The sequence below is a fragment of the Pelobates fuscus genome, chromosome 9 (genome assembly GCF_036172605.1).
Source record: "Pelobates fuscus isolate aPelFus1 chromosome 9, aPelFus1.pri, whole genome shotgun sequence".
In the NCBI taxonomy this organism is placed as follows: domain Eukaryota; kingdom Metazoa; phylum Chordata; class Amphibia; order Anura; family Pelobatidae; genus Pelobates; species Pelobates fuscus.
The window spans coordinates 102,685,718-102,757,806 of NC_086325.1; positions in this window are offsets into that span (position 1 = coordinate 102,685,718).

A 72,089-nucleotide genomic window follows, 5' to 3' on the forward strand; every position below is an offset into this window, starting at 1 on the left:
GCCTACGAGAGAGGGTGGAATGGGAAGGCGGCCGCTTCCCACTCACCACTCCGAGCCACAGGCAAGCACCAATCAACCCCCCCCCCCCCCTATGGACCGGCGGGGGACATCCCGGTCCCCGCCATACAGAGCCAGCCCAGCTTCCACCCTGCAATCGGAACTGACAGCCACAGCCGACAGTCCGGAGGTGAAGGCCTCTAAAATGGCGGACACAAGCGACTACTATACTCGTGATACGCAGCAACAACCTGCAATATCCAGCCACATTCATAAAGCGAGAGACTCCCTGGAAGAAATCTTTGACAGGTTCTGGGCTCAGCTACTGGCCCGCACACGTCCAGCCACAGCTATACCTCACTCTGGTCCACCTACAGCGCAAATCTGCAGCACCAAGAGGCCTGGGAAACCTCCGATGGGCGCAACACCACGCCTTACCCCTGTAACCCACATGCAACGCCCGCCTGGACAGAGGGCACTGAGGGGGATGACCCACATGTACCGGCCACACAAGCGGAGGGCCGCAGCAACCACACGCAGAAGTACACCAGACCCACACGCGGACCAACGCACCCGTCCGTCGGGGAGGATCCTGGGCCTGGAAGGACCCCAGGCTCGTGGCCCGAAGGTACCAGCCCTCACATTGTTCCAGGGCCGAGGAGGTACCATGCCTACAAGGGGCTGCACAGCCGACCCGCTGAACCCCCTCGAATGCTCCCTCATCAAGCTGCGCACAGGAATCGGATGATCTACACACCATGACATGACTGGCTGGGAGATGCAGCTGCAGGCTGGTGTTTGAACCATACATAGTAGGACTGGAACGCGTGCACTATACCCAAGAACTCTTTAACCTACCTATGAGCTACATAATGTATTTCTATACCACACACTAGCCGCTATCTACTAAACTGCATGACATGCCGACATTCTATAGTTACACTAGCTTAAAAGAATAAGCAGCACTACACTATAATAAAACACCTCACTCTGACGACACACATGCTTAAACTCACCTGTTATATGCCACAAGCAAACTACATGATTTAAACGAAGTAACTTTGTCATAATTATTTCAAAAATATGTGCACATAACCTTGAACACCCCACTGTTGAAAATGTTGTGATTCAGCGTAAGGAATGCCGTTGGGGCACCGCACGCATGCTGTTATAATTCTCTGCACTGCAAAAATAAAAAATTAAAAAAAAAAAAAAAAAAAAAAAAAAAACAGAGACACACACACATACACACATACAGAGACACAGACACACACACATACAGATACACACACACACACATACATACACACATACAGAGACACATATATACACACATACAGAGACACACACACACACACATACACAAAATATTTCCTACCTTTTGTGACTTTCCCTGGGGCCCAATGGTGGCTCAGCCTGATGGGAGTCAGAGTTCTCACTCTGAATCCCTCCTCCTTCCTGCTTCCTCCCGCGCGGGCTCTCTGTATGCTGGGAGGAGTGACCGGGGAGTCACTTCCTCCCAGCAGTGATGTCATCACAGGGGGCCCGGTCGTGCTGTTAAAGCGCCCTTAACATGCGGCCCCGGCGGTTTGCCGCACGAGCCAAGCCACAAAACGTGGCAGCTGGTACTCAGTCGCGGGGGTCCTATTTATTGTCCTATTTATAGTTAAATCCCCCTCTCATAATATTGTAAAGCGTTACGGAATCTGTTGGCGCTATATAAATGGCAATAATAATAATAATAACTCAGTGAGTACAATACCGAACAGGTGACTTAAACAAACTTAGCATTTGCATACATTAATATTTTAGCCAAGATAGCATGTATGATATGGCATAAAGATATAAAGGTATTGTGTGGGTGTGTCGCGGCTTCGTGCGCCATGCTTGTGTGCTATAGCTATGGCATGGGGGCGGGGGGGGGTTCGCTCCGTGACTTCTGTGGTGTCAGCTGGTGGTGTGGAGCTTACTGTGCAGGGTGCTCATTGAAGGTATGTGTGCTGTGTATATAGGTTACATAGCCTGCTGTGTAGAGTGGGATATGTTGGACTAATTGTGTGTAAGGCTTGTGACTCAAAGCAGTGGTAAGGTAACCGTAAGTCCAAGTACAGTGCTGCTTTGACTTCATCGGTATTTAAGGAGTATACTGTGTCCTCTGGTGCAGCAAGAGGGATCAGGCCAGCTCTCAGTTGTTCAGGTCTTCTCTCTCGGGGGAGTAGGTCCTCTAGATGATACAGGGACAAATTCCGGCACCTTAGAGGGATCTAATTGTGAAAGTCCCGAAGTTGGTGCCCGATTAGGGTCCATCAGTCCCAGTTTACTTAGGAGAGCCTCCAGATCGGAGAAACCTCGAGCTTGGTGTGTCATGCCTTTGTGCTGTAAGAGGATTGATCTTGGAGTTCCCCACTGGTACTGGATATGTTGGTCTCGAAGTAGAGGTAGTAGTGGCCGCAGGGCCCTGCGCCACTCCATGGTGCATTTGGTGATGTCTGGGAACAAGGACAGCGTAGCCCCCTCCAGGTGTAGTGGGGCCTTCTCTGAGGGCAGCTGCCAGTAAGAGCATTTTGTCCTGTATAGACTGGAAGCGGATGATCGTGTCCGTGTGAGCGGAGGCCGGTGCAGAGGCTGGCTTTGGTAGCCAGAACATGCCGTCAAGTCGAATTGCCTTGGCCTGTTTGGGCGGCAGCATGGATCCGATCATGCGCCTGACAAAGTGGGGTAAGTCCGTTAGGCCGACAATGTCTGGTATTCCACGGATCTTGAGGTTGTAACGCCTCCTTTGGTCCTCAAATGTGTCAACCCTGCTGCTGGTGGCTTGCTTCTGTTTTTGAAATGTGATGATTGTTCTCTCTATGGAGTCAAGTCTTTAACCTTGTGATTTCGCTGCGGCCTCCAGCAGGGTGATCCTGGACGTGACGCCTTCCATGGCATCCCTGATGCCGGCCATGTCAGCCAGTATGTTCCTCCGCAGCTCGGCTAGCATGTCTTTTAGCTGCATGACTGTCACTGAGTCTCCAGTGTTGGTTTGCTGAGGCTTGGTTTTGGCAAGTGAAGCGCTCACTGCCCCTGTTGCCCACTCATAGGGCTCTTCCTCCGAGGCATCCGACAGCCCTTCTTCCTCCAACGCCATTTTGTCTCACACCAGGATCTGCGAGCAGTGCAACATTTCCCCAATATCCCGGCCTGGGGTGCTCTTGTCCGCTCTGGCTTTCTTGTTTTTGCGCCCCATAGTCTCCCCTGCCTAGGGTGTGAGTCGGTTCGTGAGGTGGTGGTATGATTTTTGATGTTTAAATTAGGTTTTCCCTCCATGCGGCACGGTGCTCAAGTCGGCACGGTGCTCGAGTCGGCACATCCACTGTGCTCCAGCGTTGGCTCCGCCCCCCACAGTTTTGGCTCCGCCCCCCGCATTTTTAACACAAAAACAAATATAAATGCTAACTTTGGCCAGTGTTTGTGACTAAGTGGCTACTAAAAAAAGACTGGACATACCCCATATTGAATACCCTGGGTTGTCTACTTAAAAAATATATGGTTTGATAAGGGTAAATTACATTGGTCGCCTTAAAAAATGTCCCAAATAGGACATGGTTGCATGAAGACCAGCTGTGAAAATTCCAAGTTGGAAAACTGGAATGGACACCATCCAAATAAGGTCTTTTAGCCAGGGCCGCCATCAGAAATTTTGGGGCCCCTAACACAGCTCAAGGTCTGGGCCCCTGGGTGCCAGCCTCCAAGCCCCGTCTCCAAACAGGGCCGGACTGGCCCACCGGGATACCGGGAAATTTTCCGGTGGGCCGTCGGCACCTGGGGCCGGGGTGACCTGCGGCCGCAGGAAGAACTTGAAAGGCGGCCGCAGGGGAAGCTCTTCATGAGTCCGGGAGCAGGCTCTTCTGGGGGAGCAGGCTGTTCTGTCTCTGCTCCCCCTCCCTCGCGTGCTAGAAAGAGACCGGGGCCGGAATATGACGTCATATTCCGGCTCCGGTCTCATTAAGCTGCGCGCGAGGGAGGGGGAGCAGAGAGACAGAACAGCCTGCTCCCCCAGAAGAGCCTGCTCCCGGCCTCATGAAAAGCTTCCCCTGCGGCCGCCTTTCAAGTTCTCCCTGCGGCCGCCAGCACAGCTACCAGTCTGCCCAACCACAGGTACTAAAAAATATGTATGTCAGTGGGAGTGTGTGTGTGTGTCATGCTGTGTGTGTGTGTGTGTGTGTGTGTGTGTGTGTGTGTGTGTTCCAAGCTGTGTGTGTGTCTGTCTGTCATGGTGTGTGTATGTGTCTGTGTCATGCTGTGTGTGTGTGTGTGTGTCTGTATCATGCTGTGTGTGTGTGTGTCTGTCTGTCTGTCTGTCTGTGTCATGCTGTGTGTGTCTGCGTCATGCTGTGTGTGTGTGTCTGTGTCATGCTGTGTGTGTGTCTGTATCATGCTGTGTGTCTGTCTGTGTCATGCTGTGTATCTGTATGTGTCATGCTGTGTGTGTGTGTCTGTCATGCTGTGTGTGTGTGTCTGTATCATGCTGTGTGTGTGTGTCTGTATCATGCTGTGTGTATGTCTGTGTCATGCTGTGTATCTGTCTGTGTCATGCTGTGTGTGTGTGTCTGTATCATGCTGTGTGTCTGTCTGTGTCATGCTGTGTCTGTATCATGGTGTGTGTCTGTCATGGTGTGTGTGTCTGTCATGGTGTGTGTGTGTCTGTCTGTGTCATGCTGTGTGTGTGTGTCTGTGTCATGCGGTGTGTGTGTGTCTGTCTGTGTCATGCGGTGTGTCTATGTCATGCTTTGTGTCTGTCTGTGTCATGCAGTGTGTGTGTGTCTGTCTGTGTCATGCTGTGTGTGTCTGTCTGTGTCATGCTGTGTGTCTGTCTGTGTCATGCTGTGTGTGTGTCTGTCTGTGTTACGCTGTGTGTGTGTCTGTCTGTGTTACACTGTGTGTGTGTGTCTGTATGTGTCATGCTGTCTGTCTGACTGTGTCGTCTGTGTCACGGTGTGTCTGTATCATGGTGTGTGTGTCTGTCATGGTATGTGTGTGTGTCTGTCATGGTGTGTGTGTCTTTGTCTGTCATGGTGTGTGTGTGTGTGTGTCAGTCGTGGTGTCTGTGTGTGTTTTTAAAAATAGTGTTTTACTCACCTTTTTTTTTTTCCAACGTCGTGCTGGTCTCTGCCTCTATGACTGAGATCATCAAGCTTGATGATCTCAGCCAATCCGCACTGACACAGGAAGCGCCTCTAGTGACCGTCTGAGTGTCTGTCACTAGAGAGGTCACTAGGAAGCAATGTAAACACTGCCTTTTCTCTGCAAAGTCAGTGTTTACATTCAAAAGCCTGCAGGGACAGGCTATAGACACCAGAACCACTACATTAAGCTGTGTGTGTGTGCGCCTGCTAGTGAGCTTGCTTGCATGTGTATGTGTGTGTGTGTGTGTGTGCCTGCTAGTGAGTGAGCTTGTGTTTTTATGTCAATGAGCTTATGTATATTAGTGAAATTGTTTGTCTATGAGGCTGTGTATCAATGAGCTTGTGTGTGTCAGTGAGATTGTCTGTGTCTGCATGTGAGTATGCTTACTGTATAATTAATTTTTTTACTCTGAAAGGACCAATATATTATATTAGAAAAAGCAATATATATATATATAGCGACAATATATGGCGCAATGACTTATGGGGCTGGCATAGATTTTTTTTTTCCAGGGCTGCTTTGTATCCCCAGTCCGGCCCTGTCTCCAAATCCCGCCCACAGGAATACACACACACAGACACAAAAGGACACAGACACACACACATATACAGACACATACAGACACACACATACTGAAACAGACACACAACTTGTTTTCCTGGCACTGTAGCTTCCCCTTCTGTCAAGACCCCCTCCCGTGACACTGAAGGGGTTAATAACCCCTTTAGTCACTTACCTGGGTTTAGCGCCGATGTCCTTCTGCACTGTTTTAGCTCCGCCCACCGCCGGCTGCTGGCGGGGAAGACATAATGTGCATGCGCGGCAATGGTCGCGCACATTAGACCTCCCAGGTGGATTCCGGTGACACTCAACATCCTCATGCAGAGCGCGGGGACGTCGAACATCATTTAAAACACTTTTCGTGGTCTAAGAACACGGAAGCACCATCTAGCGGCTGTCTGAGAGACAGCAACTAGAGGTTGGATTAGCACTGTAATCAAAACGCTGCTGTTTCTCCAAAACCGCAGTGTTTTGACTAACAGGGCTAAGAGGAGAGGGACAAGGCACCCAGACCACTCCAAAGGGCAGAAGTGGTCTGGGTGACTACAATGTCCCTTTAATTTTACCCCAAGTTAACAATTCCCAATGTTTTTTTTCCAGTCCTGCAGACCCTGATAATTTTCCACAAAAAAAATGCAGTTTGGGCTTTTTGACACCTTTACAAAGTACTTTTTCCTGAGGTACATTCAATGAAAGGAGGTACTATATCTTAAGAATATGCTGAGTTCAAGATGACCTATAAGTGCGTGCGCACACATACACCTCTTAATTGTTATGTATAAGATCAGTAATACTGTAAAGCCACAAGTTAGCTTGCTGCTCATGTAACGTCTGGTCCCCTTCCCCCCTCATTATAAGTTACAGAGTACAAGCAATGTGTTTACTAACTGGGTGAGGAGGGATATCACAAGATCAGCCAATCATTAACATAAATAATGGAAAAACAGCATATTAACCATTAGCAGGGTAGTTTAACCCTGGCACGGAAAGATGAACCTATGAAGCATTTTTTGTGTCCCACTTTCAAACAGAAATTGCTTTACATAATAATTTCTTCCACTTTTTCTATATTTATATTTTATATACATTATATATATATATATCTTGACTTATCAATGAGCTGGAATTTCAGGCAGGGATCAGATCAGAGGGCCTCCTGATAACTTATTTGGGTGTTGGTGACTTCTGTATAGCCTGGTCTCCCCCAAAATAAATGTCCAAGCAGTCAACCCCACGTCTGAGGAGATTTTCCCCAGGTTTTGTGTCTGCCTTGTGGTAAAACACTACTCATATCAGCCACAACTTTAGTGGTCGTTGGCAATAGTGATGAAACTATTCATAGTTAGAACCAATTGCATTCCAATCGCATTCTTTCTTTGTCGAAATATGTGTCAATACAGGAGAACACGTCTCTTCAGAATGGCACTAAATGTGAGTGCCATAAGTAGATGCCAGAGGTTATGGTAACACTATAGGCACTGAGGCCAATTCATCTCAGTGCCATGTCCCCCCCAACCCCCTGTTTTAACCCTGCAGCTGAAAAACATTGCTGTCTGTTCTGCAGGCACAACAATATTTTAATTTTATTTATTTTATTTTATTATCATTTTTTCCTTTGCAGAGTTTAAATGCCTGTAGTGGCTGTCACCTCAATGGCCACACATTTGTATTCCTAATGCTACAGTTCCTTTAATGAGTAGCATCATAATGATTGGTGGGAAAATGATGACATAGAAGAACCACTAAAGTCAGCCAATGAAATGGCCTGAAATACTTTAGTGGTCCTTAGGAAGAGGTCCTGTAGGTTTAACTATGCAATGTAAAAGAATAACAGTTTTGTAGAAACTGCAAGGTTTACACTGACAGCAGCTAGAGGCGCTTCCTGCAGCAGTAATCAAATAAAACTGCAGCTCCCATAGGAAAGCACTGATTTTGCAGCATATAGAGATTACTACTATAGATATATGCTGTTTGAGGCCCCTTGCAGCCTTGGCTAATGAAGAGGGGGCCCAGAACTCTAATTTCCACTCCAGCAGCAAGTACTGTCTGTGCCCCTCTCAAGCCACGAGAGCTTTGCCGGAGCGTTGCTATGGCACCGCAGCAACTACGCTTTTGCGGCTCGTAGGAGGAGCGTACAGTACCTGCTACTTAAGTGGAGATTAAAGTTCTGGGACCCCTCTTCAAAATTTTCTAGTTCCAGTGAGTCCCCGGACCACCGAGTAATCAAGTATCCCACCTCTACCCACAGGTAAAAAGTAGTGAGGTAAGAAAAAAAACAGAATTAAAAATGAAAAAAATCCATCTCAGCTCTCACATTAAAACACACACTACGGGGGCGGGGCCTGGTCATCATGGAGGTTAGATGCACATGGTGTGAGCTCCTCACATAAAGCTTCAATTCCACTATTTAATGCAGCGAACACTCAAATGTGAACCAACCTGTCCCTGCATGCTGGGGTACCCTCCTGACCAAGTCTGAAGCTCCACCACATAGCCTTGTGGCCTGGAAATATTTTGCGGCCTAGACGCCTGGGATACTCCGGAGGGGAGAAACAGCCAATCTCCAAGCCTGGACCTGCTGGAGTCCACACGACTGATCCAAGAGCCCTGGTCCCCTCCCCCTCCTCCCCCCCCCTCTGGACCAGTGGGGGATATCCCGGTCCCCACGGGTGTAATCTTGTGACCTACCCTGCATGACGCTGACAAGGCACAGTTCTGGACAAAGGCAGCCTGCTACCTAAAATGGCGGCACCGCCAGAGCCTACAGCGACACCTGCCTACCCACAGTCACCCACCACTGTGGACCCACTCCTACAGGCATTCGACAGAATATGTGCCAAATTCTGGCAGAAACTCAACGACCGGGCCTTTGCTACTGCTCACATGGACCAAACTGTGGTACCCCAGATCAGGTCTGCAGGCGCAACACGGCGCAACCCCCACGCAGCAGCAGCACAGAAACGCAAGCAGCGGGCGCATAAGCGCCTAAGTAACGGCACCTGGGTGCGAGAGGCAAGAATACCGCAACCCCTGCAGCGCTTCCAGATAGGGAGTCACAGCACAAAGCGACGACGAAATCCTGGCTCTCATGCTGCCCCCAGAGGGTGAAGTCACTCACTGCAGAGAGCCCTCAAGTCCCTGCCAAAATGTCTCTTCAGCAGATCGGGAACCTCTCCAAGAGGAAAAAAAAAGTCAGTGGATCCCAGGCACTGACGTCCAGGGTGGCCTGAACTTGGACCCCTGCTACCAGGCTGCGGGCCTTAAGATCTGGAATTGGTTAAGTATCTAAAATAAACTGGCTACCTGTGTCCAACACCTACTTTACGTTTCACTGGGACACCTGTTGCTTTTACGTACACTGCTGTCATGTCTAATTCTTGATTGCTGAGGACTCTTTATACTGCAGATGAGCAAAGTTTTCATTGATTTCTTTTATTTAGCATTTATTGATTTTTTTCCCTATTTCTGCCTCATTTTCTGCAGTTTTGCATTACGTGCAATGCCAGTTCGTATGTAATTTACCGATTCCAATGCCCAGTATCTTATTAACCATGAGATTGTATTGCTTTTATACTACCACTCTGTGACACCATTCCTCGCAAATATCACACTTGCACATAAACCTGTAAGCTGTTGGTTCCCAGTGGCACTGGTGGTCATCCCTGGCACGTAAACCTGCCTTTCAACTGACCTGCACCTGATAAGTCTGACCTATAACAGCTACACGCATAGCATATTTGGCTCTACTTATGGTATTTTCTTTATTTACGTTACCAGTTCAAATGATATTATATTATCTTGTCTAGTCCGCATACCAGTCACGTAAATTAATTTGTTTGGTGGGCATAGCTAGTTTCAGCCTACACAGTGTGCATGCTACCATGTCTTTAGCTAACCAAGTAACTTGCCTTACATGCATGTCAAGCAATACACGTGCTGATTTTATTGCCTAACTTGCTACTCTGCCGCACATCATGTAAGGACCCGCACACACAGCACACCATCCGTATACTGTTTATTAGTCTAAGCCCTAGTTATCTTACCATACCGTCTCTCACCAGATGTTATCTCTAATGCGCCTATCGTATGCACCCGCTTGGTCCGAGACAATATTCTAGTCTAACATTGCCTGGCTTGCCCCTCATTATTAAAAATGTGCCGATATGCTACTGTTCTTCCTTATTAATATAAAATGTGCACTGTTCCTCATGTCACATAACTGTTATAAACTATTCGATGTTATGCATGTACCAGCCGTTGTGGCATCGCAATCTTGTTTGCCTAACCTATGCACGAATAAAATAAAGAATTAAAAAAAAAAAAAAAACACACACTACATGTACTACACACACACATACACACACAATGGACTATACACACTATATGCATTACATAGACACTACATGCACTATACACACACACTGCATGCACTACACACACATTACATGTATGGCACAAACATTATACACACTGCATCCACTATACACACACAATATGTTTAATACACACACTGCATACAATAAACACACTGAAAACACTTCACACACAATGTGTTCACTAAACAAATGGTGCTATGAATAAAATAGACATCTTCTTGATTTCTACCACATTTGGGATTTGTGAAACAAGCGAACATGCTTATCTGTTATGAGAGTTGCTTGTTCAGTTATATGTCCATATGGCATTGCAGTTTGGGCGATAACAAATGCACATGTCTATTAAAAGATGGTCTCCAGCAGATGAAGCATGTGGATACACCAAGACAAGTTTTGAAACGGTAATACATATGTTGACTGGCAGATTCTTATGATAATGCTATAATCAAATAGATCTCAGATAAGGTCCAAGTTGCTATATTTTGATGGTAAGCATTGATGGTATTCTAAGATGTGGTTCAATAAATGTTAAAAAAGAAAATAATTGTGAGGTGCTTAATAAGGAATTTAGCCTCTCATTTAGTTTGATAGATGCAAAATTATTAAAGGATTACTCCAATCACCATGACCACTTCAGTGATTTGAAGTGGTCTGGTTGTATTAGTTTGGATTTGCAGTGTTTCTGCTTGGAATACTACACATGCAGAGTTGTTTTTGTTTGTGTGCCGAGGAATAATTGCACCCCCTGCACACGTGATTTAGGCAGAACTGGGCAGAGCGACTGCAAGTAGAGGATAGCCTTCCGCCTCCTTCTGTAACTTAAAAAGTTGGTTATTTTTTTTTTGTTTTGTTTTTTACGTAAAATATTCCTCCCCTTCTTTCTCCAACTCTCTTTGCCGGTTCTGAGCTAGTAAGCTGTCCAAACGGTCTATGAGAAGCCTGTGACTGGAACGCACAAGTGGACAGGGCATTGAAGACATAACCAGGAGCTATGCCTGGTTCTGGGTGCCAGGTAAGTAAATAACTTTTTAGAGGTTTTATGTTTAAAAACTGTTTGAATAAGGGTTAGAGTAACCCTTTAAGTTCTGTCTACATCAGTGGTAGTCAACCTTTTTTTACCTACCGCCCACTAATGCATCTTTTTGGTTGAAAAAATTTCCTTACCGCCCACCAGTTTTCGCGCAAATGCAGAATATTTTTTAGAAAGGAGGGTGTTTAAAAAAAATAAAATAAAAAAATGTACGTACATTTATCTTTTTATTTCTACTTAATGCAGGTTTATAAGGTTTTAGCTTTATAAAGTTTAATGAGAAAACAATAAAGTAAATTTAAATTACCTTTACTAGTGATTAATGAGATCCTTGAGGTTGATGCTGCGAGACTAAATATTTGATATCTGGTTCGATTTTCGTAAGGAACAAACGAAGGTCTCTTTCAGTGATATTCAGACGACTTCTCTGTTTGCGCATAATATCATTTCTCATTTGTGCGTCAGCTCATCTCCTCTCCCTCCTCAATTCTCCTCCCCACCTTTTTTTCCCTTTTTTCTATTTTTTAACCTTCCTTGAAGCAATGCCCAGTAGGAAGGCTGAGCTAGGTAGCCCACTATAACAGACAGGCACACATACAGACACACACACATGACACACATACAGACACACATACAACACACACACACATACACACACACATACAGGCACACATACAGACACACACACACATACAGGCACACATACAGACACACACACACACAAAGACACATACAGACACACATACACACACATACAGACACACACGACACATACATACACACACGACACACAAGACACACATACATACACAAGACACACATACAGACACACATACAAAGACACATACAGACACACATACAAGACACATACACACATACACATACAGACACACACACACACAAGACACATACACATACATGCACACACAGACATGCACACACATAAGACATACATAGACACCCACACATGCAGACACACAAGACACACATATATACAGACACACACACATACAAAGACACACACACATTATATTTAAGTCACCCTCCTGTTTCCTACCTTTAAGGTGCAGGAGGGTGACTTATTTTTATTATTTCACTTTTGATAGGCTGTGTATTGCGTCATCGAAAGATAGCACTCCTCTGGTCATTTTTATTTTCAATGACTGTGTTTTTGTATGGCTTTTAAAGCTTCTGGTTATTGTCTGTCCCAAAGTGCAGGCGGGCTTTTACTGCAGATGGAGGCACAGAGGTTATCTATGACAAATAAATGTTCTAAGATGTAATTTCTAGCAAAGCAGACATATCCAAGAGGTTTATATCAGAATGGCGTTGACAATATGGCTGGAATAATTCACATTTTTAGGTTGTGAAAACTTCTAGATGAGGCATGCGTTTGTGATTATTTCAAATGGAAATTAATTGGAATTTCTTAATTTAAAACAGAAACAGACATACACACACACAAGACACACATACAGACACACATATGACACACACACAGACATACAAGACACACACACACAAGACACACACACAGACACACAGACAGGCACACATACACACATACAGACACACAAGACACACATACATACACACACAAAGACACAGACAGGCACACATACACACACACACACAAGACACATACATACAAACAGACAGGCACACATACAAACAGACACACACATACTTGCACACACACATGCAGACACACATACAATGACACATACATACAAAGACAAGACACACATACATACAGACAGACAGACACACATATATACAGACAGACACATACACACACACACATTATATTTAAGTCACCCTCCTGTTTCCTACCTTTAAGGTGCAGGAGGGTGACTTTCCCTGGGGTCCAGTGGTGGCTCAGGTGGATGGGAGTCAAAATTCCCACTCTGACTCCCTGGTTTTCCTCCCGCGGGGCTCTCAGTTTTAGCTGGGAGGAGTGACCGGGGAATCACTTCCTCCCAGCTCTGTGATGTCATCACAGGGGGCCCGGTCGCGCTGTAACAGCGCCCAGTGCTGACCGGGGCCCCTCACAATCCACATCCATCGGGTGGCCCTGACAGCATGGGCCACCCGATGGACCCCTCCATATGCGGCCCCGGCGGTTTGCCGCGCAGGCCGGGGCCGCAAATGGTCACGGCGGTACCCAGTCGCAGGGGTACTGCCTGCTGGCACCCGCCCGCCCGGTCGTCAAAACCTGGAAATCCCTACCGCCCACCTGGAATCCTAAAACGCCCACTAGTGGGCGGTAGGGACCAGGTTGACGACCCATGGTCTACATTTTCAAAGTTCCCTCAAAAAAGGTGAGACCAAACATCTTTCAGGACACGTTATATACCGTGTTTCTCCGAAAATAAGACCGGGTCTTATATTAATTTTAGTCACACAAAACACACTAGGGCTTATTTTCAGGGTAGGGCTTATTTATTTACGGTACCGGTATGTATATTGAACACCCCCTTTAAATTAATCCACCCCCTCTAATTAATCCACCCCCCCTTTAATAAATCCACCCCCTCTAATTAATCCACCCCCCTCTTTAATAAATCCACCCCCTCTAATTAATCCACCCCCTTTAATTAATCCACCCCCTTTAATTAATCCACCCCCTTTAATTAATCCACACCCCTCTAATTAATCCACCCCCCTTTAATTAATCCACCCCCCTTTAATTAATTCACCCTCCCTCTAATTAATTCACCCTCCCTCTAATTAATCCACCCCCTCTAATTAATCCACCACCCCTTTAATTAATCCACCACCCCTTTAATTAATCCACCCTCCCTTTAATTAATCCACCCCCCTTTAATAAATCCACCCCCTCTAATTAATCCACCCCCCCTTTAATAAATCCACCCCCTTTAATAAATCCACCCCCTCTAATTAATCCACCCCCCTCTAATTAATCCACCCCCTCTAATTAATCCACACCCCCTCTTTAATAAATCCACCCCCCCTCTTTAATAAATCCACCCCCTCTTTAATAAATCCACCCCCTCTAATTAACCCACCCCCTTTAATTAATCCACCCCCTTTAATTAATCCACCCCCTTTAATTAATCCACACCCCCCTTTAATTAATCCACCCCCCTTTAATTAATCCACCCCCTTTAATTAATCCACCCTCCCTCTAATTAATCCACCACCCCTTTTATTAATCCACCACCCCTTTAATTAATCCACCACCCCTTTAATTAATCCACCCCCCCTTTAATAAATCCACCCCCTCTAATTAATCCACCCCCTCTAATTAATCCACACCCCCCTCTAATTAATCCACACCTCCCCTCTAATTAATCCACACACCCCCTCTAATTAATCCACACACCCCTCTAATTAATCCACACCCCCTCTAATTAATCCACACCCCCTCTAATGAATCCACCACCCTTTAATTAATCCACCACCCCTTTAATTAATTCACCCCCCCTTTAATTAATTCACCCCCCCCCTTTAATTAATTAAGTCCCAGACATAAAATACCGGTATCTACTCACAGTTCAAAGAGTCCGACCACTGGGTGCCTCACCGCCCGGAATGGATCCTTCCGCTGAAGATCCGTGAAGGCAGACTGAAGATCCGTGAAGGCAGGCTGCGCACGTCGTCATCACGCTGCGCACGTTGTCATCACGCTGCGTGATGCCGCGGCCCGCAACGCTCCTCCCCCTCCTCCTCATAGAAGAAGGAAGTCCCGCCGGGCCGCAAAGGTAAAATGCCTACGTCTTATTTTCGGGGTAGGGCTTATATTGCAGCCCACCCCGAAAATTCGGCTAGGGCTTATTTTCGGGGTAGGTCCTATTTTCGGGGAAACACGGTAGACAGTATGTTTTTGCGGCTCGCATCTTATTTTATTGCAGACTTGGTTAACCACTTTGAGAAGAGTGACATGGATGAATTCAACCAGACTTGGAATCTGTTTTAGAACACGGCTCATGTTTAGATATCCTATGCATCCCCTGCAATCTAACCCATGTTAAGAGGTTCACATAACAATCTGCTAAATGTCTATTTTTATTTCCATAATACCGCTCTTCAGGATGACATGACGTTACTGGACTAGTACAGATATTCGCTTACTACAATAGAAAGCTGGCCAATGATCTACAATTTACAGAAATCTTTGCTCCTCCCATAAATGACTTATTATGGGAAAGAATTGAGAAATATAATTGCCAAGGAAATATAACTATAAATATAACAAGAATCCCTCAATCCCATTGATCCAAAGATCTGAACAAAAGCAAAAACTGTAGATTATGAAATGTATACAAGCTGTGAGATTACAGAAAGGACTCCAATATTATCAGCAGGGCTTAAAATTTGAAGCCATATGCTACTAGTCAGGCATTGAAGTTACTCACTAGTGTAAGCCATAGTAAACCCCCCAAAAGTGAACATCTACTTGCCAGGACTATATTTTCACTCACCAGTAGGTAATGGCAGTGGAGATTTTGATCCCAGCTATCAGAGCTACATTTTCCTCATGTAAAATCCTTGTCATCCACCTACAGTAGTGGCATGTCTAAACATGTCCATTCCCTGGCAGATCAGAATTCTGAGGATTCCAACCAATCTGTTGCCAGTTTATCTGAGGAACCTAAAATACATGACATGTGCACAGTAGCCTTATCGGCATATGCAAAAAAAAACACCAATACCCATTTCAATAAAACACTGACACCAGGGTTTTGGCAAAATTATATCACAGCTTTTATTGATTAGTAACATAAATTATAAAGGTCATTGTCAACAGCAGGCCAACCTTGGCCTGCACAATTACCATCCAGCAGTTTACAATTTAACCCCTTGACAATGACCCACCCCCACATAACATAATACCGAAACATTGTAACATTTAACTTAACATTGAAACATGACCATTGCCACCAAAGGGCACCATCCATTGCCACCAAAGGGCTCCCTGAACGACCCTGCCCAACTGGACCTTCTTAAGCAACTTTTCCCTGACAACCACCGGAAATTCCCCGGCCGACTTCAGGTTGCGAAGCCGATGATCCACCTCCCGGTCCTGAAACGGTATCACAAACCCTTTGGTAAACCCCTCCTCAAGCAACCAAGCATCTTCCCGGTTAGCGTAGCGGTTTAGCCAAGGCAACATTGCGCCGACCTTCACTGGCGTTGCCCCCAGTGGCAGGGGATGTGGCCAAACCTCTGGGCCCCCCCCGCTGCAGAGGCTGACTTACCCTTTTTAAAGCACCTGTGGAGTCCGTGGGAGCACTCGTGCTTGAAGCAACAAGTGGCCCCCCACTTGCACTGCCCCTCGTTATATAGCCAGCAATAGCCCCGTTTCTGGTTGGCCGACACGGCGGTGGAAGTGCCCCTGCCGGCCCCCGTCTGAAAGGGAGACGCTTTCTGCGCCATCATAAGTTTTATCCAGAGTCCATCTGGTCTCACCTCATCCCCGGATTAGCGGCCAGGCGCTGATGAAATTGTTTGTCGTACCGCCACCATGCCAGACCACCGTGCGTCCGATACGCTTCACAAATCCCGTCCTGGTAACAGAAGAGCTGCGAACAGCGCTCCGCCGCCTTTTCGCCCATCACACTGGCCAAGATGCAGAACGCCCTCACCCAGTTCCCAAACGTTTTGGGGATCTTCCTATACCGCCGTTTCTTTTCCTCCTCCTCCTTTTTCGCGTCCTTTTTATCCTCCGCCTTGAGGTCAATATATTCCTCAAGGGGGAGAAGCGAAAGGAGCTCCACGAACTCCCCTTTCCAGATCCTCTCCTTCACCTCAACTTTGAGATGACAACCCAACGGGCCCGCGAAAGAAACATGCACGTTCTGTCACGTGGCCTCCGGGACACCCCCAAGCAAATTCTCCCTCTCGCACACCAATCCGGGCGCCTCTACCGCGGGGGTCGCGTCCCCGTCCCCAACTGTGCGGCCCCCGAAACCACCACTGGACTAGACCCCAGTGGAGCCCAAACCTGGCTGCAATCCCCATCCCTCCTTTTTCCCACACCCCAAGAATCAATTAACTGCCTGATTCCATCTAACAGCTCCCCCGACTGTTGCAACGACAGTGTCTCACCTTCCGCACCCCTTGCCGCCGAAGGCCGTGGGGTTGCCGTCCGACTGTGGATGCGGAGCGGTCCACTGCTCCGGGCCGTATTCCCGTGGCGACCTTGACGACTCCTGTCCTGCAACCGGGTCCGCCTTGCCTGCCGGCGACCGTCCTGATGTCCTCAACGTGTGGGATTGCTCCCTCCCGGAGGGTGACTGTCTTTGAGACCTGCAACGAGAAGACATCCTGGGTAGGCTGGTTGTGGAAACCCTGCCCAGTCCCCTATCGTCCTGGGAACTGTAACCCATCTCCCCGTTAGCTGTCCGCCCTCGAGGGCCAAGAGCCTGTGCAGCAGCCCGCTGACTACCTGACCAGCCTGTCGTCGTCCCCGGCCCTGTCGTATGGGAGACCCTGGAGAAGCGCTGCGCTCCCGCACGCTGACTGGGGACACTCTATGGCGTCTTGTAGCGCTAAACCCTTCTGGTCCGCTCCGTGCCCTAGCAGTCCCCTGCCTGCCACCTGCCACCCTGTCGTCACCAACCAAGCCAACACCAGGACCCACACCCGGCGTGACCCGTGGGCCAGCAACTCAAGGGGCAGTAGCGTCAGAGGGCGACTCACCCGGACGATGCGCAGCAGCTGTCCCCGCTCCACCAACAGCACTTCCAGCATTCCCAGGACCTGCTGCCAAGCCTACCGTACCGCTCCTCCTTCTTCCGCTGGCCCGTGCCTGTAATGGCCCCTTTCCGGCACTCCTGTCACCAGCAGCCACTTCTCCTTCCTTTCCTGCAAAAGAGGACACAAGAACCGAACGTTTGGTAGTTTTTTTGCCTCCCCGTTCGGCATCCGAACGGCCGGCAGTATGGCTACCTCCCTGTCCAACTCCCGAACGTTCGGCAGTATTTTTACCTCCCAGTTCGGGAAACGAACGATCGGCAGTAGCATTACCTCTACGTTCGTCTCCTGAACGTTCGTCAGTTTCCGCCCATTTGCCAGATCTCCTACCTCCATGTTCATCACCCGAACGTTCGGCAGTTTCAGCCCGTTCGCCGGTACTCCTACCGCCACGTTCGCTCCCCGAACGTTCGGCAGTGTCAGATTCGGTTTCCGAATCAGCAGCCTGTAGATCCAGCCTCGCCTGATGGCGTGTTCGTGCGGCCACACTGCGACGCCTCCCGCGACCTCCTCCACTTGCGGCCTTCCCACCGGCAGCCTCACCGCCGCCCTGACGACCTCCAGAAGGGCTCCTCGGACGCCGGGAACCCGGAACCGCGCTGGGGCTCAACCTCTGTGGGGGCCTCGTCCTCCTGACAGGCCTCTGACCCTGGGAGCTTCCTGATCCGGATGGCAAAGCATCTCCAAGACGATCCCTCAGCCACTCGACACCCCTCTCCTGCACAGCAGCCCGGACTCCTTCCAGCCAATCTTCCATCTTGCTGACAACCTGCAGAGGAGACAAAAGAAAAAGCCACACAAATCCTGCCACAACAACAGGTAAGTGCAACTTTAGATTAAAGTGATCCTTAGATCTAAAATGGCCACTACTTATACTCCCCTTATAACTCCACCCCACTCCATTTCCTTAGACCAATCCCTAACCACTAACCCTTAGATGCCTGTCTCCTGGCAATGTCAAGGCCCACTCCCCTTAGCTACGCTGCTCCATGGGCTACAGGAGGGTTTAAGAGGCCTAAGAGTCACAAATGAGTAAAACGTAGCTCTGATTGAAGCAAAATCGCAAAACTATTTTTTTCTTCTTCTAGAAACAAAAGTCAGTGCTTTAAAGAAAATGGGCTCAGGGACAATATGTGCAGCATTAGCCAACACAAGCGTACTATCACTTGTGTGAAACATAAACATTATGATTGTAAGGCAGGAGTTACAAAGACAATGCGCTTTCATAGCAAGATGGCAAATAAAACTGTTGATGATTCCAATGTAAAAATTTATCTAGTGGGAGGGGAAATTCAGATGTCCAGCAACCCAGCGTCCATAGCACTTACTAATTAAATCAAACACGCACGCAATGAACATACAGGTCCACCAAGGACCACTTCCTAGCTGGAACAGGGGACAAACTGCAGAACTTCTGCCTACAGTCGCCATGGCTTGACTGGAATCCTGGAACCGCTCCCTCTTGGAGCCGAATGGGGAACTCGCTCTATCCACCCCCAGGCACTGGACGGCACTCAGTCCTGGTATCTCTAGTCCTTACAAGGACTTTCCCCGTTTTGTCCTCCACACTGGAACAGTGATTAAAGAATAGCCCTTTCCCCTCCCAGTAACCAGACGACACATATTTCTGGGAGTACAAACTGGAATACGTTTAATCTGGCCAGACGGCCTGCTTTTCTCCTTTTTCAAATACAGTTTAGCACGCCCATGACACTCCCATAGAAAACAAGATAATACCTCCCCTATGCCTGGGAGATAATTGAGTCAGGAACTGTACAAAACTCAATTATCTCCAGGCACAAAAAACACATTTCACAAACATCCCAAAAGTATCTTAAAATTACATAAAAGCCCTACAAAAGTTATATCCCTTGATTGACCAAATATCCCAAAATCACCCAGATCGGTTCAGGGGTTCAGGATTTTCCTGGAAGTCATAATTTCAGTTCCATAAAATCAGGGCTAGCGGTCGGTCTAGTTCAGTAGTTTTTAACTTAACAAACTACCTAACATAGTCCATATTCTTACCCTTGAGCTTGTTCCCCTTGTTCGTGGGAACGTTTCCACCGAACAGTGTCTTCCTATGTGTTGTAGAACCAAATGCAGGTGATTCTGGAAGTCCAGCAGTGTTTGGGAGTTTCTGTGTCCGTTTTCAGTTCCATGAACTCGACGACCAAACACCCCTGCCTGTGTTCGTGCGAACAAGATGGCCGCCACCTCATGGTCGTTCATCGGAAATGCGGCCACCCAGACGAACACTTAGAACACTGCTTAACACTTAGAACACTTAGAACACTGCTTAACAAGCTCCAGGGTGGTCTCCGGTTCGTGCGGCTGTTCGGTTCCCGAACCATATAGTCCAAATACACGAACGGAGACTTTTACATTACATATTTCAGGGTCCATAGTCTGTGAACAGGAGGCAGGCAAGCAGGCTCCTCCAGGAGCACGTGGCAAACTCACTATGTCACACATGTCATATTATGCAATAAATGTCCCAATGTAAAGTATCACTTAGGAGGCACAGAGAGCAACTTAACCACTTCAGACAATTTTATTATTTAATTTGGTTATTTTGCATGCAGTACTCCATCTAGGACATTGATGTTTTACAAGAAATGCCTAAGAAGCACATTATTAACCTTACCTTTTACCTTAGTGCAAAAGCCACAAGCCATGGTGTCTATGCCAAAATGTACCAAAGTTCATATTGAGTTCTTCCAAAAGCTAAAAAAAAAGCTTAACAGATGCTTTATCTGCATTAGCGCATGAACAAAATGTATGCGAGAGACTTTAGTCACTCTTCCATTCACGCATAGGACTCTAGCCATAAAATAGTCATAATTCCAGATGTGATTAAGAGTCAGCATCCTAAGAATTGCCATATCAGGTGAACCCACTAACACTGCACATATAGTCACGACCAGGGCCGCCATCAGGGGGTGACAACCATGATGGTTGTCACGGGCCCGGCGGCCCTGGGGGGCCCGGGCTGCTCTGGCAGTCCTGGGCCCCACTTTCCCTCTCTGCACACATAGCGAATATCGCGATCTAAGTGTGCAGCCACGGGCCCTCTCGCTCCCTGTTACCGCAGAGGGGGCCCAGCACACAGCTTCTTCTCTTCTCTGCTCTCTTTTAATAACTCTCGCGAGACCCGGTTGCCGTGGCAACGCTCCGCGGGTCTCGCGAGAGGTATTGGAAGAGAGCGGAGAAGAGAAGAAGCTGTGTGCTGGGCCCCCTCTGCGGTAACAGGGAGCCGGGGGTGCCACCAGACCACCAGGGATGGAATCTCCCCCCTCCCTGGACAATGGTAAGAAGCAGGGAGGGGGGGAGAAACATTTAATTGAATTAAAAAAATATATATGTGAAAATGCCCCTTCCTCCCCCTCCCCCTCCCACCCAGATTGCACATTTACACACACACACACTGCATACACTAACACAACACACACTGCACACACAGCATACACTAACACAACACACACTGCATACACTAACACAACACACACTGCACACACTGCATACACTAACACAACACACACTGCATACACTAACACAACACACAGCATACACTAACACAACACACACTGCCAGGGGAGGGCTGGCAGCCTTAGGCCTGGGGGGCAAATCCAGTCAAGTGGCCCATTGCACCAAGAGGAGAGTAAAAACGCCTTTCCCATGTGATTGAAAGTGTGTGTGGGGGGGGAGGGAGGGGAAGCAGTCACCTAAACAGACAATCAATGACAGGCACACACACTTACTGATTTGGCACACACTAAAAAACACACACTCACTGACAGGCACACGCACACACTCACTGACAGGCACACAGACACACACAGAAAGACACATTGTTACAGGCATACTGACTCAGACAGACAGACATACTGACACACACAGGCATACTGGCTGACACAGACAAATTGGCACACACACAGAGACATACTTGCACACAGACATACTGACACACACACACAGATACATACTGGTACTCACACAGACAAACACAGAAAGACACACTGTTACAGGCATACTGACTCAGACAGACAGACATACTGACACACACACACACACAGGCATACTGGCTGACACACACACAGACAAACTGGCACACACACAGAGACATACTTGCACATACATAGACAGACATACTTGCACACACATAGACAGACATACTGACACACACACAGACAGACATACTGGCACTCACATAGACAGACATACTGATGCACACACACAGACATACTGATGCGCACACACACAGACATACTGACATACTAACGCACACACAGACATACTGACATACTGACGCACACACACACACACAGACATACTGACAGACACAGACATACTGACACACACAGACATACTCATACACACACACCCAAACTTTACACTTTTAAAACCAGTGGACAGGGGCTGAGTAAGGGGACAGGGCTGTAGTGGGGGACAGGGGGTGGTGGTGGAGGGTATAAGCTGTAATTGGGGGTTTAGGAAATGTACGGGGGGATAGGGGCTGAAACAATTTGATGGCTACAATTTGGGAAAGGGGCTGTGGTGTGGGTAATATGGGTTGCAATTGGAGGAGAGGAGCTGTAGTGGGGATGTTATGGGGCTGTGGTGGGGACAGGGGCTGACTAAGGCTGAGGTGGGAACAGGGGCTGAGGTGGGGACAGGGGCTGACGAAGGGGAGGTGGGGACAGGGGCTGAGGTGTGGACAGGGGCTGAGGTGGGGACAGGGGCTGACTAAGGCTGAGGTGGGAATAGGGGCTGAGGTGGGGACAGGGGCTGAGTTGGGGACAGGGGCTGAGGTGGGGACAGGGGCTGAGGAGAGGACAGGGGCTGAGGTGTGGACAGGGGCTGAGGTGGGGACAGGGGCTGACTAAGGCTGAGGTGGGAACAGGGGCTGAGGTGGGAACAGGGGCTGAGGTGGGGACAGGGGCTGAGGAGGGGACAGGGGCTGAGGTGGGGACAGGGGCTGAGGAGGGGGGGCAGGGGCTGACTAAGGGGACAGGGGCTGACTAAGGGGACAGGGGCTGAGGAGGGGGGACAGGGGCTGAGGAGGGGGGACAGGGCTGAGGAGGGGACAGGGGCTGAGGAGGGGACGGGGCTGAGGAGAGGACAGGGGCTGAGGTGTGGACAGGGGCTGAGGTGGGGACAGGGGCTGACTAAGGCTGAGGTGGGAACAGGGGCTGAGGTGGGGACAGGGGCTGAGGTGGGGACAGGGGCTGAGGAGGGGACAGAGGCTGACTAAGGCTGAGGTGGGAACAGGGGCTGAGGTGGGGACAGGGGCTGAGGTGGGGACAGGGGCTGAGGTGGGGACAGGGGCTGAGGAGGGGGGCAGGGGCTGACTAAGGGGACAGGGGCTGACTAAGGGGACAGGGGCTGAGGAGGGGGGACAGGGGCTGAGGAGGGGGGACAGGGCTGAGGAGGGGACAGGGGCTGAGGAGGGGACAGGGGCTGAGGAGGGGACAGGGGCTGAGGAGGGGGGACAGGGCTGAGGAGGGGAATAAAAAAAAAATACTAAAGTGTATTTCCCCGCTCCCTGAGTCTTACCTTAGGCCAGGGAGGGGTGGACAGCAGCCAACTGGAGCAGCAACCAGCAGCAGCCAGTGAAGTCGTCCGAGGGGCCGTGACTTCCTCTGCTCTTCTCCCAGACTCCCCAGCGGTCCTGTGAGAAGAGCAGTGGAAGTCACGCCCCCTCCTCCTGACATCATCAGGAGAGGCCGGCTGACTCCACTGACTGCAGACTGCAGGAAGAGAGGTAAGTTGAAAAATCTGACTCCTCAGCCAGAGGCAGGGGATTCAGATTTTTCCTTTTTTTGCTGGGTGTGGGCAGCCCTGGCCCCTGGGTTTAGGGCGGCCTGGGGGGCAATTGCCTCCCTGCCCCCCTTCCCAGCCCGCCCCTGCACACTGCACACACTAACACAACACACACTGCATACACTAACACAACACACACTGCATACACTAACACAACACACACTGCACACACTGCATACACTAACACAACACACACTGCACACACAGCAATGCACTAACACAACACACACTGCACACACTGCATACAGTAACACAACACACACGGCATACACTGACAACACACACTGCATACAGTAACACAACACACACTCTGCATACACTGACACAACACACACTCTGCATACACTAATACAACGCACACACTGCATACACTAATACAACGCACACACTGCATACACTAACACAAACACTGCATACACTAACACAACACACATACTGCAAACACTAACACACACACACACTGCATACACTAATACAATACACACACTGCATTCACTAATACAACATGCATTTTGCATACACTACACACTAACACACTCACTGCATCCACTATACTGACACACACTCTGCATTCACTACACTAACACACATTCTGCATCCGCTACACACTAACACACTCTCTGCATTCACTACACATTAACACTCTGCATTCACTACACTAACACACACTCTGCATCCGCTACACACTAACACATTCTCTGCATTCACTACACATTAACACACTCTCTGCATTCACTACACATTAACACACTCTGCATCCGCTACACACTAACACACACTTTCTGCATCCGCTACACACTAACACCCTCTCTGCATTCACTACACATTTACACACACTCTGCATTCATTACACTGACACACTCTGCATTCACTACACTGACACACTCTGCATTCACTACACACTAACACACACTCTGCATTCATTACACACTAACACACACTCTGCACTCACTAAACTATGCACACACTCTGGATTCACTAGACTGACACACACTCTGCATTAACTGTACACACAGCATCCACTACACAAACATCCTGTATTCACAGTACACACACTACATACACCACAAATTGAAACACTCTGCATTCACTATACACAGACACTGCGTCTAATACACACACTACATCCACTACAGACACTGCATCCACTTAACACATTTCATCTAGTACATACAAACACTACATCCAGTACACAAACACACACTACATCACTGTACACACACTACATCCACTACTCAAACACACTCTGCGTTCACTATACACACTGCATCCGCTACACAAACACACACTCTGCATTCACTGCACAAACAGTATCTAATACACACAAACACTACATCCATTCGGGGGGGGGGGGGGGGGGGTGGCACCTTGTGCTTTGTCAGGGGCCCCTAAATTTCTGATGGCAGCCCTGGTCACGACCCCTTATTTTGCTTTTCATTTCTAGAACATGTGAAACGTCAACAGTGATATTATTTCTCTTCTGGAGGTAAGAAATAACATAACATATCCAATTGCCATGCTTATTATACCCAAAAAGATTATTAAGAGATTCTTTAAAATTATGACATGCAGAGCAACATAATAAGTAGGGTCGGACATCCATTGCAGGTGAAGTTCTTAGAATGAGAATGGAGATAGAAGACTATCTACTGCTACAAATTATTCAGTCATCCAGCACCTCTCTTCCCTTCAAACCTTTATTATAGAATGCACTGAGGATATACTAAATAAGCCATGTAGATCTTGCAGCTAGTGCCTTTATTGTTCAGTCTCTAAGTGGGCTAAGGTAGGCATAACAAAAGCAAAAAAATGAGTGAACGGGATACTGAAGGCTCCACAACCACTTTAACTTAGTGAAAGGGTTATGGTGCCTGGAGTATGTGGATGCCATCTCCCACATCACACACAAACCACCTTCTTAGTATTTCACAGGGATGCATTAGCTCCAGCTTAGACCAGTGGTAGATTGAAAATATTGGGACCACGAATCCTTGTGAAACATTAAGAAAATAGTTTAACTTGATGGCACCCACTGACTACAGGCATCGTAACAACTTCAATGAGTTAAAGTGATTACGGTGCCTATAGTGTCCTTCTAACCCAGTTTAATTCCACAGTTAGTATTTATTACATCATGTCAGCTAATACTGCCAATATTCCGTTCTTAATACTAGAACTGTAGCACAACCCTCGAGATGCTATTCCCAGTTGTCATTCACACAATGCATGTTAGTTCACGACTTTGTAGTATTGTTTTTTTTTTTTGTTTTTTTTTAACGGACAACACATGAACATTAGCACAAATTCATACTTTGCAGATTAGTTTACATTTTTCATAACTTGTGTACAAAAGTCACACAATTTCAATGTGTTATGTTTATGAGTTGTGGTTTAAACTGCTATGATCATTACTTGGGGTGCCTTTCTGTTTCAGTCTCTTCTTCTACCACTCTTGTGGGCCAGTATAGATGAGGTTGACAGATAGATGTTTGTGTTGGCATTGTTAGCTCCATTATTATTATTATTGCCATTTATATAGCGCCAAAAGATTCCGTAGCGCTTAACAATATTATGAGAGGGGGGATTTAACTATAAATAGGACAATTACAAGAAAACTTACAGGAACGATAGGTTGAAGAGGACCCTGCTCAAATGAGCTTACAGTCTGTAGGAGGTGGGGTATAAAACGCATTAGGACAGGAAATAGCAATCAAATAAGGTGGGAGTGAACCAGACCTGGAGGAGAGAGCAAAGTGCTGCCCTTTAGGAGAGAGCAAGGGACAGGTATGTAAGGTAGAGATTACTCTAGGAAGCCATAAGCTTTCCTGAAGAGATGGGTTTTAAGGCACTTCTTAAACGATTGAAGAGTCTGAGAGTCTGATGGCGGTAAGCAGGCTATTCCATAGGAAGGAAGCTGCCCGCGAGAAGTCCTGCAAGCTTGAGTTGGCCGTACGAATGCGAGCAACGGACAGGAGAAGGTGCTTTATAGGTATGGGTTAGAACTTTGAATTGACTCCTATAGGACACAGGAAGCCAATGTAAGGACTAACAGAGGGGTGAGGTGTGAACATCAGTATGGGTCTCAACTAAGAACCCCTGTCACATTTGCTAGCAATAACATGGTGCCATATTCACCATGATGCTACTAAGTCACGTGTTCATGCTCTTGTAATTTCTCGCATTGATTACTTTAATTCTGTAATAATATTGCAAAGCGCTGCCGAATAAGCCGCGCTATATAAAAGTAAAAATTATAAAAAATATTGATAATGATGTGAAATGTTGTATCTTATCTATATCGCACTCCAAACAATGTAATTCATGACATGATCATAGCACTCAAAACACTGCTTATCATATGTCAGTATTGCACAAACAGTAAAACTGTAAAACATTTTACACATGGTGGGCCTGGAGGGGGAATGAGACACATTGGGGGGGGCTCAGGGCAATTTTCGCACCTGTGCCCGGTGCTTTCTAGTTAAACCTCTGCATATGTGCATTATTGGTTCACGTTTCTGTTTCACCAACAACCATATATTTTTGGAAGAGAACTTGAATGAGCTGATATTGAAGCTTGTTGCCCTCTGGATTAACTACATTCCTCTGAACCATCCCGATTTCGTTGGGACTGTCACAATTTTCAGGTCCTCAGATCCTGTCCACCACACTGACTTTGTTTCCTGGTGTCCCGCTTTGGACAGTTGAGAAATCCACACCACAGAGATATAGATAACAGAAACAGGATTTGTGTACACACTGTAGTGGTTATGGTGCTTGGGGGTCTTCTTTTAATTGCATTAGCTGTCATGGGCAAGTCATTATCATAGGTTATACATATATCAAGAGTATATTTGTGATGCAAAATCTATATAATATATGCACAGAAGGTAAAAACTGGGAAATTCTAATTAAAGAAATATACATGCATTATCACACTCATGTAAAAAAAATAAAAAAGGTCTAATAATGGGCTGGGTTCTACAGATACTGCTTTCATACATCCACTGTGCTTGCCAAATTATGAAAAAATCAAATAAGCATCTCTACTCATAATGCAAAAACAGATAATTTTACTTCCGATAGAAGAAATGTACTACACAATAAAAATGTACTAGTGAAAACCTTATCATATTTCAGTCTTGTCAGTCACAGTAAATTCAAGACAAAGTAAATGTTGTAGCTTGATTTAGTAATTTAAAAGTAGAGGCTCCACCATTCATTGAAAACACATAAACAAATTATTTTGACTTTAAACACATGTTTCTGAAGTATTCTCTCATCATTTATATTGAGAAGGAAGATGCAGTTGACCGCATTACCATTGTCCTTCTATGAAATGTGCAGTTTACCGTATTACCTTTATTATATATGAGATCCTCACTATTCACATACATATACACATCTATTAACAATGAGCAAAAAGATTTAATGTTCTGCAGTGTCATTTAGACGAGGACAGTCATCTACTTGGACATTTTTATTTTTGTCAAGCTGACGCAACAGGAAAGCTGTTTGCCTCAAACTTTTGTGTAAGTGATAGTGGGGTCCACAGACCTCTTCAATCAAGACAGACACATTGGATGATTTAGCCTGGATAAACAAAAATATAGTTTTGTGTGTAGAATCATATACCTCGGTTTACAAACGCCTCGGTTAACACAATTTTCGGTTTACAAATGAAAATCCATTGAAAATAATGCCCTGGTTTACAATTCTGTTTCGCAATACAAAGCAAGTTTCCCCAGGATGCATTAGGCCTGGAAGGTTTATAGCACCGCCCCCTGCTTGCTGGAGCCTGTGGGTAGCACGTGGCGTCGAGTGTGGACATGGGCGTCCGCAGGGGGGGCACTTGCCCCCCCCTGGATTTTCAAGCCTGTTCTGCTATTTTTGGTGTGATTTAAAATGAACTGCAATACCGGCGCTGGCCAGTAGGTGGGTGTGGAGAGAGACAGGGACAGGAAGCTGCATCTATCCCTGCTTCTCTCTGCTGAGTGAAACGCAGGGGAGCAACACATGCAGCCAGAGACAGCCTACAGATCAGGTAAGTGAGGCATGGGGTGGGGGTTAAAATAGCCTATATATTAGGGGAGTATGGCATGGGGGGGGCAGCAGCCTATATATAAGGGGAGTATGGCATGGGGGGGGGCAGCAGCCTATATATTAGGGGAGTATGGCATGGGTGGGGGGGCAGCAGCCTATATATTAGGAGAGTATGGCATGGGGGGGCAGCAGCCTATATATTAGGGGAGTATGGCATGGGGGGGCAGCAGCCTATATATTAGGGGAGTATGGCATGGGGGGTGGGGGGGGGGCAGCAGCCTATATATTAGGAGAGTATGGCATGGGGGGGCAGCAGCCTATATATTAGGGGAGTAAGGCATGGGGGGGCAGCAGCCTATATATTAGGGGAGTATGGCATGGGGGGGGGGCAGCAGCCTATATATTAGGGGAGTATGGCATGGGGGGGGCAGCAGCTAAATGAAGAGTCAGCAAGGAGCAGGAAGGGTCTGAAAGGAGCAGGTGCAGCAAGGAGCAGGAAGGGTATGCAAGGAGCAGGGGCAGCAAGGGGCAGGAAGGGTCTGCAAGGAGCAGAAAGGGACAGAAGAAGCACAAAGGTAAAGGAGCACAAAGGTAAAGTAGGAGAAGGAGCAGAAAGGGTCTGCAAGGAGCAGAAAGGAACCAGAACGAGAAAGGAGCAGAAGGGCGCAAAATAAGCCGAAAGGAGCAGAAAGGTTAAGGAGCCAAATATAGAAGACAGTGTCAGAAGAAAAGAAGACTGTCAAATGAAGGAGGAGAAAATTAGATTGGAGCAGGAAGGACAAATGAAGTGAACCCTCCACTTTATTCTGGACACCACATCATAAGGCTTTGGTACCTGGGCCTGGCAGGGAAACTCTGGACCTTCTCATCTCCCCAGGTAAAAAAATAATCAATGTTGGGGGGGCGGGGCCGGACCGCCATGCTGACCGGTCGCATGCTGGAGAGGCTCCGGAGCAATCTGGCCTCTTAGGCTACTCTCAGAAGCCAACGTCTCAAACTTAACCCACAAGATACCCACACGGTCGCGGCAGAGGCGGCAGAACCCGAGATCGGGAGTTTCAGACCCCCTGGAGGCAGTACGAGACTTTGGGGCTGCGGCCTACTCGGAGGAGGAGCGGGGTGGACGGCCGCCACCATGCATCCCTCTCCAACTGCCATGAGCCGACTGGAAGAGTCGCCTGCCGGTCCCGCTTCCCCCCCTCTGGGCCGGGGGGGTCATCCCGGTCCCCACGGGGGAGAGTTCGGGCCGGGAAGAGCTTAAGACACCCGGAACACACAAGGCCTACCGTGTCAAATGGCGCCGACGAGAGCACTTCACCAACCGACCCTGCACAAACGACCCCAGCAGAGCACCTCACAACAGCAGGTCAGGAGGGGGAGGAGGAAGAACCCTGCCACATACAGGCTCCACGTCCTGAACACAACGCCGAGACACTGGCACTCAAGGAGCACCCAAGATGGCGGCGCTGCCAACGAAGGCTTGCACAGAAGCATATGCATAGCTATCAGCAACACGCCGGGTGAGAAGCAAAGCCGTGCCAAGCATGAAGCATGAAGAATGATGGGCTCCCATATACAGGCAGCACTAACTGCCAAGCGATGGCACAAGATATAAGCCAGACATAAGCATTGCAGGCTCTGGAGAGACTAGCGTTTCCTAATAGGATTAGCCTGTTACCACCTCTCAACTTCCCTGCCATTCTCACGTACATATAACCACAGTCTGACTACCTGTTCTCTCCCATTAAGACCACTCACACAGCCAGACCACATAAATGCACTGAAAAATCTATATATATATAACCTATGACATCCCTTTTCATACTTGCCTTATCACTGTGCACCAAAGATGAATACACCAAACTGCATTGTGTGATATACACAATTTTATGCTACAGAGCGCTACAGATAAAAGCGCATGTCAAAGCTTGTTAAATAATCTATAAAATGTGCAGTTATTTCCATGCCATAAATGTACCAATAATGTGTTTAATATCTGCTTGAATATGCTGTTGTGGCACTGTCAAAAGTTTGTTAACCCCTGCATGATGAAAAATAAAGAATTTAAAAAAAAAAAAAAAAAAAAAAAAAAAAAAAATAATCAATGTTAATGTGTTCACTTTTATTTACTGAGTGTCAGGAAGCACAGAATGCCGCTGGGTAGGGGTGTTGCTGATTGGCTAGAGCGGTCAGCTGGCACTCTAAGCCAATCAGTAGCTCCCCATTCATAAAAAAGTTTAAAAAATTATGAACCGGGAACTAGCGATTGGCTTAGAACGTCAACTGTCAACTCAGCCAATCAGTGGCACCCATGCCTGACGTCAATCTGCACTTCCTGACACTCCGTTTCAGATGCCGAATACCACTGAGGGACCTGGAGCTGGAGGAAGCCTTTGGGGTTAAACCATTTGAGAGCGGTTTAACCCCTAAAAGGTAAGAGCACCCAGGGGCTTCCTGGCATCATAGCATTTTCATTTAGATTAAGTTGTTATGGTGACCAGAATGTTCCTTTATGTTGCGTAAAGGAACACTATAGTGTCAGGAATACAAACATGTATTCCTGACACCATAGTTGTGAAAACGCTATTCACCCTGGCTTTATGTGATAATGACTATGCTCCTCCCCTTCATGACACTGTCAAAAAGGGGCCAAGCATAGATGTCATTACAATTATGCCCCCCCCCCCCCCGGAAAAATTCCTGCGGACGCCCATGAGTGTGGAGGTGTTGGAGCGTCTTTTGCATCGGGTTTTGGAGCCATTCTGGAAATTGCTTGCAGTTGTTTGGGGACTTTTTGGGTGCATTTCTCAGGCTGTGGAAAGGTAGGATGCTGAGCTTTGTTGTTTGCATGCCTTTTATTGTGTGTTCGGCATTGTGGGTTGGTTTCCATGCCAGCTCATTTTGACTTTTTTCTGACCTCCAGAACGGATTAATTGGTTTTCAATGCATTCCTATGGGAAACTGCGGTTTACAAATTTTTTGCAATAAGAAACGTTCCAGAGAACGCATTCAATTCGTAAACCGAGGTCCCACTGTACATTGTGTTAAGTGGAAATGTCTGTACACTGTAACTGAGGTAACAGTAGCAGTAATAAAACTCATAGCGAATCAAATGCAGGTCCTGAATCAAGTTTATTAGTAATTCCTATACCCTCAATTTTTTAGAGATTTTTTTTTTTTAATAATTAAAAAAGTAAATTTCCATACAAGCTTTAAATTGCGCCAAGAAAAACAGCCACATGACTCACTAGTAAATAGTAAAGCTTCTACGGAAAGCCTCCAATACTCTAGAAGCATTACATTGCATTAATCCAAAATAAAGTTTCAGCAGTAAGCGACAATTTTAAAGAGACACTCAAAGCTCTATAACCACAAGAACCTGCGTGTGTATGTATTAGGCAGTTTGTGTGTTTTGGAGAGGTGTCGCGAAGTGGGAAGAGAAAGGGACGAATGTGTATTAGCAGCACCTAGTCGCAAGTGCCAATATGCTTCAGGGACCACTCTGCACTGCTTGCACAGCTTCCTCATGCACCATGTACTGATTCCAGGAGGTGGGATGTGATGTCACCCCTACAGCATCAGCACAGAGATGCAGGGAGCTGTGCATTCAGTGTCCGATGAGATCCTGGTTGTTATAGTGCATAATGTACTCATACAAATGGGTTATATGGGCGCAAAGGCAACAAACTTGGAATTTCACAAAATGGAAAACCAAACAGAGGCAGAAGAAGCTTCATTGATGAAGTTTCTCCTGCCATTATTTCAATTTGTATTTTTGAAATGCCAAAGTTTGTCACTCTTGCAACAGCGGAGATTTTAGCTGTTGTTTGCAACTTCAGCAAACGCTGTCACTCTTTAAATAAGCCCAATCACTGCAGCAAGGAGGAGGCAGGCCTGAATGCAGTGCATATGGTGGGAATGACCAAGCTCAATGTGGAGGTCATTAAGAAGCAGTTGGGTAATTGCAAACCTAAAATCAATCAAGCAATGATGGCTGAGCTGGCATCTCATGCAAAAATGGCTAATGGGGGGGACATCCTGAGACCTATTGCAGCACTGGCATCCCACGTGGCCATGACACCAGTGAGCCAACCTTCAGTATCCGCCTATTTCCATGCCTCTCTAGGGCAGAAGTAAGCAACCTTTTGCTAACACTTTTATATATGTTGGCAAATTCTGCATGTGTTATGCATGGGTGCAGCAGCAGCTGCTGCTTTACGAGGTTTTATGTGTGTGTCTATAGGTGGGCTGTGCATGTTGTTGTGTATACATGTGGGCTGTATTGTTTGTGTGTGTGCATTATGTATATGTGTAATACAATTAAACTATCTCAAATATTTCTAGTTTTTATTGTAACCTGCTTGCCATAGAATGAGACCCCAGATCATAGGCGTGCGCAGCCCATTGCATTAGGGTGTGCACCCTAAAGCACAAGCACACGCGGCGTATATATATATATATATATATATATATATATATATAGATATATATACACACACACACACACAAAGCTGTGTGTGTGCTGTGTGAGGGTGCTGTTAGTGTGATGTGTGTGTGAGGGTGCTGGTAGTGTACTATGTGGGTGAGGGTGTTTGTGTGTGCGTGCTTGTGAGGGTGCTGTGAATGTACTGTGTGTCAGGGTGCTGTTTGTGTGTGTTTGCACTTGTGAGGGTGCTGTAAATGTACTGTGTGTGAGGGTGCTGTTTGTGTGTCAGGGTACTGGTAGTGTGCTGTGTGTGTGTTTGTTAGGGTCCTGTTTGTGTTTGTGAGGGTGCTGTCTGTGTTATGAGTGTGAGAGTGCTGTGTGTTTGTGAGGGTGCTCTGTGTGTTGGTGCTGTGTATGTGTGTGGGTGATGTGTATGTCTGTGGGTGCTGTGTATGTCTGTGGGTGCTGTGTATGTCTGTGGGTGCTGTATGTGTGTAGGTGCTGTGTATGTGTGTGGGTGCTGTATGTGTGTGGGTGCTGTATGTGTGTGGGTGCTGTGTATGTGTGTAGGTGCTGTGTATGTGTGTAGGTGCTGTGTATGTGTGTGGGTGCTGTATGTGTGTAGGTGCTGTGTATGTGTGTGGGTGCTGTGTATGTGTGTGGGTGCTGTGTATGTGTGTGGGTGCTGTGTATGTGTGTGGGTGCTGTATGTGTGTGGGTGCTGTGTATGTGTTGGTGCTGTGTATGTGTGTGTGTGGGTGATTGTGGGGGGTGGAGGTGGGGGTACATTACTTAATATCCCCCCTCCCTTCTTACTTTATGTGGGGAGGAGGGATCTTTCCTTGCTGCTTTCCCTGGTGGTCCAGTGGAGGTGGGGGCAGATCAGTTATCCCCCCTCCCTTCTTACCTTATGCCAGGGAGGGGGGATCCTGCGGCTGCCATCCATCCCTGGTGGTCCAGTGGAGAGTGAACTCTAGCCCCGCAGGGCTAGAGTTCACTCACGCGAGATCTGAGCGTTGCCGCGGCAACGCTCAGATCTCGCGAGAGGAACCCGGCGGAGCTGCTGGCAAGAGCTCCCCGGGTCCTCTCCTGCCTCCCTCACTGCCTGTGAGCCGGTGGGGAGAGAGGCTGAGAGCAGAGCCGGCGCTCAGATAGCGCCGGCTCTGCATGGACCGACAGGGGAGATCCTGAGATCTCCCCTGCCGGTCTCAATACATAGGCGTGCCGCGGGGATTAGGGTGTGCCCAGGCACACCCGGCACACCCCGTGCGCACGCCTATGCCCCAGATGGGGATCAATGGTTGTCATTGGTGTGTGGTCCAATGGGATGAATTTATTATCATTTATTGATATGAAATTACACAAGGAACCATTGTACTAACTTTAATATATCGACGGTGACATTTCACTCTTATTTTCACTGGCCACATTTATGCTGCTATCTTTTGCATACTTTTTATTTATTTTCTGGTTTTTAATGATTCTCCATTGTGTGATAAATTAAATAAAGCATTCTTTTATAAAATTATACTGGAACTGAAAGTGTGGATTCCTTCTTTTTTCATTTATCTTACCAAATATAGTATGTATGAGAATATTGAAAGAAAAAATGGAAATCTGTTGGACGACATAGCAAAAACTGATCTTGTAAAAAATAAGCTTTTGCCATTAAGTTTTAAAACCATGTTTACATATCTCAGAACGCTGTGTTTTATCCCATGATGATTGAAGCAATATCCGTCACTTACCCTAGGGCCCAGTCCATATATTTCTCTGAAACGTGCAGCCAAACTACACATTTTTGTCACAAATATGTAATTGTTTAAGTAACTTTATGTATCAGAAATGAAATATTTTCATTTTTTTTACTGAGAAATTAGGGTTCTCATGAACTCTGTCAAATTTCAAGTTATAACATGGGGCTACTACTTCAACCTTTCTAAATGTATTTTCTCCTAGAAATCTCCAGTTATGTGTTTTAGGTATTATTACCCCATGAATATACATATTTTACTGTCACTTTAATTGACAAGACAGTTACTTGACCAACACAATTTCAACAATTCCATCTGTTGAAAGAGTCTGGCACCAGTCACTCCCTGTCTGAGTGGATTCTGGAGAGGTCCTCAGAGTAATAAAGTGTTTCATTTTGTAAGTACCGTACACAAAGTGCACCGCTTTCTTTAGCTTGTATTACTTCATCCTGGACATTAGGTCTCCCATAGTTGACAAGTGGCTCACATTAAGTCTAAGTACCTGTGTTCTCTGCTTATTCTAGCTTTAAATAACAGTGTGTGTCTGAGTGTTGGGTTGCAAAATATATTTTGCTAAATTTTAGGTAGATAAGATTGCTAACATTTTATTTACAGTCATCGATTCCTTTACCGATTTCTTTAAAACGTCTAACACAGTTGTGGTGACTGTGAGGTAAGATATCACAAGATCTTGACCTTCAAAAAGTGATTGAGAGGAAATTCAAATGAAGCTAAACAGAGTTATAATAAGTCCATAACAGAAAGAGACTGTGCATAAAGTGTAATATGGCTAACTTAAAATAATTCTAATGAAATACCAAAACACACTCACATTTAAAAGCACTATGATATTACAATGATAATTTGTCCTTTTAATATTCAAACTGTGTTTCAGCATATCTATTAAAATCATATCTGCTAAATCATTCTTAACTGTAAATTAGCAGTAGGTCTTAATGGCTTGTCGACAAAAATATATATTTTATCTTGTGTCATCTTTACAATCAATAGTACTGCAAATCCTTCTCGGCAGATCTGTCAGCTAATATTTCTGAATAAACTACAACCATCCCTAGGAAAAACATTAAAAACACAATTTTGTGCATTTGAGGCAATATGACCACAATATGCTACATTTGTTTCATGAACAGGTGTAGTAATTAAGCAATTTATCACAGCTGAACAGTATACTTACCATGTAGAGATGTCCCGAACAGTTAGCCGGGAACTATTCGCCAGCGAACATGGCTTGTTCGCGGTCACCACGGCGGGCAAACATATGCGATGTTCAGTCCGCCCCCTATTCGTCATCATTGAGTAAACATTGACCCTGTACCTCACAGTCAGCAGACACATTCCAGCCAATCAGCAGCAGACCCTCCCACCTCCATGATGAATAGGGGGCGGACCGAACATCGCATATGTTCGCCCGCCGCGGCGACTGTCATCACCCTTGTACTCTGTGCAGTGGTGGCTACACTCTCTGTAATCACCCTTGTACTCTGTGGAGTGGTCACTATACTCTCTGTCATCACCCTTGTACTCTGTGGAGTGGTCGCTATGCTCTCTGTCATCATCCTTGTACTCTGCAGTGGTGGCTACACTCTCTGTCATCACCCTTGTACTCTGTGGAGTGGTGGCTATACTCTCTGTCATCACCCTTGTACTCTGTGGAGTGGTCACTATACTCTCTGTCATCACCCTTGTACTCTGTGGAGTTGTCGCTATACTATCTGTCATCACCATTGTACTCTGTGGAGTGGTCGCTATACTATCTGTCATCACCCTTGTACTCTGTGGAGCGGTGGCTATACTCTCTGTCATCACCCTTGTACTCTGTGGAGTGGTCACTATACTATCTGTCATCACCCTTGTACTCTGTGGAGTGGTGGTAATAACTTGAGTGGGGATCACACAATCAATGCACTTTCAGATGAGGGCAGTGCCTGTGGCATGTTCTCACATCCAATACATGGTGGATGGAGATGAACCCTCTAATAGAATGTGGTTGTTTCCAAAGTTGCTGATTGAACACTGATGTGCTCAAAATGGCCTCCCTATTCCCTTACACCATGTTTAGAAGGATACTGTTAAAAAAATGGTTTGAATCCTGGTCTGTAGAATGGGGGCTTACTAAAATAACGAGTCCTTTAAAACCAAAAGAAAGCACTGGGCTCACTTTTATCCTTCTTATATGTTACAACTAATTGATGGTCACTCTAGATGACAGAGCTGAAATTTGCTTTGTTTTACTTTAACTTTAATCAGTAGAGGGGTCTTCATGGCCCTATGTGACTATAGAAAGACCAGTAATTCTCTCTACCCTGGCATATGGCGTAGGGCAGTGATGGCGAACCTATGGCACGCATGCCACAGGTGGCACGCCGAGCCCTCTCTGTGGGCACGCGGCCACAGGTCCGCCATCACTGCAGAATAGGCACCTGCCTGCCCGAAACGGCAGGCGCCTATTCTGCTTCCGGGTCGGGAGGCAGAGGGAGGGATCTGTGTAGCAGCTCCCCTGTCCTCCCGCGCGATGCTGTGTGGAGCGTTGCCGAGCGTTACCATGGCAACGTTCCACACAGCATCGCGCGGGAGGACAGGGGAGCTGCTACACAGATCCCTCCCCCTGCAGTACTTACCACCAGGGATGGCTGTGTCCCCCCCCCCACACTTCATTGAAGGTAAGAAGGAGGGGGGTGGGATACTAACACACCACCCCTACCCCCCCAGAAGTACCCTTACCCCCCCCCCAGCAGCACCCTACCCACCACAGCATCACCCCACCCCCCCAGCACCACCCTTACCCACCACAGCACCCTACCCACCACAGCACCACCCCACCCCCCCAGCAGCACCCCACCCCCCCAGCAGCACCCTACCCCCCCAGCACCACCCCTACCCTCCCAGCACCACCCTACCCCCCCAGCAGCACCCCTACCCACCACAGCACCACCCCTACCCACCCAGCACCACCCTACCCCCCCAGCAGCACCCCTACCCACCACAGCACCACCCCTACCCACCACAGCACCCTACCCCCCCAGCACCACCCCTACCCACGACAGCACCCTACCCACCACAGCACCACCCCTACACCCTACAGCAGCACCCCACCCCCCCAGCAGCACCCCTACCCACCCAGAAGCACCCCTACCCCCCAGAAGTACCCCTACCCCCCCAGAAGTACCCCTACCCCCCAGAAGTACCCCTACCCCCCCACACACAGTACCCCTACCCCCCCACACACAGTACCCCTACCCACACACAGCACCCCTAACCCCCACACACAGCACCCCTACCCCCACACACAGCACCCCTACCCCCACACACAGCACCCCTACCCCCCCACACACAGCACCCCTACCCCCCACACACAGTACCCCTACCCCCCACACACAGTATCCCTACCCCCACACAGTACCCCTTACCCCCCACAGCACAGCACCCCTCTCACACATACAGCACCCCTACCCCACACACAGCACAGCACCCGTCCCACACACACACACAGCACCCCTCTCACACACACACACAGCACCCCCCAAACACACAGCACCCCCCCAAACACACAGCACCCCCCCAAACACACAGCACCCCCCCCAAACACCCCCCCCCCCAAACACCCCCCCCCCAAACACACAGCACCCCCCCCAAACACACAGCACCCCCCCAAACACACAGCACCCCCCCACACACACAGCACCCCCCCCCCCACACACAGCACCCCCCACACACCCAGCACCCCCCCACACACCCAGCACCCCCCCCCCCCCACACACACCCAGCACTTTAAGGAAAAAAAAGTTGGCATGTATTGCGGTTTGGGCACTCGGGCTCAAAAAGGTTCGCCATCACTGGCGTAGGGGCTTGCAATACTGATCCTTTGTATCCAGACCCCTCCCCTCTTCCCCCAGTTTCTTGGCTTTTGATGTCATAATAATCCCTTTAAATACAGTACCAACAGGTTTCCCTATCAAAGTACAATGTGCCAACTCTACCTAATGATTTCGATGAGACATGTTTGTTTTCCACCTTGGAGACCAAGATAACCTTCATGCACTGATATGAAATGCAATTCCCAGTTTGGCACGACAAATGAGTTATATTATGTTTGATTGCTGAAGCTTTGGAGTGATATTTGTTTTTTTATTATTTTACCAGAAAGTTTTAGTAGATTTAGTAGGGAGCAATTGAATTCTCTAGTGAAGTATCTTGAAGCCGTATCTTTATATCTCCAAAGAGGATGGGGATGGAAAGAATAAGTACAGAAAAAATAAGTTTGTTTTTTAGCACAGTGAAGTCATTGTAGATGAATACAGTGGTAGAAGATACATGTGGTCGTCAAGCTTCCAAAGTATCAATAATAATGTTTAAGCATTTGTTTCACTATTTCTGTGTTAGACTAAGGTTGGCCAAAAGGTAGAACTATAAATCCCATCATGATTAACCAGTCTTAAAGGAACACTCTAAGTCTTAAAGGATCACTATAGGGTCAGGAACACAAACATGTATTCCTGACAGTTAACACCACCATCTAGCCCCCCCCCCCCCCCCCCCGTGCCCCTCATGCCTCCATAAATATAGTAAAAATCTTACTATATTCAAACCTGAAGCTGTAACTCTGCATGCTGTTAAACTCAGAAAAACAAACATTCTGCTGACATGTGGTAGCCTGATCCAATCACAGTGCTTCCCCATAGGATTGGCTGAGACTGACAAAAGCTTCCCCATAGGATTGGCTGAGACTGACAAAAACTTCCCCATAGGATTGGCTGAGACTGACAAAGAGGCAGATCAGGGGCAGAGCCAGCATGATTCAAACACAGCCCTGGGCCAATCAGCATCTCCTCATATAGATGAATTGAATCAATGAATCTCTATAAGGAAAGTTCAGTGTCTGCATGCAGAGGGAGGAGATACTGAATCACAGGATGCTGTGCACAGTGCTGCACTGTGCTCTGCTGACAGCAGATCTGAGTGGATGGAGGCATATTATGCTGATGTGGGATTATTTAAAAAACCTTATTGTATTTGTATTCAATTATTGCACTAACTCCATTTTAACTTTATACTGTGACAATCCTCCATTTTGTCCCCCTAACCTGACTTCTTCAATCCTCCATTTTGTCCTCATAACCTAACTTGTTCATTTTAAAATCACCTTACATGACAGAATTTCCCAGCACATCTAATACAATAGAACAAAGACTGTATTTTCTATAAAGATATGATTAACACAGGAATTGCTGACTTTTCCTTAGATTTGCAACAAAGTATAATTTGAAGGCCATGCGAACACAGTAGTAATGAAATGTTCTATTCATAAGAGACCTTGCACCTGGCCACGAGGCCTGAGATCACCGACCGTGTAAAATGACGCTCAAGACCCCTTGTCCCCCACCCGTGTCCAGAACAATCCCACCTCTTGGTGGGTGGACACGGGATTAACCACTTAGTCTTTTGAGCCAATTAATAATATTGATAGGTGGACACTAATCCCGACACTTGACAATTAATCCAATTAATGATGTTTATTTACTGATATTCTAATAAGCAATGATGACGTAAAATGTCTCTTAAAAGGACCTGCGTGTCCGCTTTTTAATCACTTGCCAATAAATTTTCTCGAAGTTATTTTAACCTGAACCTTGTGTGTCAGACTTAATTACTTCAGCGTATATACGCAATTTATTTTATTGATTTGGACAGGAACAGATAGACATTTAAACATTTTGGTTTACTGCAAAAAGTACCATAACAACTTGGCTGCCCAACGTGGGGCACCGGGCTATGTCTGGCCGGTGAGCCGTCCTAAGGAAGACGCTGTTGGACGGAGGAATCCAGGGGGAAGGAAGGGAGATTGATCACCTCCAGATACACGGTAGAGACTTCTGCAGAGCCACCGGTACGTTCCGGCCCCTTTGATTGACCCGTCCACGTGTCTGTGACTGCTTCCCGGGAGGACATCAAAGACAGGTAATATCTTGCCCGGTGTCTCGTTACTCATTTGTTTACCTGCATTTTAGTCTATCTGTTGCCTGGGTGTGTTTGAATTGTGTTTGAATTGTTTGCCTGTTTCCCCATTTTGAGATAAAGGGGGGGTGGACCTGCAGGGGATTTGCCTGGGGTTCTGTCTTGCTTGTTTTCCCCTTTTTGGGATAAAGGGGGGTGGACCTGAGGGGATTTGCCTGGGTCTTCTGTTTTGTCTGTTTATCTGTTTGTATTTTGCCCCTTTTGGGATAAAGGGGGGGTGGACCCGAGGGGATTTGCCTGGGTCTTCTGTTGCCTGTTTTACTCCTTTTAGGAACCACAGTGCCGTGGTTGTAGGGAAAAAGGGGGGTTGACCTGTGGATGCGTTCCTGGGGGTCTTCTTTGCCTGTTTACCTCTTTTAGGAGCCTCGTGGCTGTGGCTGTAAGGAAAAAGGGGATTGTTGGAACTGTGGATTTTGTGTAGACTCATAATTTCCTGTGATCCTTCTCGTGACACTCTGAGAGCTTAGCTAGCCTCATTGTGCACGTGGTAACCCACAGTTTCGAGTACTGGGGCTAGTGGAATTCCAATTTTGGTAACCACTGTCCCGAGTACCGAGGCTGGGGGGATTCCAGTTTTGGTAAACCTCAGCTTCGGCTGGGGGGATTCCAGTTTTCTCTTGGTAACCGCCGCCCTGAGCGCTGGGGGCTGGTGGAATTCCAGTTTTTCTGTTTATTTGTGGTAGTGAGACTTGTAAGTGGGTTTTATAGGGGCACTACGGGGTTGAGGGAGGTGACTTTGGAGTAAGCACATGAGTAAAGGAAAGGAATTACTGTTGATTTCATTTGAACTGTGATGCATACACTGTATTTCAACTGTATTGTTGTCTTGTTTGTTTAATGAGGAGTCTCATGTACTCCTGTGTCTGTCTCTAAGGATTTTTCCTTGCCTTTCATCTTTTCTACACTTTCTATATTATTATACTATCCACTCCCATTCCTCTTAAAAGAGAAGTGATTGGTCACACACTTCTCACCTCGCTCCAATCCGTGTCTACCACCCCGGGTAGGCGGATTAAGTGACTAGTCTACGTTTTGGGAAGACGCACCTGAGAAAGTCCCAAGATTCTCGGGTGGCAGTCGAGCATTGTAGACGTTCTTGTTCAAATTTCCCTCTCTCTCTCTATATCTAGGACGCTGGTATAGGGGTAAAGGGACTATGGGACAGGATTTAGATAAGCCCAGCAAGGGCTGGTTAGCATGTGATTTGGTAGAGAACAGAGAGGGTGAAGAGATGGTTAAAGGTGTTGAAAAGATTGCAAAAGTATGTAAAATTGCTGTACCGACATGTGGGAGATTGCAACCAGAAAGTTGGCGCAAGTTACTAGCAGAAATGAAAGGCAAGCTTACAGATAATGGTTTATTAAAGACTGCTGAAGCATGGTACAGAGTAGCGAAGGCTATTCAGTTAGAAGGTTGGGTTGAGGAAGAAGTAAATCACAAAGGTGTAAAATTGTTTGTGTATCATAAAAATTGTGTTGCTGGGGTTTACCCTCAGCCAGCGCCCCAAAATGGCGCCCAGGGGATGTCCGTCCCCAAGGTTCAGTCAGCCATAGGTGATAGCCAGCTGACTATGTTCCCCACTCCCGATCCTCCCGAATCCCATCCCATCACCTCCCCTGTCTGCCCGGTCCTGAATTCTGATGGATCTTTCTTTACCCCTTCCCTTTCTCTAACGGTCCCATCATCCTCAGCCATCCCCACGCTTCCTTCCATGCCTAATCCTAACATCTCATCTGCCGCCTCCTCCCTGCAATCCCTCTCTATGGTTAATCCCCTTCCATCAGCACCCGTCCAGCTAACTACCCCTCCCTCCCATGCTACGACTCCTCTTTCTGCATCCATCCCTACTAATCCTGTCCTGTCTCTTCCGATAACCAGCTCCGCCCCAGTCCAATATCCTACCTCCTTAACCGTACCTGCCCACCCTACTCTTTTGCCCTCCCCTGCCTGGCCCTACCCCTTCCCATATCCCATGGCCCTGCCCTACCCCGGTTACCCTCCCTTTCCCCAAGCCACTCCCCAGGTTCCGGTCATGCCCAGTCCGGCCCAATCTACCCCGGAAGTGCCCATATCAAATATGGCCGCCGCTCCTTCCCTTAATCCTGAAGCAACTCCTTTCCCCGCCTCCAATATGGCGGCTCCCAGTTCAGCCCTGATGCCAGTAATTCCCGGCGACTACCTGACCCCAGGTTACGACTCGCTAGCCACCCCTGCATCTGGGGCTCATTCCCAGCCACCGACCCTTTCACCTCACGCGGGACCTGCACCGCGTAGAAGAGTCAATATCATAGAATTCGATGATGACGAGATGGACAGGGTGTCCCATGTCTCATCGGAACTTGCTGCGGGAGCCCCATCTCATCGTTCTATCGATGATCCCTTCGGCCACAAGGGTCGGGGAGAACAGGCCCCTCCTAAATATGTAGCTTTTAACCCCACTCAAGCTAGTGCTCTGATGAAATCACTCCCGGACCCAGAAAAGCAGCCTATGCCCTTCTACCGAGGGATAGTTCAAATTCAAAAGACTTATTCCGCCGCATGGCGTGATTTATTGAGCATTTGTGCTATTAAAGCAGGGGATGCGTATTGGCCAAGTATGGCCCGACACCTCAGTACAGATCAGCTCAACAGTGATGTTGATTACCCCTCTGGAGTAACTTTTTGCACCCAATTAAAAGAATGGGCTAAGGACAAACTTGCAGATCAGGCTGCTGGCCTTACTGATGTTATTCAAGATAAAGGAGAATCAGTGGAAAGGTTTCATGCAAGACTGTATCAAATGTTTACAGATTTGGGGTTTGATCTTACTGACAAGATTCATTCACAAATGCTGTCAGGTGCGTTTGTCCAAGGTGTTAAGGACTCTATACGCAAGGGAATCATTGCTGCACGCCCTGAATATAAGGTTGTTCCCCTGGACACCCTACTTTTAGTTGCTAGAGGTTTGGAATCCGCTCAGACCCCAAGAAGATCCACTTCAGCGCCTCTCATGGTATCCCGCTCCACCCCAGTCCCAAAAGGTACTAGACCGGAGGAGGGGGGACATTGTTTTAATTGTGGAGCCAAGGGGCACTTTAGAAGTGACTGCCCAGAACCTAAAAAGGAGCCAAGGGAGCCCAGAAAGCCCTCCAAACCTGCCCCAGCTCCCAAAGCCACCAAACAGGTTCCGATAATTGAGGAACCAGATGATTAGGAAATTGGCAAGCCTGTGTCTGCAACCCCTGTTATGGCAGTGTCTACAGGGGATAAGGGGGGGCCACTTGCCACAGTGACTTTGCCCATTGAAGGCCACCCTACCACATTTCTAGTTGACACAGGTGCAGCCCGTAGTGTTCTGCGAGAACAAGACCTGCCAGACCCATCCTTTCTGTCAAATATTGACGTCTCTTGTGTTGGAGTGGATGGCCAGCCAAGACATAGCCCTTTAACAACTCCATTACGAGTTGGCTCTAGCCTGCTTGCTCGCTTTGTGGTATCCTCCACATGCCCAATTAACCTATTAGGTGCTGATGTTCTTTCACGCCTGCAAGCATCCATCACCTTTACCCCGGATGGGCAGGTAGAAATGTCCACACCCCTATCTGAATCAGACACCTCAGCCTTGTGCTCCTTGCCTCTAATGCTGCATTTAGAAAAGCCCCGTGAGAAAGCAGCAGAATTAAGGTCCAATTTCCCAGAGGCATTAAAAACACAGGTGCCCGCCAAGTTATGGTCCTCAGGCCCAGAGGACATAGGTCACCTAAATGTTCCCCCTGTGGTGGTAAAGCTTATTCCAGGGGCTAAATTACCAAGAAAACCACAATATCCATTAAAACCAGCACAGGCTGCTGCCATTTCTACCCACATCAAGGCACTCTTGGAGAAGGGTGCCCTAGTGAAATGCAAATCTGAATGCAACACCCCATTATTCCCTGTGAAAAAGAAAACTCCAAAAGGTGAGCCAGAGAAGTACAGGATGGTTCAGGATCTCCGTGCTGTTAATGAAGCTACCGTCCTGGACACCCCTCTTGTACCAAATCCCCATACTCTGCTCTCTGGAGTCCCACCATCTGCAAAATTTTTCACAGTCATTGACCTAGCAAATGCCTTTTTCAGTGTTCCACTGGACCCATCCTGCCAATACCTGTTTGCTTTCACCCATGAGATGCAACAGTATACCTGGACTGTCATGCCCCAAGGGGCACAAAATTCACCAAGTCAGTTTGCAAAGGCCATGGCCACCATCCTTGACCCATGGCAAGCCGAGCACCCAGAAGTTGTTCTGCTTCAGTATGTGGATGATTTGCTGCTCTGTGGAGATGATATACCCACTACTGAAAAGTGCTCAATTAGCCTGCTTTGTTATTTGGCAGAACAAGGATGCAAGGCTTCCCTCATCAAACTACAGTTCTGCCAACCCTCAGTAATTTTCCTTGGACATTGCCTATCTCAAGGTACCAGACATCTTACCCGGGACCGGGTAAGAGCCGTACTGGATATTCCAACTCCAAGAACTTCAAAATCTCTCCATGCCTTCCTAGGCCTTATTTCCTACTGCAGAGCATGGATCCCAGAGGCCTCCCTGCTCATGCAACCTCTCTATGACGCACTTAAGTCTGACCCTTTCTGTTTAACTAATGAAGCAATAGACAATTTCAATGCTCTAAAACGTGCCATTGCTTCTGCTCCTGCCTTGGGCCTGCCTGATTACTCCAAACCTTTCAAATTATTTGTCTCTGAAAGACAAGGCCATGCAACAGGAGTTCTCACCCAAACTAATGACTTAAGAGGCCGCCAAAGGCCTATTGGATATTTCTCATGTCAACTGGACATTGTGGCCAGAGGGACCCCTTCCTGTCTCAGGGCTGTTTTTGCTGCAAGAGAGCTCATAGAAAGAACCTCAGACCTGGTCCTTGGCCACCCTCTGGTTGTTTTGGCCCCTCATGACATCTCTGCCATCATCAACCAAGTCCAGCTCAAGCACGTGTCTCCTGCCAGACACCTACGCCTACAGTGTCATCTTCTTCTACCTGACAACATTTCCATCCAAAGATGTCAAGTTCTTAACCCATCCACTCTTCTTCCACTCCCTGAGGGGGGTATCTATTATGGATTTGTCACAGATGAAACCTACATTTACCTGCTTTGTGGATGTATCAAGAAAGTCATGCATCCACATTTGACATTTTATGAAGATGAGAAGCCTCTCTGTGAAGGCCCAGATTACGCCTTCTGTACCATGTGGTACAAACCAAACATTACTCCCGAACCTTGCTATGAAGATGAGCTTTACCACTGGACTGATGTGAAGCTCACTGCTCAAGATTTCTATTGTGACTCTGAAGGCAATAGCATGGTCTTGGTCCAACTACCTCAACAACTTATCTACCTCTACCGCCATTGGGATACTGCTATCCCACATATTCCTGTTACCAAATTGAAGACAAGGTCATGGAATGACCTTGGGCCCATGGCAAAGCTATGGGCCACCATGGATGAAGAACAGCTACAGGAAAATGGTATTGTCAAATACCCAACAACTGACCTTCTGGAAGCATGGCCGCGCCACTTCCTAGAAAAGGAATTCCAAGATCTGGTCATAGTGAATGATTATGACCCCGAAACACCTCATGACTGTTTTGAACAGATGAAAATGGAGACAGTACACCTACCAACTGTGCATGAGAATCCATTACAAGATCCAGATTTTACCCTGTTTGTGGACGGCTCAAGATATGCTGATGAAGAAGGAAGATACCATACAGGATATGCCGTAACCACAACAGATGAAGTTATCAAATCATCATCTTTACCGCCAGCAATGTCTGCGCAAGAAGCCGAATTACAGGCTCTGACTTCAGCATGCAAAATTTCCGAAGGAAAACGTGCCAACATCTATACAGATTCAAGATATGCTCTGGGTGTGGCACATGACTTCGGCCTAATTTGGAAGACAAGAGGATTTCTTACCACCGCCGGTACACCAGTCAAACATAGTACTGCAATTAAGGAGCTAATGGATGCCCTCCTACTCCCTGAAGAAGTGGCCGTTTTGAAGGTAAAGGCCCATGGGAAATTGGATACAGATGAAGCAAAGGGCAACCATTTGGCTGATCAGGCTGCTAAGCTAGCAGCCAGGGATTTGCAGGAAGTGGATGAAGACGTGTCCGGACAAGAAGAAGAAGAAGAAGTCCCTATTTTTACTCTGCAAACTCTTCCTACTGATTTGCGAATTTTGCGAGAACAGCAAGCTGTAGTCACTCCTGAAGAAATCCAGAAATGGAAAAAGAAAGGAGCCGTCCAAAAGGATGGAGTATATTACAACAACTTCAAATTCTGTCTCCCCAAAAACTTATATCCAGCAGTGGTCCAATGGGCACATGGGCCTGCACACTTGTCAAAGGAATTAATGGCCGCCCTCATACAGAAGTATTATGAAGCACCCGGAATCACAACATTGATCAGCAGCTTCTGTAAGGCCTGTGTCATTTGTGCAAAATGCAATCCAGGAAGACCAATCAAGGTGCCTGCAAAACACCTGGCAAAGCCCATGTACCCCTTCCAGCGAATCCAAATTGACCACATCCAAATGCCCAAGAGTGGGCCCCATGAATATGCACTAGTCATAGTGGACATGTTCTCAGGATGGCCAGAGGCCTACCCAGTGGCCAATATCACTGCAAAAACAACCGCAAGACGCCTACTTACAGAAATAGTATGTAGGTTTGGACTCCCAGAAGTCATTGAAAGTGATCAAGGCCCAGCCTTTACAGCAACAGTGACTAAAGAAATTTGGACTGCTCTAGGGGTGACCCTAGCCTTCCACACCCCTTACCACCCACAAAGTAGTGGTAAAGTAGAGCGCATGAATGGCACTCTAAAAGCCAGAATGTTAAAAATGTCACAAGAAACAAAGATGCCCTGGCCAGAAAGCCTGTCAATAGCTTTATTCAGTGTTAGGCACACACCTAGAGGGAAGCATTCACTGTCCCCATATGAGATTCTATTTGGGACAGCACCCAGACTAGGTTGTTATTATCCGCAGCAGTTACAGCTCCAATCAGATGTTTTAGTAGATTATGTAACTGAACTTGCAAGTGCCTTAAACAAAATACATGCCCAAGTTTTCTCTTCAATTCCAGATCCCGAATTGGATACAGGTGCCCATAACCTGCTCCCCGGAGATTGGGTTCTGGTCAAGAAGTTTGTGCGGAAAAATACCCTGGAACCAAGATTTGACGGTCCATTCCAAGTTCTCCTGATTACCGCAACTTCCGTCAAACTGGCCGGTAGGCCAAATTGGATCCACGCTTCCCACTGCAAGAAATCTCCTGCCCCAGAGGAAGCAGATACCGCACAAGCATGTACCTCTGGCACATCTTCTCCTTAATCAGCCTCATAAAGGCCCAACAAGTAGCCATCACCAAAGATATTAGTGGGTATACCTTCTGGTACAATTCATCATGCACCCATGTGGCTACTTACACCTTTGACTATTGTGATATTGTAGAATGCCCGTTCCCCACATCACAAATCCAGAGTATTTACAGAGATATCCCTCATTCAAAAGACCCATATGTTTGTGTAGTTGACAAACAATGGGGGCACAATTGTAATCATTGGGGGGCAGCGGGATGGAATGCCGGGCCTGCCTGGGGTTACAAACCAAAAAGTGCCTTATCTAAAGTAGATGAACAAGGTAGATCCCTTCTCCAGAGAATGACTTTGAGAAAGCCTGGGGGAGGTACACCAATGAAATTAATCCTTAACATTGAGCATCCAAGCCCAACGGATGCCGACCAGTATGTGATGGGAATGTATTGGAAAAAGGGTTCCTACCGTAAATTAGGGCATTTCTTCCTAAAAGATATGTGCAACTCTTCCGAGTGGCAAGGGGCCACCCATATGGTCCCTAACCCATTAAAACCTCATATCCAGACCTTTCAAGACATGATGGCCATTGCTAACCCCACCTTTGAAGATACCATGGCCGCTGAAACAGGTTTTAATGATGTAAATTTATGGTTAGAATGGATGAAATATAATGCTAATAAGCATAATAAGACTGCATGTTATGTGTGTGGTGGTGCCCGGCCTCACCTGGGTACCGTACCTCTAATCCTGCCAGTAGATATAGAGGAATGTGTTTTAAGCCTTTTTGCCTATCACTATGATTTTAACAGGTCCATATGTAGTGCATGGACAAAGGAGTATCCTCTCCTAACCAAGGATGTCAAACCCCCAGATGGTATTACCGTGTATAAAGGTAATTACACTTGTTATGCTAATTATGATGGAATTGGTAAATTTTTGGGTAACTTCTCTAAGGGGTATTGTGCTACCTACAGGAGTGTCTCTATGGACTTGTTGCAGTTTCACACCAGGTCATTAGGGGATATCTACTGGTTGTGTGGGGATTTACAGCTGAGATCCAGAATGGACAAGGAGTGGTGGGGGGAGTGTACTTTGGCTAAAGCTATTATGCCTATACATATTATCTCTGACACACACCTCGTCACCCATGAGTCCAGGCACACTAAGGTTAAGCGTGACGCCCCAGTAAAAGGAAGTTTTGATCCTCATGTCTATATTGATGCCATTGGGGTGCCTAGGGGGGTGCCCAATGAATTTAAAGCAAGAGATGAAGTTGCTGCAGGATTTGAATCACTTTTTGCCATAGTTACCACAAACAAGAATTTAAATTGGATAAATTACATTTATTATAATCAACAGCGTTTTGTTAATTATACCAGAGACGCCCTCCAGGGATTGGCCGAACAATTGCAGGCCACATCCCAAATGGCTTTCCAGAATAGAATGGCCCTAGATATGATCTTAGCCGAAAAAGGAGGAGTTTGTAAAATTTTGCCCGACACCTTGACATGTTGTACCTATATCCCAGAAAACACAGGCCCTAATGGTAAAGTTACATTAGCCATAGAGAAATTAAATGACCTGTCTATAGAGTTGAAAAGGAATTCTGGGATACAAGATCCCTGGGAAAGATGGTTTGGTTGGATGACAGGATGGCAAAAGGCTTTAATGCATATTGGTATGGCTATACTAATTTTTCTTTTTTTCTTTGCTCTTCTCTTTTGTTGTATTCTCCCATGTCTGAGAAAATCCCTCCTGAAGACTGTTGACCAAGCGGCACCCACTTTCACCCATCTCGAAGTTGATGACCAAGAGCTCCAAGACATCAACTCACCCTGTCTGCCGCTGCAAACAATCCCTTTTGTTGATAAAGTGCAGGAATTCTAGGAAGGGACTAGCTCAGGGACAGCATCTGTCAGTGAATGGTAAAGACCCCGTGTTGGAGAAGTGGTGGGTTAGCTGCCATGGGATACCCATGGGTGTGAAGTGTTCGAGAGCCATACTGACGGATGAGTTAGCCTATTAGGGTCAGATCTAGGGACAGCCTTGCACTTTGCATTAACACCTAGCTAGCGGCCACGGGGTTTCTGTGCCTTTGGGTTAACACGTCTTCCTGGTACTAACTTAATAAAGTTTTATCTCTTAGAATCTAACATTTCATAGGGGGGACTGATGTGGGATTATTTAAAAAACCTTATTGTATTTGTATTCAATTATTGCACTAACTCCATTTTAACTTTATACTGTGACAATCCTCCATTTTGTCCCCCTAACCTGACTTCTTCAATCCTCCATTTTGTCCTCATAACCTAACTTGTTCATTTTAAAATCACCTTACATGACAGAATTTCCCAGCACATCTAATACAATAGAACAAAGACTGTATTTTCTATAAAGATATGATTAACACAGGAATTGCTGACTTTTCCTTAGATTTGCAACAAAGTATAATTTGAAGGCCATGCGAACACAGTAGTAATGAAATGTTCTATTCATAAGAGACCTTGCACCTGGCCACGAGGCCTGAGATCACCGACCGTGTAAAATGACGCTCAAGACCCCTTGTCCCCCACCCGTGTCCAGAACAATCCCACCTCTTGGTGGGTGGACACGGGATTAACCACTTAGTCTTTTGAGCCAATTAATAATATTGATAGGTGGACACTAATCCCGACACTTGACAATTAATCCAATTAATGATGTTTATTTACTGATATTCTAATAAGCAATGATGACGTAAAATGTCTCTTAAAAGGACCTGCGTGTCCGCTTTTTAATCACTTGCCAATAAATTTTCTCGAAGTTATTTTAACCTGAACCTTGTGTGTCAGACTTAATTACTTCAGCGTATATACGCAATTTATTTTATTGATTTGGACAGGAACAGATAGACATTTAAACATTTTGGTTTACTGCAAAAAGTACCATAACAATGCCTCCATCAACTCCGAAGTCCCTCTGGTTCACTTTGAGTGACTGCAACTGGAGGTGTTCCTAGCTTTCAATGTAAACACTGTATTTTCTCAGAAAATCTCCTCTCTGTATGATCCCAGCATTGGATCATCATTCCTTTTTCTTTTCCATTTTATTTTTTGTAATTCTTTATATTCTCTGTGCATGAGAGTACAAAGAGTGTGGTAATGCCACAACAGGAGGTACAAGAGCAAGAACAAGTAAAATAGATAAACAGATTGCACGAAATCCTATATGGTGAATAGTAGTGAGTTACGTGGCATTTCGATGATAGAGCACAATTTTATAATGTAGTGTATTGATCATCCTAGGCGAACATGTCTAAAGTTTGAAAAGGTTTTTTAAAAATGGATAAATACACCCAGAGTTTTAAGTCAAATAACACAAACAAAACAAATGGCATCAAAAACATTATCACATGTAACAATTCGAAAAGTTTAACCCATGAAGGTAAGAAAGTGTCTCCTGGCACCATAACAACCTTATTCAGATTAAGTTATTATGGTGCCATATGATGCCTAAACAGTCCCTTCAAGCTTTTGGCCTTATGTTAGCATTTGTCTGAGTTAAATTTCAAGCTGGTGTTTAATACAAATTCTATGGAGCGTGTGTAAAAATACTTCAATTAACGTTTTGGCAGATGTAACAGTGGGTAGTAAAACCATAAAAAGGGTGACATAAGTGGTGTGCACTTAAAAAAATCTAATATAATTGTGTCATAGTTCCTGACAAGCCGCCGGTATTCATACTGTAACGTAGATGGATACATTACTTGCCGTTAGAGCTGCCGAGATAATTTTACAATTTTGAATATGTGTGGAAAGAAACACAGCGTTTCTTCGTAACCGTCAGATTGTGATGACAGAGGCTTAGATTGAAAATACACACAGGGACAATCTGCTGTGGGCGTAAATCCCAGCTGCGCCAGATATTAATGATTTTATTGTTGGCAGTCGAAACAAACCACATTTGCAAGAGGTCTCTGAGCTCCCTGATTGTGTTTGTTTCTTGTGGGGAAAACCGACTGAGTAAATAATGTTTATACAGTACCAACATCACATTTGGCTGCCACCTGGAGTAACAAGCAGCTACAGAAAAATGATATGGAGTCACATAACGACACCATAATAATGGCCCTTAATTACATGTCTAAAATCCTATGAAGCTTGTAAATGACATACTTCCTATTCCCAGCAACATATAATCAGCAATGTACATAATCTCGACTCCTTTGACGTAGGAGCAGTACCGACCATATGCTGTAAAGGTATTATAATTCCCAATGTAATGTATTTACTCTTCTATGTAGAAGATGTAAATGCATGAAAGGAAATAGCAGTTCTAAGAATTGACAGATTGCAGCGAGAAATTGCCTTGTGCCTCCTCTGTCCTGTGTATGTTTTCATTAGAGGGCAGCTGACACTTCCAAGGATTTTCCATATTATGTTTACTTATCTCTTATATTTAACAATTACGTATTTGTGAGGTCTGAAAAAGAAAATCACATGCAGAAATCCACGACGTTATATTTTCCTCTGTCCTGAAACTGCGTTCCTCGATATTGGCTCCCTGTCACTAATTGTTACAAGCTTTGTCCTTTTCTGTCATAAAAAGGAAACAATGCATGCCCAATGGAAACTGTTAACTTGTATGTATATGATACTGGGGCTTGCTGGGCCCATGAGATGTTTTTATTATGCTGTGCACAAAAAATAAAGAATTTAAAAAGGAAACAAACTTATAAACAAATCTGTTGTTGCACCTGTCAATCAACATAGAAACCTCCCCGTAACTTGCATCAAATGTCTTCAAGGAGGTATACACAGATCCGCCCCAACATTAAAACCACTGACAGGTGAAGTGAATAACATTAATTATATCATTATAATGGCTACTGTCAAGGGGTGGGATATATTAGGTAGCAAGTCAACAGTCAGTTCTTCAATTTCATGTGTTGGAAAAATGGGCAAGCAAAAAGTTCCAAGTGACTTTGACATGGGCCAAATAGTGTTGACGACTGGGTCAGAGCATCTCCAAAATGGCAAGTCTTGTAGGGTGTTCCTGGAATGAAGGAGTTAGTACCTACCAAAAGTGGTGCAAGGAAGGAAAACTGGTGAACTGGCATCAGGGTCATGAACACCTATGGCTCATTGATGCAAGTGGGGCGCGAAGGCAGATCACAGATGAGACGGAGCTCCAGTACTCCAACCGAGTACCTGACTCGGGGCCTTTCCACCCTGGAAAAGGATAAGATATGGGGGGCGGGGCCCGGTGGTAAGATATGGGGGGCAGGGCCCGGTGGTTTCTAGTTACACCTCTGTCTGCATGAACTATATGGGATTAACATGATATACATATCTGTATCTTGTTCTGCTTTCCACTGTAGTTAAAAAAAAAAAACTGACAAAAATGGGGAGAAGTGTGATTGACACTACTAAGGCTCTCTGCTGTTAAAATGAGGCAATTAAAACCGCCATTGTTGATATCAAGGGAACACTCCAGAATCATAACCACTATTAGCACACTGCAGTAGTTATGGTGCCAGAGTGTCCTGGTGCCCCCCCCCTCAGAGTCAATAGTTAAACCATTTGACAATTTATACAGTGGGGCTGGGGGAGTGAGGGGGGGGAGGGGCAAATCGACACAGAGTGGCTGGGGAGACAAAAAAAAAACACAAAGTGGGTTGGAGGGACAAAGAGACACACAGAGGGAATAGGGGGAAGAAAGAGACCAACAAAGGTGTTGGGGGATGGGAAGACACTCCGAGGGGCTTGGGAATGGAAAAAAGAGACACAAAAAGGAGTTGGAAGTGAAAGAGACACACAAAGGGGCCGGGGGACGAAAGACACACAAAGTGTGCAATTTTTGTTTTGGGTGAAGGGGTGAAAGTAGCTTGTCTTGCCTTGAGCGCAACTATACAAATATTCCATTTAAGGTCACCTCAGTGTCTGTCAAGGAAATGCCTACTCAAGTCCCGTCACAGGATTGGTGGCCATTTTGGACAGTAATACGTCGGCAATGTTTTGTGTAAGTGGAAACAAAATCCCATTGGTTATTATAGTCTCTCTTCACCATGAATACCCCAATGATATGGGGAGGAGCACCTAAGAAACTAACAAGCCCACTCCAAGGTCAGCAGGTCAAAAAAGCAGCCACCTCCATTGTCCACAAAGGTTGCAAAGAAATGGAGTTTCTAGGTGAGCCCTCAGCAATTAGCTTCAAAGGGCTCAAATCGTATTTGGAAGCATCCCTGGAAAGTATTTTCCAAACTTTTGAAGCGTTATTTACTAAAGTGAGTATTGCAGGGAGTTCAAAGTGAAGTCAAAGCGAATTTAAAATTTAAGGTCAAATTAGCTAAAGTGGATTAATTCTCACAGCTAGCTATGCTTTCAGTTCGACTACTTTGGCCTACACTTGAATTCCCTGTATGTGTTTAGTCATTTATGGATATTGTCAACAGACAAGGTCTGCTGATTTTCAATGACATCCAACCATTTAGTGTAGCCAGCCAGTAATGGCTCCAAGATATACTAATTTAAAGAGCAGAATTGTGGTGGGAGTTAGTTTAAATAAAAGGTAAAGTGTGTCAGACACTTTGTGGATTATGTTCCCTCTGTCAGGAGATATATGTGCTAGATTATTTATAAATGGCCCAATATTTATGTAATAGGAGAAAATCTCTCTGGCAAGATGAAACTGAAACTCTCTCTCTCTATTTGAGTAAAACAAATGTGAGAAAGTCTCCTTTTACCAATTGTTTTGATCAAAATCATACATCTCGGTTTAAACGGAATCGGAACCTAGTGAGTTTAAACTGCTAACCAGATGACTGCAGTTGATAGCCGACAGCAAGACGCCAGCGTTTTAGACAGTAATAAAAGGGTTAAATAACATATAGGGAGAAGTCATTTATTTAATTGGAATGTACAAAATACCCACCCCCCCAGCACACACACTCTTAAATAACCACCTCTGGAATTGTATACAATATTAAATAGGAATGTGACCCTTTTTTACTTAAATGCTCTGTCTGGGGCCCCACATGGCTTCAGTTAAACATGAAACTATGGGGACAAAGTAATGTAAATATTCAGCAGCTACTGCAGACAAGAACACAAGGAGTGAGTGGGTCGGGGTCTGTAATCTGAATACTTTAAGAGTTTAACAGGAAGAGTGCTACAATAAATCAAGCATACATGTTTAGAACTTCAATGTTTCTGTATCATAGAAAGCAGGGGTATTAACTACAGTGAGAATTCTTGCAAATTTAGAGTGAATTCAAAGTCAATTTCAAAATTAAGGCCAGAATAATTGACTTGGAGAATTTTTGTAGTTCAGCTATTTTAGCCTTAAATTTGAAAATCACTTTGAATTTAATTTGTATTCCTGACAATTTTCACTTTCGTGAATAACCCTGAAGATTGTTTGGGCTGATATTATGCTGTGGGATGATATCATGTAAAATAAGTTATATTAAAAAAAAAACACAAAAAAAAACGTATATTTCTAAATTTGTTATAAGGAAAGTAATTAATGATTATTTATTGATTAAAACTCTATAACTCCACTAACATTCACTCAAAAAACAACAACCAAACAGTCAGTAAGAAGTAGGAATTGTCAAAAAGTATTGGCAGAGGTGCTGTATAACATAATCAGCATTCTTCACTCACAGAGTGTTTACAACCTTGAGAATGTAAAAAATCATTGAGAAATAATTATTCAAATAACATTCTACATTATAAGAGGGTGGATGCCATACTGAATATTTTGAAATAACTCTCCATGTTTTACTCAGATCCTAATCTTAAAATTGGCATAGCTTTTTAAGACCCTTTTATATATCACAGCTAAGCGATTGCCAGCAGTTAAAAATGGAGAGCTATGGATATATTTTGACATCTGAGGGTCTCCTCTGTCAGCTGGGGCCACAATTAGTGGCCCCAGGATCACAGATACACTATGTGCCGCTCTCTAAGTGAGCGCAGGACATTCATTTAAATACTGCAACTAAGTGCAATCATGATCGTGATTTTAAATTGCCCAAGTAATAGGGAGACCCCAGGGACCCTGGTGAGGTCTTTCTGAGTTTCCCTGTAGTGATTAGTGACAGGCTTTGCCAGCTGCCCAACACTGATCACATTTCCAGAACATGAAGCATGAGAGGGAGACTTCCCTTTCATGCTGCAATCACGCAGTTCAGAGAGCTCACAGAGTCCTCTGTAATGTGTGAGTTATGAAATCTCTTGGCTGATGCCAGTACTGACGCCAGCAGAGTAAATCCTTCTGAGGTAGGATTATGGGCAGGATTATAATTACAGGTTGGATTATGGATGGGATTATGGGTACGATTAGGTGTAGGATCAGGGGTAGAATTGAGTGTTGGATTATGGGTAGGATCAAGAGTTGGTTTAAGGGTTAGATTAGGGACACACATGGTCTGTGCATTTCCAAAATAAAATACGTGTAAAAAAAGTTATTAAATATTTTAACCTAGGTTTGTGACAAAATGGTTAAATGAAAAGTGTCAAAAAGCACTTAGTTACATAGCATGGTGGCTGTACTTTCTGCAAATATATAATTGTGTGTAGCAGTTTTGAATTCGGCGACTATAAAAGTTGTAATCTCAGCATGCCGCATTTTGAAAAGTTTTACCTTTAAAAACGTAACTCACTTCACACAATATTTGTTTTATGACTTCAAAATAATACTGAAATCCTAGACATACTGGGCTTTTTTAAAAGGGTATACAAGGTTCAATCATGGAAATACATTGACCATACACTAATGAACAAGGGAGATCCAGTTCACTCCAGGACATAGTAACATTAGGAACAAGAACAGCAGTCATAACGTAAGTCAACATATGGTTCATTTAGGGTACATTATGGATGTCACAACGTAATAGTAAATCTACTGTATGGACAAAGTCCATGGAGCAATGGGAGGTGGAGTACAACCAAAGGAGGACATATTGAGCATTTAACAGGACTACCAATTTAATCTATTTTGAGTTAGTTTTTTTAGTTGCATTTGATTTGTAGAAATGATTAAATGTAAAGCTGAGGAAAAAATAGTTTTTGCTTCCCCCCATTGTTTTTTATTGTATTCCTATTTAAATTGTGTTATGTATAAATATGTGGTATCAAAAGAAAGCCCTATTTCTCCTGGTCTTAAGGGGTTACAAATATACAATACAAATGTATACTTCTTTTTCTCCATATACATTAATGCTTTAATACAACATTATTCAATGTCTTTGCTGTAAGATGTGTGTAAACCTCGAGCTTGATTGAGAGGGTAATTTGAGTCAGATGTTCCAAATCACAGAGATGACAATCAGGTGTGAGCTTGATGGGCCTTTTCCCATAGGAAAACCCTCACAAACAGAATCTGCAGTTAATGACAATGGCATGTGAAGTGAATGGTCCAGTGGTACATTGCTGATGACCTCAGAGAAGAATTGTTGAAGCATGTGAGTCTGGAAAGGGCTTCTATCAGTCTACAGTCTAAGTGTACAAATGGAGGAAATTCAACACCATTATTACTCTTTCCACTTCTGGTCATCTAACTAAAATCACTCAAAGAGAAAATACAAAGCCCCAGGGCAAAAGCCTATGATCTGCAGACTTCACTTGCATTGAGTAAAGCCAATGCTTACGAGCTCACCATACAAAAAACCTCTGAAAGTAAGTGGTGTGCGTTGGAGAATAACAATGAAGTAACAATGCTCTCCAAAAATAATGCTGGCCGCTATTTCAAGTTTTCCAAAGACCTCTGGGAAGAGCCAAATTGGACAGAGAAGAAGACTTGTCTGCGTTAAATCTAGATGCTTTGTTTGGAAAAAAAAATAACATGGCATTCCAACAAATAAGCCTCATACTATCTGCAAAGAATGAGAGTGGAAGTTTTGCTAAGTGGCTGTTAATGACCCATAATGCTTGCATTTATGGCACCATTTGTTGCAATATCTGAACACCACTTCAATCTTGGCAATTCAAACCTCAAGTTCCATACTTGTGCCTTCTGTTGGGTAAATTGCAATGCCACAACATATTGGAGACAGAGACATATTTACTGGAGAGTAGTAAATTTGGGAGTCATTTATTTTGAAATATTGTATTTGATTTCACACTTTGTATGTTTGAGTGTTATTGCAACAACAAATAATTTTGGAGTGTTCAGATAAATTCTACACAAGGATTTCAGAGGGGCCATCCTGTATATAAAACATGATCAAGATGTTTTGTGTAGCTGAACAATGATCTTAAACATAGATGTACACTACTAATTTTTGTCGGAAGCAAATTAAATGTCTCATGACTTTAATCTAATTGACCTTAATCCGATTCAGATGTTTTGCAGTAAATGTTTACCTGATTGAAATGTTGTGCATGTACTACAAGACAACAAATGTGAAAGAATTGCAGGATCTCCATAAAGAGCATATTCGCATGTGTGAACGTAGTGGCGAGTAGTGTGTAGTGCCCCTTTTATTATACCCTCTTTACATCCCAATACTGAAACATGAGACATAGTTGTTGAAAATAGGCCACAGCTTTTATTAAATATTTCACCAAAATATATTATTAATACTTTGTATCAAATATATATTCTTTAATATTTGAACATCAAACAACATAACTTAACAATGTTCCATAAAAATACTCGTCCTGGGGCGGGACCTGGCAGCAAACATGGCCGGTCGCACGCTTTAGGAGCTCCAGATAAGACAGGCACAAGAAAGCCACGATCGAGTGACCCACAAGCACCAACAGCAAACGGTGACCAGAAACTAGCACAGCATGACGAGAGCAACTGAATGGTACCGGCCCGGCACCGGTGCGCCACAGATAACCCCGATCCAGCCATGCGGCCTAAACCTGGGTGAAGTCTGGGACCCGGGGGAGATGGCCGACCTCCCGGCAATAGACGGGCTCCCAGGCGTGGGCACACTGCAGCCCTGCTACCCCCCCTCTGGACCGGTGGGGGATATCCCGGTCCTCGCAGGGGTCGAATAGCCCCATGAAGCAAACTACTCAAGCGACACAAGCCCTGCCCGCAAGGGACCACCAGGGCCAAGCTAAAATGGCGGCGCAGAACGAGGCGCAAGATGCACAAGCCACCCAAACAAATAATAGTGTTCTTTGAACAGCTTCGCGTGTACCTTTAGGGAAGTGTAAGGCCAAGAGACAGCCCTTCCAACAAGCGGTGAAAGCGGTGGCGAAGTGGATCCGCCCGGCGGTTCGGCGCTGCCTGGGGGGATATCCCCCACGTGGCCCCAGTACAGCCTCCCGACAGCTATGAAGACTGGGAGCAGACGGCGACACAGGTACCCGCAAGCGACCACACACAAGCGAGCCCTCCATGAAAGCGGCACCTAATAAGGCATCATCGAGCCTCCTTCCCAGCACCTGGCACAGCACAACCCAACTCCCTGCGGACACAGCCACAAAGCAAGGATCGGAGCGGCAGCATGCACCTCGGAGTGGAACTGGAGCTGGCCCCTATTACAGAGAGACTATGCCCAGGGTATCTGATGATGGCCACCACGCCAGCAATGCCCTCCACGCTTCAGGCGTTGGATGAACATTCAGGACTTACCTACAGTAATCGTGAGTGAGTTGCGCAGTGGATGGAACCATGAGATGCTATACCTCACACATGTCATAGCAGTTAAACCCCTACTGTTTGAATACTCCCACTGGCTCATTTTTAATTTTGCCTTTACTTTTAATTTGGCCTCTATGTTACGTTATAAACTTTTAATTTGGCCTCTACGTTACGTTATAATTTGGCCTCTACGTTACGTTATAAATGCTGCCGTAATGACAGAAGGTGCTCAGGGGCATCCACATCTTGTCCTCTAACGAGGTATTATAACATATGCAACCAACCCTATGAAAGTCACGCTCACTAAGCTTTACGGCGTGGCCATCTTAGGTTGCATTGCAGCCAGCCTTATCTACTAATCGATTGCTTGTAACCACAACCCTTGCTGTTGCAACTAGCATGTAGTTCTATCTTGACCTAATCAGCATGCATACATTCATTTTGTTTTTATTTAATTTCTATACCCCACCAGTTACTTAGCCTGACCAAATCTTAGGATTGATACTCCTGATGAATACCATATCATTACTCGTATATAATGTTGTAATAAGCTCACCTAAATACTCGTTTTTGACCTACTCAGACAAGGTGACTCGGAAATGTTAACTCATTATCTGCTTTATCGACTAAGCCTGATTTACTATGTTTAGGTTCTGTTGTACCAAGTTTTAATAAGGCTTTAGTACTGCTTAGTTAACATTGATGCACTACAGCTCCAGACTACAGTAACTTCTAAGCGTAGCCTGCTTAGACCAGGCCTGACGCATGACAGGCTTGGTTATATCTATATTCATGTGCATGTCTATTTAAGCGATATAACCTTAAAATTGTGCATGTTCCTACAAAAGTCAAACTACTATAAAACTATACAATTGTGCCTATATACTTCAAAAGACAAACAAAAGAAAAATGTGCAAGTAGTCTAGCATGTGATATTCAACTTTAAAAATGTGCGAGCTGCCTAGCATATCATATTCTACTTTTAAAAGGTGCAAATTATCTAGCATGTTACATCCTATTTTTTTATTTTTTATTTTTTTTAACGACAAAGAAAAGTTGTCTAGCATGATATACTCTACCATAAAAACGGGCACGTTGCCCAGCATGTTTTCTTCTACTTTAAAATGCATAGGGTATCTAGCAAATTATCTCCTACTTTTAACTACCTAAACTATCTCTAAATATAAAAATTGTGCTTGATTTTGCATGTACCTATATGTTTCAAATGTCTTTTATGCGTTGGAGGAATGCCTTTGGGGTACCTCGCAACAACCTGTTATCAGCTTATGCATTACAAAAATAAAGAATAAAAAAAAAAAATACTCGTCCTGAACCCCATCACCCCTAAAGTACATAGCTGCTTCCCTCTCAAACACCTGATGCCGCACAGTAAAGTCCCCAACTCCCAGCACAAACTTAGAAACCTGTCTGTTGACCTTACCCGACACTGATCCATGGCCTTCTGATCCCTGGCAAACCTCCAATAATTCCAGTACACAAGTTCGAACCACACTAGACATAGGTCGGGGAACAGCACATAAATACCGGCCAAGTCCTGCAGGATCAAATCGTAAAATACCCTCACTGGGATCAACCCCAGATTGTTGCTCCCAAGATGAATGATCAGCACATCATGAACTCCAAGGAGACGGGACAAGCGGACCAGCTCCGGAACCAGCTGCACCCATTGCATACCACGGACCCCAAACCATCGCATCTTCGCCATTGCCGGGGACAGACCCAGTACAGACCATGGCCCTCTGCTGGGCCCAGTAGATGTACAAATGCCCGATCACCCACACACGCCAGGCTGTCCCTACGGAGACACAACAGGGGGAAATGCATTCAGTCTACAGGGCCGAACATAACTCCTGAACTACTACGAAAGCTTGTTTAGAAAACCAGAGGCACGATGCCTCCATAGCCACCTTGATGCGGAATGAAAGCCTCCCAAATTCTGAACTCGGAATGCCAAGACCATCCAGCACCAGTCAAGACACCCGAATGAACTGAAACTGTGATAGAAAACCAGCATGCTGGTACACCAGGAGGGGAATGAAAAGCAGCCCTGAAAACAAATTCTATACCAGCCCCATAATGCATTGTGCCAGCATAGTGTGCAGATATGAAAGCAGGGAAAAAAAACCTTAAAACTGAAAACTATCACTCAAACAGGAAAGAAAGCACTCATAGGGCTTCAAAATAAACAAAAGAGCGGATTTGTTGTAAGTAGACGTGCATTTGCATATAATCAATGTTTCAGTACAACTACCTTGACATATTAAGGAAAGTTTCGTAATTGGACTGAAATTGTGAATGTATGCTATTGCACAGCAGTAAAAGAATGAGTTATCGTGCTCATTCTGAAGTAACAAGAGTGTGCTCTTCACTTGGGCTGACAACTGGATGATCTCAGTCAACGCCAATTCAATTCCCATTGGAAAGCATTGGGAGGCTATTGGGCATATGTGGCAAAACGCTGCGCTTCACCGCACCAATCAGCATCTCCTCATAGAGATGCAATGCAGAATGTGGAGATGCTCAACATAGGTAGACTAGGAAGCAGCTCTAGTGGCCACCTGAGTGACTGTCACTAGAGATGTTCCTAGGCAGCAATGTCTCTGAAAATGTAGCATTTACAGTGATCAGCCTGCAGGGACAGGCTATAGACACCAGAACCACTACATTAAACTGTAGTAGTTCTGGTGACTATAGTTTCCCTTTAATACCAAGTCTTTCTCTCACTGGTCAACTCTAAATTACAGGGAGAGCAGGAGACACAAGTGAAGATGCACTTTGTTTGTGTCTTTCTCCCCCAAGCCCTTTTCATGTGTCTCTAAGCCCCAGCCCCTTTGTCTCTTTCTCCCCTTCCCCAGCCCTTCTGTTAGTCTATTTCCCAGGCCGCAGCACCTCTGTGTGTCTCTTTCTCCACAGCTCCTGTGTGTGTCTCATTCTCCCCTTCCCCCGTCCCTTTGTGTGTCTTTTGTTTGTCTTTCTCAGTCCCTCTGTCTCTTTCTCCCCAGACCCCTCCGTGTCTTTTTTTCTCCACAGACTTTCCATGTACCTTTTTACTCCCCTGCCCCTCCATGTGTCTCATTACCCCTCAGCCCCTCCATGTGTCTTATAGGCCCCCAGGTGTCTAATTAGCCCCCTAGACCCTCCATGCATCTCATTAGCCCCCATTTGTCCCATTAGCTCCCTCCTCTGCCCCTCCATGTGTCTCATTAGCCCCCAGCACTCCATGTGTCCTATTAGCCCTCCCTCCCAGCCCTCCATGTGTTCTTTTACCTCTTCTCAGCGTTCCATGCATCCCATTAGCCCCCTCCCAGTCCTGTATGTCTTATTAGCCTTCCCATGTGTCTCAGCAGCATCCCCACATGTGTCCCTTTAGCCCCCATGTGTTCTTAATAGGCTAATGCCTCTCTCCTAGCCCTCCATGTGTCCCACAAGCCATCCCTCCCAGCCCTTCATGTGCCCCTATACCCCCCTCCCAGCCCTTTATGTGTCCCATTATAGCCCCTACCCCAGCCCCCATGTGTCCCATTATAGCCCCCCTCCACCTGCCCCCCCCCCCCCACCCCCGCTCTCCCTGTAGGCCTGTACCTTACTGTAGCATGGCTGAGCAGGCAGACCGCAGTAGAGGAAGCAGTCATGTGCTCTCTGTGAGCACTTCCTGTCAAACCAGGTAGGGGAACAGAAGCTCCTCTACCGCGGTCTGCCTGCTCGACCACGCTACATTCTGTGACCAGCAGGAGGGGAGCGCATCCCTTACAGCCGGTTACTGTGTAATTACTCCGTGTGACCTGCTTTTCAGTTGCTTCCAGTACATCTAGAGTACCATCATCTCTTGGGGTGCTGCTTTGATGGTCAATTATTTGTGGATCTGTGTCTACCAATGGGTTGCTTGATTTTGTGCTTCTATTTTGAGAGTTTTAGCTCCTTCTTCGAATGGGTAGTGCAAATGGAGTCTGGCTGCGACTCCATTCTACATTTTTTGGACAATTTCTTATGTGTAGGCCTGGGGGATTCAGAGAGCTGCACGCAACTGCTTTTTACAGTGCAGTCAGTGGTAAAGTCCTTTGGGGTACAATTGGCCTGGTACAAAACCGTGGGCCAGACTACGTGCTTGAGCTTTCTTGGCATCCAAATTGACTTGGTGGCGTGGGATTGCCATTTCACGACGGGTAAGGTGGAGGATTTGCATGCTCGGGTGGCATCAGCATTGGGCATGAGGAAGATTCAGTTGCGGCAGCTGCAGGCACTGTTGGGTCAGTTTAACTTTGCCTGTCACATTGTCAGGATCCCGCGGGCGGCTGCGAGGGGAGGCTGCAGTCCGCTCGCGGCACTCACCCTCCAGCTATCCGCAGTCCCCTTCCTGGCGTGCGCTCGGCGGGTGGCATCCTCCCAGCCACGGATGCCGCCCGCGTCTTCCTCTACGTCCCCCAGCAGCAGCATGCATGACGCTGCACGCTGGGAGACTGCCCATTTAAATAAACGCCGGGGTCAGCCACCTGACCCGGCGTTAAAGGCACAGTGCCTCAATCACAGTGGGAGGTCTAGATATCTCCCACATGTGATTGTTAATTCTGATTGGAAATTATCCAATCAGAATTAACCTATGGATTTAAATACTTACCTTTCCTGTTCCTCTCTGCCCTGTTGTGGTCTTTGCTTTCTAGCAGGCCCGGACTGGCCATCGGGCAAACCGGGCAAATGCCCGGTGGGCCGCGATGGCCACGGGCCGAGGCCGGGGAGATCCAGCCGGTCTATACAGGGCCGGCGCTATCTGAGCGCCGGCCCCGCTGTGTTGCATGTAGGGCCGGTGGGGAGATCAAAGATCTCTCTCACCGGCCCACATGCTCTCAAATGCGGCCACCGGCGGGGAGAGAGAGAGGGAGGGAGCCAGCCTGGAGAGGCGGACCCGGCGGAGCTCTAACTTGCAGCTCCGCCGGGTTTCTCTCGCGGGATCCGCTTACCACGAGGACCACCAGGGATGGATGTCACCAGGGATGGATATAATCTATTTATTTTTATGATTAAAAAAAACACAACTCAATATTGGCATTTACCTGCCTCCCCCAATACACAATCCTTGCAAACACACACATCACCCTCACCCAGCACCCTAACACTCACACAGCACCCTAACATTCACCCATCACCCTAACATACTCACACAGCACCCTAACACTCACACAGCACCCTAACATTCACCCATCACCCTAACATACTCACACAGCACCCTAACATTCACCCATCACCCTAACATACTCACCCAGCACCCTAACATACTCACACAGCACCCTAACATTCACACAGCACCCTAACATTCACCCATCACCCTAACATACTCACACAGCACCCTAACATACTCACACAGCACCCTAACACTCACACAGCACCCTAACATACTCACCCATCACCCTAACATACTCACACAGCACCCTAACATACTCGCACAGCACCCTAACATTCACCCATCACCCTAACATACTCACACAGCCCCCTAACACTCACACAGCACCCTAACATACTCACCCATCACCCTAACATACTCACCCATCACCCTAACATACTCACCCATCACCCTAACATACTCACACAGCACCCTAACACTCACACAGCACCCTAACATTCACCCATCACCCTAACATATTCACACAGCACCCTAACACTCACACAGCACCCTAACACTCACACAGCACCCTAACATTCACACAGCACCCTAACATACTCCCACAGCACCCTAACATACTCACATAGCACCCTAACATACTCACACAGCACCCTAACACTCACCCAGAACCCTAACATACTCACCCTGCACCCTAACGTACTCACCAGCACCCTAACGTACTCACCAGCACCCTAACGTACTCACCAGCACCCTAACGTACTCACCAGCACCCTAACGTATTTACCCAGCACCCTAACGTACTCACCCTAGCTCAAACAGCACCCTAGCTCAAACAGCACCCTAACACACACAGCACCATCACTCACATAGCACCCTAACACACACAGAACCCTCACACAGCACCCTAACACACACACACATACATCACCTTCACACAGCACCCTAACACATAGCACCCACACACATACTGCACCCTCCCACACACACCGCACCTTCCCACACACACTATACTCCTCACAAATGCACACTACACCCCTCACACACACAGCAGCCTCCAAACACACACTCACTAGATCTCCTATATGCACTCCTTCACACTAGATCCCCTACACACAGACGCTGCACCACCTACACACAAACTACATTTCTGACATACACACTCTGGATACCCTATGCACACACTAGATTCCATTTAAGCAAACACATAGTGTCTCCATAAATGGGATACCGTGAGTATCCCAATTATGGAAACCCCTGAGACAAGTTTCAAGCAAACACAACGCAAGCATGTTATTAAATTAAAAACTAACACAGACACCACGACTGACACACACACACACACACACCATGACAGACATACACACACCATAACACACACCATGACACAGACCATGACACACACACACCATGACACAGATACACACACCATGACACAGACAGACACGCACACACCATGATACAGACACACACATGACACAGACACACACACCATGACACAGACAGACACACACACACACACACACACACCATGACACAGACAGACACACACACACCATGACACAGACAGACACACACACAATGACAGACAGACACACACACAGCATGACACAGACAGACACACACACACCATGACACACACACACAGCATGACACAGACACACACTCCCACTGACATACATACTTGTTGCTACCTGTGTGGGTGGGCAGACTGGTAGGTGTGCTGGCGGCCGCAGGGAGAACTTGAATGGCGGCCGCAGGGGAAGCTCTTCGGGCGGCCGCTGGGGGAGCAGGCTGTTCTGTCTCTGCTCCCCCGCCCTCGCGTGCTAGAAAGAGACTGGGGCCGGAATATGACGTCATATTCCAGCCCCGGTCACATTAAGCTGCGCGCGAGGGCGGGGGAGCAGAGACAGAACAGCCTGCTCCCCCAGCGGCCGCCAAAAGAGCTTCCCCTGCGGCCGCCATTCAAGTTCTCCCTGCGGCCGCAGGTCACCGAAATGTCTCCCCGGCCCCAGGTGCCGACGGCCCACCAGTAAATTTCCCGGTATTCCGGTGGGCCAGTCCGGCCCTGGCCCCACCCTATCACTCTTTCCTACACATCTCTAACACTCACACATGCTCCTTGATCCGGCTAGCTTTGCCTGCCTCTTCAGGGTCTAAATGTGCACTATTGGACAACAGGAACAGAAATGTTTTACTGAAGTTCCTTGTAAATTTTTCCGTCAATCACCAATGAATATAAAATGTTACATTTCCCTGTAAAATTCTGAATGTTAGAGTGTTGTATTCAATAATAACATAAAAATAGGGCTTGTGCTAATAAGATTAGGGCCGCTCTACAACATATCGACTGGCATAAACTCCTTAGTGATAAAAACACTGAGGATAAATGGAAACTATTCAAACAAATATTAGAAAGGTACATTTCTTAGTATGTACCATTGGGCAATAAATATAAAAGAAACAAATTAAAACCAATGTGGCTTAGTAGAGAAGTAAAACTAGAGATTAAAATAAGAAAATGGCATTTAAAGCATTTAAATCAGACAAATCAGAGGCATCCTATTTAAGATATAAGGAAGCCAATAACGCTTGCAAAAAGGCAATTAAAGTGGCTAAACTAGAAATGAGAAATTGATAGCTAAAGAATGCAAAACCAACCCCCAAAATTTTTTCAAGTACATCAATTCTAAAAAAAACCAAAAATTAAAGTGTTGGTACACTGGAAACAGAGTTGGGTTTATTAGCTAATGAAGACCAGGAAAAAGAAGAAATTTTAAATAACGATTTTTCTTCAGTATATATTAATGAGGATCCTATGGCAAGAGATATGCGAATGATTGCTGCAAAAAAACTTGCAGATAACTTGTGATTGGATAACTCGAGACAAGGTGCTACAGCTATTAAAGAAAATTAATGTAAATAAAGCTCCAGGGCCTGACGGTATTCACCCACGAGTAAGGAGCTAAGTGGGGAAATAAGTAAACCACTGTATTTAATTTTTCAAGATTCTTTTGTTTCAGGTGTTGTACCGGAGGATTGGAGGAAGGCAGATGTTGTTCCTATATTTAAAAAGGGTTCAAAATCCTTGCCTGGAAATTATAGACCTGTGAGCTTAACTTCTGTAACTGGGAAAATATTTGAAGGGCTATTAAGGGATAATATTCAGGAATTCATTGGGAAGAACTTTGTTATTAGCAATAATCAGCATGGTTTTATGAAACATAGGTCATGTCAAACTAACCTAATTGCATTCTACGAAGAAGTAAGTAGAAGTGTAGATCAGGGTGTTGCAGTGGATGTGATCTACTTGGATTTTGCCAAGGCATTTGATACGGTTCCTTACAATAGGTTAGTCTTCAAACTAAAATAAATTGGTCTAGATGAATATTCTTGTTCTTGGGTAGAACATTGGCTTAAGGATAGAGTATAACGAGTTGTAATTAATGGTACATTTTCAGGCTGGACAAAAGTGGTAAATGGTGTCCCTCAGGGTTCTGTTTTGGGACCACTTCTATTTAACATATTTATAAATGATCTTGAAATAGGCATTGAAAGCCATGTATCAGTGTTTGCAGATGACACAAAACTTTGTAAAGTAATAAAATGTGAGCAGGATATTGCTTTGCTGCAGAGGGATTTGGATATATTGGGGGACTGGGCACTAAAATGGCAGATAAAAGTTAACGTAGAGAAATGCAAAGTTATGCACTTTGGGATTAAGAATGCACAAGCAACTTACACACTAAATGGTAGTGAATTAGGGATAACCACACACGAGAAGGATTTGGGAATTGTTATAGACAACAAATTAGGCAGCAATATGCAATGTCAATCTGCAGTTGTTAAAGCCAGTAAGGTTTTGTCATGTATAAATAGGGGCATAAATTCTCGGGTTATGAAGAAAGGTTAAAAAAATTTAATCTGTTTAGTTTGGAAAAACGGCGCCTGAGAGGGGATATGATAACTTTATACAAATATATTCGGGGCCAGTACAAACCTGTATCTGGAAATCTATTCGTAAACAGGGCTATACATAGGACACTTGGTCACACATTTAGGCTGGAAGAAAGGAGATTTCATCTAAGGCAAAGACAAGGTTTTTATACAGTAAGAGCAATAAGGATATGGAATTCTCTGCCTGAAGAGGTGGTTTTGTCAGAGTCACTACAGATGTTTAAACTGCAATTGGATAAATACTTACAAAAACATAACATACAGGGATATCATTTCTAATTAGTGGGGTAACAGCTGCTTGATCCAAGGAGACATCTGACTGCTATTTTGGGGTCAAGAAGGAATTTTTTCCTAGTTTGTGGCAAAATTGGAAGCACTTCAGACTAGGTTTTTTTGCCTTCTTTTGGATCAACAGCAACAACATATGTGAGGAAGGCTGAACTTGATGGACGCAAGTCTCTTTTCAGCTATGTAACTATGTAACTATGTAACTATATGTCAGGATAGGACATACCAAAAAACGCAGAATTAAGTCACATCTCACAGGGTAGAATGGAAAAATGGATAGTTATGTATTACTGTCCTTATAGGTGGCTGGACTTAACATGTAAATGGTCAGCAAAATAGCAAAATCAATAAACAAGTCAAAGTCAAGGATTACAGAGCTACACAAGAACGATAAACTAGCCAAGGCCAGGGATATAGAAAGCAGAATAGTCAAGACTAGTGATGTCGCGAACATAAAATTTTCCGTTCGCGAACGGCGAACTCAAACTTCCGCAAATATTCGCGAACGGGCGAACCCGGCGAACCGCCATAGACTTCAATAGGCAGGCGAATTTTAAAACCCACTGGGACTCTTTCTGGCCACAATAGTGATGGAAAAGTTGTTTCAAGGGGATTAACACCTGGACTGTGGCATGCCGGAGGGGGATCCATGGCAAAACTCCCATGGAAAATTACATAGTTGATGCAGAGTCTGGTTTTAATCCATAAAGGGCATAAATCACCTAACATTCCTAAATTGTTTGGAATAACGTGCTTTAAAACATCAGGTATGATGTTGTATAGATCAGGTAGTGTAAGGGATACGCCCGCTTCACAGTGACAGACCAAACTCCCCGTTTAACGCACCGCAAACAACCGCAAACAGTCCATTTGCACAACCGCAAACTCCCCATTTGCACAAGGTTGGATACCAAGCTAGCCATGTCCCGTTCCTTGTCCTCACTGATGTCATTGAAGGTCTCTTCCTCCACCCAGCCACGTACAACACCAAGGGTCCCTGAAAGGTGACAACAAGCCCCCTGTATTTTTTTTTAAAATGTACACTACTGTTACACCAGATATGAGTTGCACTGGTGTGACACTGTGCCCTGGCAGGCCCTGAAACGCACACGTGGGAAGGAAACTGGCTGCTATTATTTCACAGTCAAATTTCTAGTTTTCTTTTAATGTACACTACTGTTACACCAGATATGAATTGCACTGGTGTGACACTGTGCCCTGGCAGGCCCTGAAACGCACACGTGTGAAGGAAACTGACTGCTATTATATTACAGTCAAAAAAGTTTTGTGTTTTTTTTTTAAATGCAAGCTATTGTGCCCCCAAAACGTTTGTGTGTGGGGGTGCTGGACTGACGTGGGCCAATGGGAGCCTGAATCAACTTTTGGCTCCCACTGTCCCTTTAACCCCTTAAGGACACATGACATGTGTAACATGTCATAATTCCCTTTAATTCCAGAAGTTTGGTCCTTAAGGGGTTAAGAGCGAGCTCGTAACTCGAGTCGTGCTCCTAGTGCCAGACGGGCCACATGACCGATCACTGCGGTCAGTGCACGTGGCTAAGTCAGAAAAGGAGATCAAGCCGCATGCGGCTCGTGTGGAGGCAGGAGTGATCCAGCCACGCGCGGCTCAAGCTTAGGAGCCAGGTCGGTCCCAGGATAAGGTAAATACAGCCACAACCACTTATCCCAATCACACACCTTTCCTAACGTCCTATCCCATTAAAAGCATATTACCGCGTATTTAATAAAACAGATAGACCCCCTACTTCATCCAGGTTACCGATCGATGGTTCGATATTCTGAGCCCTCTCTGATTTACTGTACACGACTATTCGATATTCCCACAAATTTTATATAGCATTTTATGTTTTTTTGAGACCACCTTAAAAATATTGGATATCGCTAAAAATCATGATCACTATATACTTTCTCTACAAACCTCTAAAACGAACCAAACTACTCATTCATCCGCTATACCACTTTATCCCACCTAGAACTAGTGCCCAGTTAAAATACTTGACTCTTGCTTACCCACACTCAGTCATGCCACACACCTTTCACCACTACTCTCACTGAATCCCTCTGACTACGGCTAAATTAATCTTCTACATCAGAACACTACTCCTAAGATTGGGTTGTATCCATGTCTCGGGTCTTTCATTTAGAATAGGGGCAGCTTCGGTCTCCTTCAACACTGACACTCCAGTGCATATTATTAGACGATTGAGCAGATGGAAATCCTCAGTCTACAACTGATATATTCCTCATCCCGAGAAAGAAATGAGGAAAGCTTTTAAAAGTTTGGCTTTGTAAATTTGATGCAATAAGTGTGTTTTTCTTTAATACCTTTTCATCCTCTTTGCATGAACCCGATTTACATATATTACTAATATGTTTCTGAACATATATATTATATTATTCACTCACTCACTCACTCTCTGGGTCGGCCTAAGACATCTTGCTGCCTAGGTCCAACGATAAATGACTATGGGGGATAATGTATAATAAACACAGGTTACTGGCTATGGGGAGGATAATGTATAATAAACACAGGTTACTGGCTATGGGAGGGATAATGTATAATAAACACAGGTTACTGGCTATGGGGGGATAATGTATAATAAGCACAGGTTACTGGCTATGGGAGGATAATGTATAATAAACACAGGTTACTGGCTATGGGAGGGATAATGTATAATAAACACAGGTTACTGGCTATGGGGGGATAATGTATAATAAACACAGGTTACTGGCAATGGAGGATAATGTATAATAAAGACCAAAAAAAATACAAAAAATAATAATACAAAAAATAAATAAAAAATGAATGCAGCTTCAG